We start from the raw sequence: 72,089 nt of genomic DNA, 5'->3' as shown, positions 1-72,089 counted from the left end.
AGCACCATACCATGATGGCTCTTGTTTTTACTGTCCTGTCACCATTTTCTCCTTCAACTTGTACATTTTTCAACAGGACCATTACCAGATATGTAAGAGGAGGGGGCTCCACTCCAAACCAAGCAGTCTCTTGAATTCGTATAACTCCACTCCTCCTCCTCACAATACACATATACACATACATATACACAGATATTCTGTATTCAAAAGAACCTTGTAGCACCTTTGATACTAAACTGTGTGAAAGAAGTTGTAGCATAAGCTTTTGTAGGTGTGATCTACTTTCTCAGATGTAAGTACTTCAGAGGAAGCAGGCCAAGTGTACAAAAGCTTATATTGGGACTTCTATTGCTCAGTTAGTGGTGTCATTTCCATGCATCTGAGGAAGTAGACCAGGTCTATGAAAGCTTATGCTACAGCTTCTTTCACTCAGTTATTTACAATACAAAGATGCTGCAAGATCCCTTTGCATACTGATATTCTAAATTAACATGGCTATGTTTCTGAATTCTGCTCACAGAGATTCTGTGTTATCATTTTGGATTTCTTCCCTCTCTGTAATGGGGTTGGTCTAAAATGAGATTATGAATGCCCAGTCATTTATCTGACACATTTCTCTGTCCCACTCTTCCCTTCCCCTTCAGTGTTACTTTGTTGAAGTGGTAGTGGTTGTCTGGGGATGTAGGGGAAGAAGAGCAAGAAGAGGATCCAGCAGGATGCTCTGGTTTTAGTTGCTCTGCCTCTAGATTGAGGCAGGAGAGAGGGAAGGGAAGGGGGGAATGTGAAAGGGAATGGAAAAGAAGACAAGGGAGTGACAACAGTCTAGACCTTAGTTGAGTTGTATGTGCATGTGTGTGAGTGTGTGCGCCTTAAATTTGTCGAGCAGTGACTATGCATTTCATAGGATCTTCCTAAGCAAAGAATATTTAGTGGTGGTTTTGCCAGTTCCACCAGCTTAAGAATAAAAGAAGAACACTATGAGCCTATACAGACCAGCCTCAAAGGACAGCCTGTGGGTGGAGTCAGGGCACAGACAGCATGTGACATCATGCCAAAGGGGCACCATACAACTCCACCACAGCTGCTATGGCACCCTTTGGAGGGAGCAAAAAGGAGCTGTTTTTTGAGTCTCCTTTTTGTGCCCTCCAAAGGCTGGATTGGGGCCACGGTGTGAGGTTGCCACATCCCAGATCCGGCCAGGAAAAGGGTGGCTGCATGCCACCTCTTAGGGGCTGTTTGTACAGCCCCTGAGTCCCTGGAGGGTCTCCAGTGACCAGCTTGTGCAATTTAAACATTGTTAAACTGTTGCTGCTTCTTTCTTCTTGCCACCCTGGCACTGCCACTAGAGACTCATCCACAGTCCAGATTTTGAACAAATTGACCATAGCAAGTATATCCAGGGGGTGGAGGTGTAGGGGGCTCCAGTCCCAGAGACTTAAAAGAGGCACCAACAGCCTGAGAACTCCTGCAAGACTGTTTTTTCTGGATCAATGCCCATCTTGTCCCTTCCAGCATTTTGCTTCTCAGAGTTTTGCCAGCTGTCCCATGGCAACTCATAAACAGGACATAGTTGAGATAGGTTTTCCTTGTGACTGGCTCCTGGCATATGGAAATGAGAAGCATATTTAATGACTTGCTGACATAATATTGGTTCTGGCTAAATTTGTGCATCAAGTCTTGCTCTGGAGCAAGTCACAGCTCTTTAGGGGATTTTTACATGCCCAGTAATTCTGTTTTGGTCCTTTATCATGCTAATTGTGTGCTTGTTATTCACACTGACTAATCTAGGAAAACTAGCAACCCTAATTCCATGCACATAGTAAGCGTCAAAGATTACAACCTCAGCAGTTTTGGAATAGTGATAAATGGTCCACAAAGATTACCAGTAATCAAGTTGTGTTGCTGTTGATTGCCTTCAAGTCATCACTAACTTATGGAGACCCTATGACAAAAGTTTGTTGTTGTTGTTGTTGTTGTTGTTGTTGTTATTGTTGTTTTTGCAAGATTTATTTGGGACAGGTTTGCCTTTGCCTTCCTCTGAGCCTGAAGAATGTGACTTGCCCCAAGTTCACCCAGTGTATTTCGTGGCTGAGCAGGGAACTCTGATCTCCAGAGTTCAGTGCTCAAACTACTACACCATGTTGACTCTGCCCCAAAATGGGTATTAATCTAGTGATCCGTACCTTTGTAATTTATAGGAATGATTACAGTAATGTAATATACATGGGCCTCCCCTTGAAAGCAGCTTAGAAGCTTCAACATGTACTTGTACAGCTGCTAGTATTATGTATGGTTTGCCCAGGTAAAGCCATATTATTATATCACTTTGGAATATAATTATATCACTTTGGTAATGTGATTACCAAAGATGTGGAGGCTTAGGTTTGGGCCCCAAATAGCTGAAAGACCCCCTGGTGGCACAGGAGCCCAAGTGGCACAGTGGTTAAATGTCTGTACTGCAGCCACTCACTCACAAACCACAAGGTTGTGAGTTCAATACCAGCCAGGGGCTCAGGGTTGACTCAGCTTTGTATCCTTCCAAGGTTGCTAAAATGAGTACCTGGCTTGTTGGGAGCAATTAGCTTACACATTGTAAACTGCATAGGGAGTGCTTATGTGCACTGATAAGTGGTATAGAAATGTACTTGCTATTGCTATTCATATACCAGCCTTCCGATATTTTAAGATAATCAGGAAGTCTCTGAGTGCCTTCTTTTAGAGAAATGCATTTACCATCCCCCCAAAATAGGTCCTTCTCTGTGATGGTGTCCTTAGAATGTTTTGTCACAGAAAATACACCTGGCATCAAGACTTTGTTTAGTGCCAGGTCAAAACTATTTTATGAATTTTTAAAACAAATTTCATTTTTTAAAACTTAAATTTCTATTTTTCAACTGGTTAGTATAACTGTAAGACTTGACTTTTATTCTGTTTTATTTTTGTATTGATTACCCTGTCCTGCCCCCATTTTTACATACACCATACTGAAACAAATGTTCACAATTCACTTAGGCAGTTACCAATGTCTAACCGAGATCTACATATTCATGTCTGTTTCATATTCACAATCCCTATGCATTCCCTAGTTTAGGGAATATGTAGGAACCAAGAAAGTCCCCCAGTCCCCATTTACTACAGTGCAATCACTGAGATCAATGGTGGTCTCTTCCCCTGTTGATCAGGAAATGGCTGACTAATATTTCCAAACCCCCTCAACTAAGTGATCTCTGTTGTGAGGAGGAATTGTGACAAGAACCCTGCTTCTGGCTGTTAGACTTGAGAACACTCTCAAGAAAGAGTGGAAAGATCAGTCAGCTGCACCTCAAATGATAGAGGACTGGATTGCCATTGATCACAGTGGCTGCTGCCCAGTAAGTAGGATTGCAGGGGTCAGACGTAGCTACATAACTATGGTGGTTATGATTTGTAGCTGCCCAAGTGAATTCTGACCCTTTTCCATATGACAGTACAGTGGACCCCTGTTATATGCTGGAGTTTGGTTCCAAGATCCCCCATGGATAACAAAATCCGTAGATGCTCAAGTCCCATTAAATATAATGACATAGCAAAATGGCGTCCCTTATTAAAAATGGAAAATCAAGGTTTGATATTTGAAATTTATACCTTTTTTGAACATTTTCAAATTGTGGATGCTTTAATCCTTGTATAAAAAAATCCATGTATAAGAAAGGCTGACTGTATAATATATCAATATTTAAAAGAAATAAAATAAAATTGCAGCCAGTATTTTAGCAATAAGCATGCATTGAAAGATTGAGAAGGAATAATCTTGTTAAAACATAGATTCTAATGAAAAGTTGTTAGAGAAAACATTAAGTGTAATAGCTGGAAAAACTCCATTCATTAGATGACAATTCCCAGAATCTCCCAACCAGAATGGCCAATAGCCATGCCAGTTGGGGGATTCTGGGACCTAGAGTATCAAAAAAGTTCCAAGCTTCCTATACATATGTAGCAAGGATGAGAGACATGATTCTGATAGAATCAGGCAAGGAATAGAATGAGAGAACGTGTTCTAAAGTTATTCACTGAAGTCTTGACTGAAGAAGACATTGGCAGTATCTGCACTGTAGAAATAATGCACTTTGACACCGTGTTAACTGCCATGGCTCAGTGCTATGGAATCCTGGGGTTTGTAGTTTGTAGGAGCCCCAGAGCTCCCTGACAGAGAATGCTAAATATCTCACAGAACTGCAAACCTTCCACAGAATTGAGCCATGGCAGTTAAAGCCATGCCAAATTGCATTATTTCTGCAGTGCAGATGCAGCCTTTGTGTGGGCATACTATAGACTAAGGATGGTTCCACTGCAAGAGTCACCATTTTCTTGGTGGCTAGAGAACCATTATAGATATGCTGACAATATTATGCATAAGTATTCAGGCAACAACAAGCACATCATGAGCACTGAGATAAGCTCTTGGATACTTGGTTTCAAAGTGAAGGATTCTCATGTTTTTCCCCCAGCTGATTTTCATCTCTGTATGGAGGTGAGGAAAGATAATGTGGTTCCTTTGCAGTTTAATTCAACACTAAGTGCTTCTCAAGGAGTTTTTATACCAATCAAATGATCTAATTATTGAACTAAGGAAAGGAGCAGTCCTGAGAGTCTCTCTCTCTCACACAGCTTCCTGGGTAATGTTTTGAACTCTCTCCCTCTTATATATACATGGCAATTAATCATAGAGCAGAGATTGAAACCAGTCCAAGTGCAATAAAACTGTCTTAGCTGAATCTGCTCCCAACCCTTGTGAACACAGTTTGTAGCAGCCCAACTTCAGGCTGCAGGAAACTTTCTGATGCATCAGGTTTGCAGTTCTCAGTTCCTGCAGGAATCTTAACTGCTAACATCTGTATGGAGAAATCAGAACAGACTCCCCCTTCCCTTCCTCTTTCCTTCTGCCCCTTTCGTTTATATTTTACCTTTGGCTACAGAATTTATACTGGCATCTCTCTTCAGCATCTGTGGCCTCTTTCCCATCAAGTAATCTTTCCAAAATAAGGGCTCCCAGCTAGAGAAATTACTGGGAATATGCTTATGTTAAACGTCCAGGGAGACTCTAACTCATTAGAGCAGCAGTGCTCAAATATTTGCCCTTGGGACCTCCCTTTACAGCTCCACATGAATGTTGTGCCCCCCAACTTGACATAGTATATGAATAAAAATATGTTGTTTATTTAGTGTGCATATTTTCATTTGCATTTTCCTGCATATTTAGATTTTAAAATGTTATAAGAAAATAAGATTGTTCAAATTAGAACCGTTTTATTTAAGTGAATTTAATATTTAACTCGATGCATGTGTACATTTTACACATAAAAAGGTCTGAGAAGAAGAAGAGGAGAAAGGGTCAGGGCATCCAAGTCTTGTGCCCCCCTTGAGCAACTCTCACACACACACACCCCGGTGGGTTCTGCCCCACATTTGAGAACCATTGCATTAAAGGGTTTCTCTTCCCTTTCCTTAAATAGTGGATTTGGGATTGGAGGCTGCAGTCAGCATTTCTACTAATCACCTTGCCTCTTTGAAATGTCTTGTAGAGGGTCAGAAGCGCCTTTAAAACTACTCTTCATATAGAGTGGTAGACAAACTCATTTGCACATCACTCATACTAAATTAGAATATAACCATAACATTAACAAACCCAATCAACTATTTTAAAAAAGCCAAAACAATTTAGTTCAAACAACAGAATAGCTAACACACTAATAATGTATATACTCATGCATAAGTCTAGAAATTTTAGTCAAAAAATTGATCCCAAAATCCGCGGGTCAATGCAAGTACTGTATCTTAACTCTTATAAAAAAAGGAACCATTCCCTGGCAAGAATGTAATTTATCCTGGAAGCACCAACCTCCCTCTGCTTTCTCATCCATCCAGCCTTTAGGGTGAGCACAAACAGTCATGGCTGCTGGAATTTTGTAAGTTCTTTGACATTGTTTTCCTTTGCTCTGTCCTTTACATCCTTTGTTACATAGCCTTCAGTTTTATGCTTAACTTATCCATCGGTCATATCAAAATCCATAAGTCTGGCCCCAAAACCTGCCCTCATCTTATACATGAGGTCGACTTATAGCCGAGTATATATGGTATTTAATATGCTATGGCAAATAAAAAGGTTTTAACCTGTGGTCCATTTACACTACAGAATTATAGAGCTATTATTCCACTTTAAGTTTTTTGGTTCCATCTTATGAAATCGTTGGATTTGCAGTTTAGGGGAGGAGCACTTAGGATCCTCAACCAGAGAGCTTCCCTGGTGCCGTTGACCCAACTACAATCCCTAGGATTCTACAAGATGTAACCATGGCAGTTAAAGTGGAATTATTGTGCTATAATTGTGTAGTATAAATATGTAAGTTCCTGATGTTGGTAGAACTGTAAGTAATGGTGCTACAAATTGTATCTCTGGGGGAAAGATATTCTGTAGTTGGGGTAACATCATATAAAATACTTCACACTAAGGGACTTGGAGAACAGTCTCAATAGCAGATCCTCAGGCATGGGTGGAAATTATGTGTGTGAGAGAGAGAGAGAGAGAAAGAGAAAATGAGAATGAGAATGAAAAAATCCCTCCTCGTCCAAGGAAAAGGATGGATAGGATTCCTTCTAACCATGCATAATCTCCAGTCTCGCTGCTTATGTCCTAAATCAGGAGATCAAAAAGGCAAAGTTGTTCTCAGGCTTTTGTTTCACATTTTCATTTTAATAAAAATAAACAAATAAATAAAAACAGAATTATATCTTTTGCACAGACCTTAAAGTATGCAGAGGGATCTTGTAGCAGCTTTGAGATTAATTGAGAGAAAGAAAGAAATTGGTATCATAAGCTTTCCTAGACTTAAGTTTACTATCTTAGATGCATGGAGTGAATTTCCTAGGAACCTACCTTTATAAGCAGGCTGTGTCTGTGAACAGCAATAGAAATACAAAACTTGTGAGTATGGTGATGAGGTAACAAGTTCAGTGTGGGTAGTTGGGGGCAAAGGCAGGAGGAAGGATGTTGCCTAAAGCCAAGGTAAGTAACCATATGAATGGTAGTGGGAGTTACTGGAATGTAGTGTGACACTGGTAAGAAACTAGAAAAGAAATCTGATGAACTGAGCAAGAGAGCCCTCATGAGCCTAGCATTATCATGTGTGTAGGAAACCCCTATCTCTGTTTAATCCATGAGGTTTGTGGACTGAGGTTTGTGGATATATTCCAATCCTGCTGTTCCTCTTTCCAGTCTTCCTTTGTAGTATTTTTGTTCAAGGCCCAGTGCTCTCATGTCCAAGATGGAATGCCCAGGAAGATTGAAGTGTTCTACAAAAGTTTTTGAGTATTACCATTTCTAATGTCTCCAGTAGACATGTTTGCTTGCCTGATGTAGGATGCTACACAGAATGGCAAATACAGTGGGCCCTTGGTATCCATGAATGCTCAAGTCCCATTGACTTCAATGGCAGTGTGGCCACGTGACTGCGCCACCATTAAAGACAATGGCACTTTGGAAGAGCTGCAGCCTCCTCTTCCCTTCCTCTCCTCCTCATGCCATGTTTTCCTCCTTCTCCTCTTCCTCCTCCTTGCTGCACCTTTCTCCTTCTCTTCTTCCTTTTCCTCATGCCACACCACACTTTCCTCCTCCTCCTCCTGCCGCCTTGCCTTGCCTCACCTTACTCCTCCTCTTCTTCTTACTCCAGCTCTGCACCTCTCCTTCCTCCTTCTGCCCCCTCCTTGCACCACACCTTCCTCCTCCTCCTGCTTTTCCTCCTCTGCCCCCCCCCCCCCCATGAGCTTGCCATCTGCAAATGCTCAGATCTGTGGATGGCAAGTCTGTGGATAAAGGGGGCCCAAAGTCTCACATTAGAGGATGAGCAGGTGAAAGTGCCTCTGATACTGTGGGTTACATGATTAGATCGTATAATAACATTTCCCCAATTGATTTGTTGCAAAGTTGGCATCTGAGTTTCTGGCAAGGTCTTATACCCATCTCCCCATCTGTGTTGTATGTCCTCCTCTAGGTAAGTAACTGTCTGAGACTCGGATGTTGTCTTTAGGCCTGCCAACAAAAGCTCTTGGGAGGACAGCATTGTTGTCCAGAATAGGCTGTAGTTTCCAGTTGGTAGCTGTGTGTGACCTCCAGTGGGATTCCACCATTTTCCTCTCTTCAGCCTGTTCTGTAATGGATACATGACTTGCTTTGTTGCTTTGTTGTTGTTGTTGTTTTACTTCATATGGTGAATTTGTTTCCTGAGACTGCTCTGCAATGCTACTATAAACAATAGGGCAGGCCGTGTGGATTGGTTTTTAGGTTTGCTTTTGCCCCTCAATCACCCAGTATCAGCCTCAACAGCTTCCACTCCTAAGAGGACTCCTCTGCAAAAATTCCATGTCTAGGTAGTCTCTTCATCAACAAGTTTTTCTATGACCAGCCATTTCCCATTAAAGTCATCTTCCCTCTCCAGCACTCTCCACTCTAGAAATTTCATTGGCTTGTAACTGACTAATAATAGGTGTTCTCTTAGAGGAATGAATACCAGATGTGGCAGAAAACCAATGCAATATTTAAGTCTGTGTGTACATACATGCAAATATGCACTTAGGGATGTAAATCTTCATACATTTTGTTCTTATATGCAAGAATGAGTGAATTTACTGTTGTTTTTTAGTGCGTAAGGAAAGCCCTTGAAAACTACACTGTTTTTAAGGACTATTGGCTGTTTGGGATTTATTCTACACACACACAGGCCATTTGTTGTTGTTAGTTTTTATACTCAGAAAATGGCATCTTCTGTGTAGAAAACACATTTTCTGTGCCAAAAATCTGTCTTCTGCATAAAAAGGCCATGTGTGGGTTTTACACAGAAACAGTACTAAACTGTAAAGTTTCTTGCCACCCAAAATCATATTTTTTCATCTGTTATTTGAATATTTTCAAATACTCTTTCCATCCCTAGTACACATGTATGTGCATACACATACACAAGCTGACATCTTGTTAGTGGTATATGTCCACAGAAGTTGTGTTATGCTTGCAGAGTGATTTCTTTTGGGGCAATGGTTGTACCCAGTTGATGGCAACATAAACAAAATTGTGCATGTAACATGGCAATAGCACATCAAAGTACACAAAGTGGCATACAAATGCATCTTTTCTCTTTGCATTGCCTTTAGGCACTGCTCATTGCAATTACATAGTGGGGTTTGTTAGTCATGTGCATTTATCATTTAACCACAGATGTTGGTTCAGTATAGGGTTGCAGCATCACCAGTGAATATTTCAGCCACAGTGCAGCAATGTAGATTCAGCCATCCATAATTTGAAAATATACCCCCTCATAAAAAAAAAACATCCAAAAAGCAAATATTGATTTTGCCATTTTCTTTAAGGGACACAGTTTTATTACCCCACTGTATATAATGGGAGTTGAGCATCCACCAATTTTTGTATCTATAGGAGATCCTGGAACCAAAATGCAGCAGATACTAAAGGCCCACTGTAACTATTGCTACTTTTGAAAGCACTTTATGAGTAGAAGATTGTTGTTAACTGTTGTCAAGTTGACTTCAACTTGTGGTGGCCCTCTGAATGAAAGACCTCCACTCACCCTAATCTCAGCAGCCCTGCTCAGGCCTTGCAGATTCACACTGGGATATTTTTTTAAAAGCCTGCCAGCAACTACCCTGCATGATTAAACTACTCACTTGAACTATTCCAAAAACAGTTTTTGTAACAAAAATGTGATTTGTACCTATATGCCATGAATCAACATTGTTTTTGTAGATAAGAGGCCCAGACAAGAAAGCATACTACACATTTATCCTCATTTCAGGATGGCCTCCGTGTGTAGCAACACAATCCATACAGTGATCTGGGAAAGTGGTTTTGTTTTCTTCTGGCAGAGCTCCAAAAAGGATTGGAAAGGTCTGTGTCAACTTGTACTAGTTGGCTACATGCAGTGCACAACCTTTTGCAGAATGGGGGAAATTGTGAAATTTGTCTCCTGTTTGTTGAAATGGGTGTGCTTCGCAACCTGCACCTATGATTATTTACTTAGTGACATTGATTCCCAAATAAAGGCCTATAGAATTACACCACTTATCATGCTACAGTATGCTAGTGTAAGACTTGGGAGATTCAGGTTTTAATCTCCACTGAGCCATGAAACTGACTGGGTCAGCACCTACCCCCTCTCTTATCCTAACCTACCTTACAGGACTGTTATTAAAAGGATGCCACAGAGTGAAGAGGTATGCCATTTCCTGGGGCTCATGGAGGTAAGGTGGAATATAATCATAACAAATAAATATACTAATGCACATTTTTACCTGGAAGGGTGAGCATCTGTAGCATTGAGTAAATCTACACTGTTGAAATATGCAGTCTGACTCCATTTTAAGTGATGTAGCTCCATCCTATGGAATCCTGGGATTTGTACTTTTACAAAGTCTTTAGCCTTCTCTGCTGGTCCTTCACAAAACGACAAACCCCAAGATTCTTTAGGATGAAACTATGGCAGTTGCAGTTATTTATTATTTATACAGTGTAGATGCACCCTTTGTCAGTGACATAATCAATCTGTACTGTGAAACTATTTTTATTGTGAAACGTGTGTCTTTCTGCCAGAAAAGCTAAAATGGCAGAATTTCTGCTTGGTCCAAACCAGAGTTTGGACAAGTGATTTTTTAAAATTCAGAATTCTTAGATTCCCCAGCTAGCATTCCGGGAACTGTCCCAAAAAGTAATCACTGTGCTCAGAATGTGCCTCATAAAGAATAGTGGCACTTTGAATATGTGTGTGAGAGAGCAGGATTTTGTCAACAACCCGGGACTTTGATCTCACTCATTAGATCTGGAGGAAGAAGGAGGGGAATGTGGCCTGACTCCTTCTTTCTAAAGGGCTGTTAACAGGAGCAAGGGGTCTGTGACTCAGCAGCAGGGAAATGCTGCCATAATTATTGTGTCAGTCATGCTCATTTCTACCCTGTGACTGCACATGCCTTTAGGCTATGTATTCTAAGGCAAAGGACATTCCGACGCATGTAGGCTCAAGGAGTGGCAGGATATAGAGCCAGATGTCATCAATTAAAAAAGAAAGTTTAACTGGGTTTAACATGGTGAGTTTAGGAATGGCTGCTTATGCCTCCAAACTCTGCTACAAGTCCCATTCTACACTGCTGAGCTACCGTCTCTACTTCTGTCAGCTTCACTTGCCCAGACCCATCCTACCAGGGTTGAATTAAGACACTTAGGCAAGTCACACTCTCTTAGCCTCTGAGGAAAGCAAGGACAAACTTCCTTGAACAAACCTTGCCCAGAAAAACCCCATGATAGGTTCACCTTAGGGTTGCCATAAGTCAGAACTCTTGAAGGCACACAGCAACAATAACAACAAGGCACTAGCTATGTCATACTTTAGAAGCTTCACTGCATTATTCCACCACCACCTTAACAAAGTATATTATTGAAGCAGTTTTGTCAAATTTGAAATTTAGTGGGGAAGCATTATATATCTACACTTGGGAAGGGGGAATATGCAACTGGCAGTTAGCTACCTCCTGAGCAATGGGAATAGACCCATGTTGATTGCAGTGACTGTTTCCTAGTAATTTGTAACTGTGGATGTGGGGTGGGACTCTGCAGCACCATAGCTATGGTTGTTGTTTTTGTTGTTATATAAATCAAGTTGTTTCTGATTTATGGCGACCCTAAGGTGAATCTATCATGGAGTTTTCTTGGCAAAATTTATTCAGAGATGGTTTGCTCTTGCCTTCCTCAGAGGCTGAGAGAATATGATTTGCCCTAGGTCACCCACTGGGTTTCAGTATCTGAGCAGGGATACGAACCCTGTTCTCCAGAGTCCTTGACCAATACTTAAACCACTACAGCATGCTAGCACTACGGTAGTTACACAACAGACATCAGTAATTAATATATATAGAGAGTGGGCCCTTTTTATCTGTGGGGTTTCAATTCTGGACCCCCCCCCCATGGATGGCAAAACCATGGGATCTCAAATCTCACAGTATGCAATGGCTGCATGCATGTGCACGGCCATTGAAATCAGTGGGGTTTACCATCCATAGATGCTCAGATCCATGGATGGCAAGCCCACAGCTGGGGCGGATGCACTGTAGATTTGTCTGTGTGTATAAGAGAGAGAGACGGTATCTACTTAAACTTGTATGCCTTTATTACAAACTCATTTTAAGCTTACAGTGCAGCCACATCATACGAGGCTTTCAGCTTATGCAGGAAATGGCATGCATGCCTGTGGTGCATCTGCCGCATGCCGCCGTGTGCGTAAGTTCCATTATTTTCAATGGGTCTCGAGCATACGTGGAACTTGCCTTACGCAGGGTGGGATGGGGTCCGGAACAGATCCCTTCCGTAAGGTAAGGGCACACTGTATTAGAAACTTTACATTATTATAGTTTAGCCTAAATCCTGTTCTCAGCCCTGACTAGAGTAGACCTATTGAATCAATGGAATTCATTGAGGTGTTGATTCACCGTTCAACAAATGAATGAACTGGTCTACCCTATTTGGAACTAATCAACAGGATGCCAAATTGTGTGTATAAATATAACAGTATCTCCAGTACCCGCAAGCAGCTGTTTTACCCTACTCCCAACAATGGAAAACACTTCCATCAGCTATTGAAATTAGCTTAAAGCTCCATGTTCAATGACAATATATTTCAAGACTAGGGCTCAAAAAGGTTCCTGTTGTGAACTTCCAGAATCCCCCAGCCAGTGTATCAGTAGTTACATTGGCTGAGGGATTTTAGAAGCTGTGGTAGGGGGAAAAAAGAAGAAAGAAACATTTCCAAGCTGCTTACATATAGCAGAAGCTGAAGAGAAAAAAGAGAGGAAGACCTGTTAATTTCCCAAAGGCATTTGGCTGGCTAATGATGGAAGCAGAACATTTGGATCAGATGGAAACAGGTGTCTTGCCTAGGGTCACAAACTGAATAAAAGTCAGAGATATAGTTGGGAGTCCCAAATACCAAACTACTCTTTTGGTCCTGTACCTGTTGCAACATCTGTTCTACAGATGGCAAACCAGTAAGATTCAAGAAAAAAGTGATGAAGCCAAATCACAAACTCAACCCAGGGCAGATTGTTTCCCTATCAATTAATTTCATCCTAAACGTTCAAATCCCATGCTGATTCCACTGAAATTAACTGTCTAGTCAGAGTCCCCTTTCCATCCATATTCAATTTTCTTTTGTATCTAATTTTATCCCCCAGATTTATCAACCAGTTCTCACATATCAACTCCCACTGAATTAGTTTACTTTCCCATAGCAATTCATTTTTCTCTCAGATTCTTCCTGGCATCTCTACATTGAAAAAAGCACCCTTATGTTTTCCCTTATGACTTCCTCCAACACCCCTCCATCAAGAAAACACCAATTCCTTTAGCTGCTACTTGATCACAGCTAAACAGCTCTTTCCCTTACTATTCAGTCATATAGCCAAACCTTATTAATACAGTTGGTCCTTCATATCCATGGATTTTTTTATCCATGGATTTGAGCATCCACGGATTGAAAATGTTCCAAAAAATATAAATTCCAAAAAGCAAACTTGGATTATGCCATTTTACCAAAAGGACACCATTTTACAATGCTGTTGTACTGAATGGGACTTGAGCATCCATGGATTTTGGTATCCATGGGGGGTCCTGGGACCAAACCCCAGTGGATAGCAAGGTACTAGCTCTGTTCTCCATGCCTCCTTCTCAAAACAAAGAGAGCACAAAGATGGTGAAATGATTTTCATGGGCAATTTTCCAATCAGCATCTGGCCATTTACCAGGGCCACTATATGAGTCACTCACTGTGACTTTTGCTCCTCTTTTGCAATACATGAGGACCAAGCACAGCCTGAACTCTAATCCCTAAGGACCATCAAGGGGAGGCCACTGCAAATCCCATTCCATTCTGTACCAATCATCAAGTTTAGAAGGGGGGGGGAATAAAGCACAAACACAAATAAGTATTAACGAGGAACGGTTTAAAAATCATGCCCTGAGCCAGCCTTTGGGAAACGGATGGAGGCAAAGAACAAGATTGTGCTCCTCCCAATCCATGTACAAAAGCCAACTGGAGTGGCAGTTGAGTCTTTCATCATCATGAACACTGGGTCAGTGCCCTCCTCTGCTGCTGAATACAGCAACCTAGCTTAAGGGGCAAAGGGCAGACTCTGTGGCTCTCCTTTCCAAGAACATGCTGCTTTTCCAATTTTGCCAGCCACCTTGTTAGCAACCATGCTGCCTCTTTCAGCTGTCTCATTCAGCCTTCCTGGGCTTGGATTTTTTTTTAAAGATGTACATTAAGTAGTGCTTTAGAAAAATATTATATTATCACCTTGCTTAACAGCATCTTTAATATTTCTAAAGTCTGATTGATCTATGGGTCTGGGGAAAGGAATATCATGGAATGTTAAATCATGCTTGTTGTACTAATAAGCCTTTTACATTTTGTAGCATGGAAGTATCCATTTAGAACATTTTTAAAAAATAAAATCTCGTTTTCAAGGAAGTATACATTCAATGAATCTCATTCTGAAAAATAAAATCTCATGTGAGATTAGACCACGTATCTATTAGAAATGTTTTAATATATATTGGTGCAGAAATTATGAAAGCATGAATGGTGTTCCATGATTAAAAGGGTTGGAGGGAAAAGTGTATATATAACAAATACTTCAATTAACATAAAGCCAAACTTGCTTTAAAAGAGCACTTTTTAAAGAACATTTATTATTTAAGCTGAATTATTATTATTATTAAACTTTATTTCTAGAGCGCTGTAATTATACACAGTGCTGTACAAAGTCGGTAAAATTAAGGAGTATATAAAAGCCTGCCCAAGGCGTACACTCTTAGATAATAACAATTAAATAGAGGAATAGATAAAATTACCATGTAGAAAAGAAAAGACAAATTAAAAACATCAAATATCAAATATAAAAGCTAAACGTCTGAACTGTATTTTGCTACTTAATTTTTTGGTTTAATCCTGCATTGATGTAGTCCTGCAGATTAATGCAAAAAACTGATTTAAACCACATAAAATAAAAACAAAAAATAAAATTATAGACATAGATATATAGGCGGGATACAGACCGCCGCTTTGCGACGGTCTCCCGCCGGCGCCATTTGCTCCGCGTGGGAGCTGCAGCAGCCAAACCGTGCGGCTCCCGCGCGGAGCAAAAAAGAAGCTCCATTTCGGAGCTTCTTTTTGCGGCGCCTTTATGACGTCGCGAGGCGCCGCTGGCGCATTCGCGACGTCATAGGCGCCGCGACACGTCTGGACGCTATGCGTCCAGTACATAAACATGGCGGCCCCCATGTGGAAGGGGCGGCGCCATGTTGTACGTATTCTATCCATACTAGGGTTAGGGGGGTGCGGAAGCACCGCCCCTTCCTAACCCTAGTACGTATAGAATACGTACTATATGGCGGTTTGTATCCCGCCATAGAAACTTTTTTATTTTTTTATTTTTTGTGGTTTAATCCAGGTTTTTTGTATTATTGTGCAGGACTGCACCAATACAGTCAGTGTTGTTGCAGTACAAGGGCTGGAAGATAGTAATAATAGCCAGACTTTTAAAAATACATATATGAATAATCAGTTTTAAAAACTAAAAACTAGGGGCGTTTTTCCCAACTTAAAAAAAAAGTCAATTGGTTTAAGCCAGGATTTAAAGCATGGTTTACACCAACCTGATTTAACCAGCCAATCCTTCCAGATTTATTACTCGAAAGGGTTTCTATGCCTTTAATGGTTCTGTAGAAGAGGAAATTTCAGCAGGTATTGCTTGTCATGCAACTAGGGGATCCTTCACACAACTTTTTGAACCGGTTTGCAAACTGGTTTAAATTGGAGTCATTCATGTTTGTGCCGAGCTTTTCTGAACCGATTTTGGGGGGGGGACCGGCACAAATCCCCCTTAACCAGGATTTTTTAGAAATGGGGATTTCAGCGGGTTTTTGTTGTTGTTGTTGTTGTTGTTTTAAAGAACTGGTCTTTTCTGCCAGCCACAAATGGGAACATGGTATGGATTAGATCCAGAGCAGAGGAAGGGAAGGGAGGAAGGGGTTAATGCACAAGGGGCAGATCATGCCCACCCCTTTGCTTTCTCCCTGTCATTCAAAATCCAGGATCTTTTTGAACCGGTTTGCAAACTGGTTCTTGCACGTGAAGTTCATACTCACCCCGAATCTCACACAAGCGAATCCGAGGCTTGCACACCCATTCCATGGTAAACGGCCCCTAGCGCGGTGTTTTTGAAATTGGCGCAAATACCGTTTCTTTTGGAAAACCCCGGGTTCTGGAAATGAGAACTTGGCACCAATCACGATCGAGGCAAATTGAGGGAGGGATTTAGGTCAGCGGGTGGGCAAAGGGCAAGGCATTTCCTCCCGTCATTGGAGGGGAGGGGGAGGAGGAAAGAGCCCTGGGAAGAAGGGAGCAAGGGAAGGCATTCTTTACCGAAGGAGCCTCTTTTCCCTGCATCCCCTGCCCACAGCCCTCTGTCGCTGGGCATTCCTTCCCTTGCAGGAGGAAAAAGTTCAGGTCACGAACGGAGCTCACATCAGGCAACCCCCCCCCCTTTTCAAATTTAAACAATTTTTTTTGAGCAAATATGCGCATTGTTTGTGTTCCAGAGGCAGATAGAGCCAGGCTTGCCGTTTATATCCTTGGATCTCCTCGCTTACAGCAGAGGGGGAAGCTACAAATGTTGCAAAAGACCTCACTTACAATCAATGTTACATTTTTTAACAATTTTTTTTTGAGCAAATATGCGCATGATTTGTCTTCTTGAGCAGATACAGCAAGGGAAGCAAATGGAAAGCTAATGTTGCTTTTAAAAGCATTAAAAAATGCATGACAATTCCATCCTTTGCTTGGGACAGGGGCAGATCTGACCCAAATGCCCACAGGTTTATAAAAAAATTGACCCTGTGCCTGGCTCTTTAAAAAAAGGAAGGAGGGGGAGGACACTTTCCGATGCCCTTCAAAACGTCACCATGACGATCGCTTGATTGACAGCAGCCACCTCGCCAGCAGACACAGAATGCATTCGATTTAACATTTGTAGTGGGCACTTGCTAACGGAGCGATTCGGGGGAGGGGCATCCGAATCAGCCCAGTTCCTTCCAGGTCTTTTATGCCAGTATGAATGAGGCCAGTGTGTCTCAGGGGGACAGGCATCCCTTCCCACCCTCCCTCTATCAGTGGACCAGAGATACAGGCAGAGGGACAGGAACTGCTTTCCCCGATGCCTGCCTTGCCTCACCTTGTCTTGCCTTGCCCCACCTGGCCTCTCCTTGCCCACACGGGCTTCGACATCCAGGAGATCCTGGGATTCCCGCTGCTCCTGTCTCTTCCTTCTTCACCACCTTATTCTCAGGCTGCAGCCGCTGCCCTGGACTCCTTGTCAGCCAGACACCTGCTGGTAGTCCACTCTGTCATGGGCCAAGCTGCCGCAGTGGGCAGCATGGGCATGGGCTTGCTCAGAGGTGCTGAGAGCCTACTAGGCTTCTATGCTCAGCTCACCTTCCTCGAGGTCCTGGCAGAGCTGCCCGGCATCCATCTTCAGCCCTTGGAAGGAGCGCATCCCAGATGGACACCAGCCAGACCACCAGCTCATGTTGAGAGGAAGAGGGGGGGGACCCAGGGCCTGGAGGGAAAAGCGGGGGGGGAGGAAGTTAAGGAAGGGGGAGAAGGGGAAGGGGAAGTGGTTTGAGTATTGGAACTTTAGGGACCAGGGTTGGATTTCCAGCTCGGCCATGGAACCCCTCTGGGTGATAGGAACTACTTGCCCATCATGACACCTGTCTTGCCTTGCCATACCTGGCCTCTCCTTGCTCAGTTGTATGAATGAGCCCAGAGGGCCTTGCCATACTCCAAGGCTGACAGTTGGGGGTGGGGTCCCCCAAACAGTGTGATGTAGGTGTTCATGCAGTTTTAAAAATGGTCGAAATGGCGGCTCCATTTTAAACTGATACAAATGGCAAATTGTCATGGACAGATTTGATCGAGGTAAACAGTGGGAACCTATTGGGTTCAGATTTGGTATTGCATCACTGAATCTCCCCGGATCTACCCAGCACAAAAACATGAGTGTGAATGGGGCCTAGGTAGGAAGCAACACGTGCTGAATTCACTCTTCTATCCAACCATTAAAGGTACATGAGCCTTCTCCAGTTTTCACTCTGGCAACCCTATGCCTGTGCATAAAAAATGAAATCCACATAGAGATGTCCTTCCCTTATAGATCCTCCTCACTGAGCAGTAAATGTAAAAGAGAGACACGCCCAATTTGCTTTTATGGAGCAGAGAGAGAGAAAACCAAGTGTAGTGTACTCAAATGACTTCTTAGCACCTAAGAGTAGCCAAAATTTGTGAGATGGCATAAGGTCATTATCACTTTTCTCAGTTCCCACATTCACATATCTGTAGGTATACTTTAAAAATGCTTCCTTGGCTGATTTGACAGCTTTTACACCTATCCAGAGACTGTAGTTCATTAGATGACAGAAAAACTGAAAAATTATGGTTGAGTTAATCAGTGAGAGGAATAATCAGATTAGTCTTCAAATGTTTCCAGGGGGGGTAGGACTGGGGGTTAAAGTTGTTACTTTGGATTGACAATAGACTCTGCTTCAAATCACAACAGTTTAGAAACCTGCTTGGAGGAACACTGTCAAGCTGCCAGATGCTGCTAGAGATACTCAGTTTCTAGGCCCACAGCAACCCAATGCACTGGGCCCCATAGAATCATCATCCTTACAAGTATTTCGAAATTGCATGTACAAAACTGATCACTCAGTGCACTGAAAGAATGGTTGGAAACTATGCATGCTTTGCGTAATTGTACATATTTTGATTCCAAAATAATTTAATTTCATTGGTGATATGTAGCATGGTACATACTCTTACATGGGATTTCCAATATGTCATTATCTTCCTCTTCCTCTGACGGATTTTACAACTATCCATAATTTATCTCCTATGTTTCATACCTTCATTTTTGATCTCTTCAATTTTAGCAGAAGAAAAAGTGGGCATTAGGGTTTTTTGCCTCCCTCCTGAAGCCATGTATGGAACACATCTCATGTAAAACAATTACAGCACAAGTAACAGTATCTTGTAGTTGTCTGCCTCCAAGTCATTTTTGCCTTATAGCAACCCTATGGCAAGTCTATCATTGACAAGTTTCCTCAGAAGGGGCTTGCCATTGCCGTTCTCTGAGTCTGGGAGAGTGTAGCTGTCCAAGGCCACCCAGTGGGTTTTTATGTTTGAGCAGGGAATCTAATAATAATAATAATAATAATAATAATAATAATAATAATATCCCACCTCTCTACAAAATGCAATTGAGGTGGGTTACAAAGATTAAAAAATATACAATCCAAAGCCCTCAACCTCCCCCTTAAAATACAATTAAACAATGTAAGAATTAAAACATACTTAAAAACAATACAGTGAACATAGGTCATGACTGTGGTGAAGTCAGAGATCAACAGTTAGATTCTCCTTCTGGTGGCCGGGGAACTATTCTGGAAAGGCCTGCTGGAAGAGATCCATCTTTATAGCTTTTTAAAAGCTGTTTAGGGTGCTAATATGACAGATCTCGTCTGGCAGGCCATTCCACAATATGGGCCTGATAGTCGAGAAAGTCCTCTGGGAGGTCGTGGACAGCCTTGTTTTATAAGGCTGTAACAAATTCCTCCCCAAGGATCTAAGTGTGTGGGGAGGATTATATGGAAGGATGCAGTCCCGAAGATAGGTTGGGCCCAAATCCTGGTCCCCAGAGTTGTGGTCCAACAGTCAAATCACTACACTATGCTGGCTCAATTCAGCAATCCCCATTTTTCATTTAAAGATAAGCGTATTGTTCTTCATGTTGTGTTTAGAGCAAGAAGTTGTGAAATGTGATGCTTCCAGAGGGCTATAGCAGAAAGAGATGAAGCCATTCTGCCAGGGTTGGTATCACCTGGTGCATGTGCCTACAAAGGTCTTGCTTACCTGCTCTGAGCCAGAAAGGCTGCCAGGCAGCAGAAGAGACCTGCTCTGCCTCCCTCCCCTCCCACTGCCTTGCTTGCCCAGCTGCCTGGCCACAAACTGCCCAGACCCAGAAAAAGATGCTGGGAGATGGCCTGGTGCCAGGCAAGTGAGGCAGCAGGAGGGGACCACAAGGGGCCCACTTTTCCTTCTTCATTGCATTGGCTCCTATGGCAGAGAGAACCAGAGCAGCAGAGAAGAAGGGGCCAGTGACAACAGCAGCATCGCAAACACATCCCACACACAGCAAGTTGAGGACCTGGCAGGGTATTACCTCTCTCTAAGTTGTCACTGAGTGACGTCCCTATTCCACACACCATCCTAGAGACATCCCTACAGCCCCGCCATAAGATAATTTGCTTCTTGCTTTTCCTTCTTCACCCTTTCCCCTTTTGTGCCATGTCCTTTTAAATCGTAAACCTGTTGGCGGTGCCTGTCTTTTAAAAAGGAAAACCCTATGAAATTAATGGAGTTACGATAGGTCAACAGGAGACTTGAAGGCACACACACGCACACATGTACACATATCCCTCGGGGATCCTTTTGAATGAAGAGCAGGCTGAATCATTCTCTGTGTCTCTTTCTGCTATAGGGTGAGGGTAAAAATTCTTCAGAATAATAAATAAATTTATTAATGGAAATGGACAGGTATGAACTACTCTGGAACAAGGAAAAGTGAAGAGTGTTTTATTAATTATTCTGCTGATATACTTCCTATATTACCAAGATTTAAAAAAAAAAAATCAGATTATGTACTAGGAACCAGACATGTACAGACAGATATTTTGCAGCTCGTGTAATTCTTGCAACATGCTTCAGCCAGAATGTTTTCTTCCACGGCTTCTGATTAAATAGCAGCTAAATCTCATGGATCAGGTCTTCCATCGGCATGGATTAAAACATGAATACAAAGTTTAATAACAACTGAAATAAATTGTTTAAGGAACATGGGCTTGCCTCAACATATTAAGCAAGGCAAAGCTTTCGATGCCTTGAATACTCACTGAGACCTGGGGGGAAACACGGTTTTGGCAATATTGTTAATTCACTTCATTAATAATGGGAATGAAAGATAAACTGGAAGCTTAGTTCATACACAAGTCTTCTGTAGGTAATCCTTTTCACACTGTGAAATTGTTACTACACTTTTGAATTGGACTATCTAAAGAGAAAAAAGTAAACCAACAAGAACAGCAAAAAGCAAAAGTGAAAATACAAGACTCTGTCACTAGGTGCTTGATTCCAAATTTGGAACTAGGCTGTTAGTTCTTTGTGAGTATTGCCAAATATCTATTTGTGGAATGGTACTTTCGCCTACAGTGTACTGCTTTTTTGTTGGATGACCAAGATGATCAAAGGTCTAGAAACCAAGCCTTATGAGAAATGACTAGGGAATCTGGGCATGTTATTTTGGCAAACAGAAGATTGAGATGTCACATGATAGCTATATTTAAATATCTAAAGGGATATCATGTAGAAGATGGAGTGAGCTGTCTTCTGCTTCTCCAGAGACTAGAACACAAACTACTAGATTCAAATGAAGAAAAAAGAATTTCTGCTTAACATTAGGAAAACCGTTTTTTAAAAAGAGCTGTTTGACAGTGAAGTGAACTGCCTCAGAGGACAGTGGATTCTCCTTTGGAAGTCTTCAAACAAAGAGTGGATGGACATCTTTCAGAACTTCTTTAGTTGTGTATTTCCACTTGGCAGGGGGTTGAACTAGGTGGCCCTTCTATTCCCTTCCAAACTCTAAGATTCTGCATTTCTGTGTTCTACGTAAGCCTGGACTCAGTAAAACAAAATTTCTATTTTCATTTCTAATAGCAAATGAATAACATCTCACTGCAAGTTGAAGCACTGGTTTGTAGTTCTCATAAGCTGTGGGAAGGTTTGGACATACCTGTCCAAAATATCTTTACCTGACCTACAGTGCTTTCAGAATATCTGTTTATGTGTTTATAACTAACAAGCTGATAGCAAGCATAAAAAGTTTCATATGCACATCACCCTTGAAGCTACAAGGATGGACCAGTCAGCTAAAACGAACAAAGCAAAGCCATTCTACCCTCCTCATTCATACAGCTCTTTTACCATCATTTTAGGAACACATTTGTGGTCTCAGAACCTAGACAAAAATGATTAAAGATGCAAGCAAAAAATTGCCCAATAGACTTTCTCCATAGAATATGGAGTTTTGAATTATCTGGTCTTGATTCTGAGGTAGATCTGTTAAAATTTGGAAATATTTAATGGGCAAGATCCAAGGTGAAACTTCAAAGGCCATAAAAAAGAAGTGGCATCTCCCCTTACCACTGCAGACCCCTTGTACTTGTGAATGGAAGGGCGTTGCAGGCTCAGGAGCTATGCCATTGTTCTATGTTCTAATTTCTGATTGTTCATTTTATTTGTACAAAGTGCTGGCCAGATAAACAGTGAGCCACAGGTTTCAGTTATGTGGCTGGAGAGTTCTTGGTGACTTACACTGGTGTAAGTGCCATTCTTCCAGTAACTGTATCTTCTTGAAGGTTGCACAAGGGTAGCATCCAGTCCAGGATTGCACAATCCCTGTGATGACTCCAGTGTAAACTGTCAGACAAGCTGAGGATTGCTGCCTAGGAGGCTCTGTAAATGCAGTTCTTAGCTGGGGTGGGGACTGTTGCAGAATGCAAGAGTGCATGACCCTGCTTCCCATTGTGCAATTGCACAATCCAGTACTGCAGTGTAGCAATAGTTGTGAAATTTTCCACTATGAAAACAGTGAATAGGATCTCAGGCATTGAATCCCTTTGCGTTAGAGGTAGACAACTACGCAGGAGACACTGTCCATTTTTCCTGGTATGCTTCTGGTATGCTTCCATTTTTCCTGGTATGTTTCAGTGTGCCCAAAGTAATGCGACATCACATCTGATTGCTATTTTGGCTGATTTGGGGGCAATTTTATTAATTTTTTCCTGTGTTTTTGGAAGGTTTGGGGGCTTTGGGCCATTTTGGCCATTTTAATTGCTTTAAAAATTTAAACTAACCTGTCAACTAACATTATGGATTAATATAACAAATTAATTTATTTTCACTAAATCAATTGACACAAACCGATTCATATCTGAACTAATGTTAATGCTAATGAATCAAGAGTATTACTTTAACAGTAACATTACCAAACTCTTGCAATACCACCCTCACCCCAGTTTGAAGTCCAAGTGCCACATGACAGAGTGAACTCCTGTCACTAGTCCCAGCTACTGCCAGTTCAAAAGCAGGTAAAATTGCAAATAGATAAATAGGTACCACTTTGGTGGGAAGGTAATAGCGTTCCATGTGGTCAAACTGGCCACACTGTCATGGAGTCATCTTTGATAATGCTGGCTCCCTGACTAAGTAAAGTAGATGACCACCACCCCCTACAGTGGGACACAACTTGACAATGATGTCAAAGGGGAAACCTTTGCCTTTAACAACTCCAATAATGCCATAGTCACCATGGCATGATCAGAGCAATCTAGAGGAAAGGATCAATCCCACAACAATCGTATGCCCTATAGTGTAGATTATTTCTGGCCATATGGCTATGTCCTCACTGCCTATCCTGATTTTCCAGACAAATGTGGGGTAAAAGGAAGTTCTTTTTTCTTTGGATTTTTGGGGAAATGCCCACATTGCCTGCGAATCCTGAGGGATGTCATGTGCCCAGTTTGCAGCCATTATGGGATGATCACGAGGTTTCCTGACAGTACAGAAAAACCCTCCAGTCTACAGAAATAGTCATTTATGAAGCCTCAATTTTCCCATTTGGGGAGATGTAGTCTAAAAGAGTGACTGTTCCAACTTTGTACCTCTCATCCCTAATCTGTACACAGTGGTAAATGGTCCTATCATTTTGGAGAATGTTTTATTTATTTATTTATTTATTTATTTATAGCATTCAAAGAATTAAGACACCAGAACCTAAGACTTAATACTTCTTCCACTAAAAGCAGGCCCAAAAATCAAATAAGCAATACATTTTATAGATATCTTAAAGATTTTGCAATTGAGAGGTTTGGCTATATAGGGAATAATTATCAGTATATATAAATGCACATGCACACACCCATAACTTGTAGTGATGAATTACTACAAGAGGCCTCTTTCTCATCTGCAAAAATCAAATATATAATATCTGCTGGAATATTAAGCAATAAATAATATGTTCAGACTTCATATTCCCTAGGGCTGCAAGAGAGGAAGAAAGGTAGAATTACAGAAGTGTTCTTTCATGTGATTTTTTTCCCCTAGACAAGGCTTTGACTAATTTATGTATTTTTTCCAGTTCTCTTATGTTTTGAGAAATGAGACTACAAAAAATGGAAACCATCTCTTCCCATTGTATTAGAGGTTGCTTACAGTCTACTGGATTGACAAGTTTGGGAATTTGCCCTTCTCCCCCACACATTTCTGAGCAATGATAGTAGAAACTGAATTTACTACTTCAACTTGGTTTTCTCCCCTTAAAATAAACCCAAGCATGTGAATTCCAGATATCCTTATTGGGGCAATAAAAACCTGGAACTGAGAGGATATATTTATGTGTAGGCACGTAAACATATCTGGTTTATTTCTTTTGCAAACATACTCACAAGCATATTGAGTAAGGATCCAGTTACTCGTGTGTGTGTGTTCATTTTTATTGGAATTTAACAAAGTCACACAGTTCCAAAGTGGGAAAAATGAAATTGATTGCTCTATCACTAATTATTACATTTATTGTTTCTGCCAGCAGATCTTTCTAGGCATACAGTAAGTAGGATTTCCATAACATCTGGTTGGTTGATTCTAGGTTGATTCACACAGTGTTGGACTGGACCATATAAACCTGCCTGTATTTTAAGATCTTTTGAGGAGACTGTTCACTCAGTTCCACCACCCTTACAAGTACATAAGGTGGGAATGCAGGAGACAGCCTTCTCAGTTGTTCAGCGGCATGTTTTGCTGTCCTCAGGCTATGGCATTCCCTTCTGAGTAAGATAAGAGTAGCACTCTCCTTGCTATCTTTATGCAAGTAGGTATATGTATGTGTGTGTGTGTACAGGCTTTTGGAGACTGATTGCTTAAGAGGAATGGGCCTTGCATAACGTGCTATATTATCTGCTTCTTCTTTTCTTTGTAATGGTTATGTTTTTAACTGATTTTAATTTTACTGACAGTTTAATTACATTTTAAGTTTTTGTATTACATGAATTTTTAGCTTGTACAACAGCCAACTGTGAAACAAAATGGGATACTACTTCTATTGAGAGTCTACTGACAGAAGAAGGGACTATGGTCCTTGGCCTAAATGGTTTTTAAAGAAAAGATAGATTCATGGAGGAGAGGCTTAACAATAATGGATAATCATTCTAAAGAGCTACACAGACAACTGCAGAGATGGCATATCTTTGCATAAAATATGTCAGGGATAAACAACAAGAGTTGGTGTGGTATAGTGGTTTGAGCACTGTATTATGACTCTATAAAGATCAGAGTTTAATTCCCCACTCGGCCATGGAAACCCACTGGGTGATCTTGGGCAAGTCACATACTCTCTGCTCCCGAAAACCCTGTGACAGATTCACCATAGGATTGCCATAAGTCAGAAACAACTTGAAGGCACACAGCAACAACAACTACTACTACTACTACTACTACCCACTGTGGCTGTAAAAGAGGGGGAAAGACTGACAGAAGGTGGATCAAAAGTCAAAAATGGCTTGGGATACCCTTTTAATCTTCTGCCACTAGTTTCCCTTTCTTTTCTCCCTTTCTGACACTCTTCCTCCCTCCATTTCTGCTCAGCTGTCTTCTGGAAGAGGGTAATCCACTCTTCCAAAAAGTCTGAACTGCTCAGCAACAAAAGGCTACACCAAGAGCTGCATGGAATTAAGCCAAGGGTCACATGCAATCTTGGGGCCACAGATTGCCTGCCCCTAACCTGAAATGTGCCCTCACTTAACTTTATTACTTGCATTTTCTTCCTGGCTTTTCCTTCGTAGGTCAGAGTAACACACATGGGTTTCCTCACATCGGTTTTATCCTCACTACTACTCTGTGAGATAGGTTAGGTGGACAAAATCAGGTTAAAGATGATGGAGTGGTCTTTGTGGATAAGCAAGCAATGGAATTTGGGGCTATTCTGGTCCTTCTTGGCCACATGAATGAACACACCGGAAATGGGCAAGTGTGATCTTCCAGATTAGGTTGTTTTTTTTAACATCCGTTCTCAAAATCCTTCACCACTGGTTATACTCATGGCCAGGGCTCATGGGGGTTGTAAGCCAAAACCATTTGGAGAGTTGCTTTTGTTACTTGCTTACTTTGCTTTTGTTATATTTTCCAAAACATCTGTAGTCATATTAATTTGCTATGCCTTCTCACATGTTTATAGTCATATTTATTTTGTAAGTCCACAGTTCTTTTTTAGGACATAGGAATATGGAGAAAAGGCAACATCCAGTCAGAGTGAGCCTGGCAACAGCCAATGGGAGCTTAGCCAAGAAAAGGTAGAGTTTACTCCCAGGAGCAAGTATTAATAGGAAGAGAGGAGCATGTATGAGGTTGATAGGGACCAGAAAGGGACAGAGCTCTCAGCCAAGGTGGCTGAGATACACTTCTGAAAGGGGCAATTGGAAGGGGTTTTGAGTACCCAGGTTAGCTTTGAAAGAGGTCAGCTAGGGAGGTAGCCATCATATACTGGTGGCAGTGGTGGGATAAAAAGACCCATTGTGCTGCCATCAGAGAAAAATAATTTGATGAGTGAATCTCACCTTGACGAGGTATTCGGAATTGTGCTCAGGAAACAAACTTGCATCATGTGCCAATTGGATGCCATATTTCCCAATATACAACCCACAATCAAATGGCAGCAGGAATTCTCTATCTGAGAACAGCTGAGCCAACTATGATTACCTAGACATCAGACGATGTTGACATCACTACTTCCCACAGTCAAAAGCCCAGTCACAGCACATATATATTTGCATGTAACCAAGCATAACAACCATCTTTCTGAGAATCACCTAGATCAAAGAGATGAAAACACAGAGACTTCATTGTTTATCCTTCAGGAACAAGACAATGGATGCTCTTGAGATTTCACTGGGACCCATTCTGCAAACTCAGTGAGTACAAGGCGGGATTCACTTAAACAAAACGAATATAGGATCCAGTGATTATTTCTCTTTGCATGTTTGCTATGCCTTCTTTGAGAAATCAATAGCCCATGTGAGTTTTATCATGTTGTGCCCCAATTCATAAAGGGTCTGCCTGTGTGTGTCTGTGTTGAGGTGGGGTGAGGTGATGTGAATACCAGGTGACTTTTCTGCTCAACATATTATTGGTTCTAGACCAGCCTTCCTTAACCTTGTGCCTTCCAGGTTTTTTAATTCCCGTATGTTGAAGGCATTGAAATAATTCACGATTTTGCATATATTTATTCGGTCATTAATTAGAGTGGAGACTTGAGTCAAGAAATCAGGATAGGTTTTGGAAGGCAGCTACGAAGAAACTAGACAAGATCCTGAAGTGTCAAGATATATCACTAAACACTAAAGTTAGGGTGGTCTATGCTATCATATTTCTCATTTCTATGTATGGTTGTGAAAGCTGGACAGTAAAGAAAACCGATAGGAAGAAAATCAACTCATATGTGATCTGGTGCTGCAGAAGTGTTCTGCAGGTACAGTGTGCTTCCAAAATTGAAAAACCAATGGGTCTTAGAGCAAATTAAACCTTAACTCTCCCTAGAGCCGAGATGACTAAACTGAGACTGTCTCAGGAGATGGTGTTCACACAGAGAAAAAGAAATATTCCCACTCCATTCCCACAATAACAAAAACAAAACAAACAGCATCATTTATATACCGCTTCATACCAAACTAGCAGTGTCTAAGCGGTTTACAACTGTAAGCTAATTTGCCCCCAACAATCTGGGTACTCATTTTAGCGACCTTGGAAAGATGCAAGCCTGAGTTGAGCTTGAGCCCTTTTGCTGGTACTGAATTCGCAACCTTATGGCTTTGAGTGAGTGGCTGCAGTACAGGCATTTAACCACTGCGCCACCAGGACTCCTAACAATAACCTGTTTAGACAATACATGTTGCCAAAACAGGTGGAAAAAGGGCCCAGCCTACCCAATCTAGGGTGATTTTTTTTTTTTTTTTTGGTCATATCTTTTTAGAAAAACCTGGGGGAAAGCCCAAGATCTATTATCCCAGGTTAAGTGGTACAGTGTGCCTATGTTATATGTGGGCATATGCTAAAAGCCACACCGGAAGAAGGCTCGGCACCCTGGAAGGGATAATAGCACACCACGGGCACGAGCCCCATTCTTTTGAATGGGGCTCGAGCATATGCGGAATTCCCCTGATTTGGCAGGGACATTCCCCATTAATCCTCTCTCATCCCACTTTTTCAACTGCCTTTAAAGTATCCCAGTTTTCTTTTCCCATTTGTCCTCAACTTACTTCAGTAGCTGCAAACAGAATTCAAAGTGCAAAAGTAGTTTCGACTCAGTTCAGCAATGAAGAGAAAAAGAGAGGGAACAGACTCTTGCTCTTTCCAGTAGGCTCAAGCAAAATCAAACTACAGCCTCTGCAAGCATCTTCCCCATTAACAGATTTTGCTTGGCCACATGTGTTGCAGTTTTCACCTGTGAAACTTTGGAGAATATGACACAGTTTTACTCTGAGCTTTTTTTTTAAATAACCCAGGTTTGTCTTGATATTTTCCAGGTATGTTCCATCCCACAACCCAAAACATGTTCATGTGCCCCACAAAGATAAAAAAAAGGTTAAAATATAACCAAGGTTAGTCCCACAACAAGAGCCAGTGTAAATTGGGCCCAAAGTGAGTATAGCTGCCATGGAATGCCTCTCAGGTTAGAGGGCAGAGGCTTCTTCAATCCATATCATCACAAATTAAAAAGATGCCTTGAGCTGGCTGGAAGAAAGGGTACATTAATGAACACATAACTTGGAGTATTTGTGTTGTTTAATTCCCACATTGCATTAATTATTTTGAATTAAAGATGTGTGATGAGTTGTGGTAATAGTTTTACTCTATTATTTGGCTTGCAGCTAGGTTCAGAGAGATAGCTGCAAATTACAATAGTACTCCATGTGTAGATTCCAAACATTTGTACTAAGGTGGACACTTTTGATTTCTATTCACTTTATTTTGTGGATTTATATTGCTAGAGCAACACTGAACAAATTTGGGAAAATAAAACTGTGGGTAGCGTCTTGCTCCATCTCATAACAAATATTTATCATCACATCCTGCATATGGGCTTTCCAAAGTCAACTGCTTGATTACTATAAGGGTGTATCTACATTGTAGAAATAATGCAGTTTGGCATCACTTTAACTGCTGTAGCTCCATCCTATGGGATCCTGGGATTTGTAGTTTTAGCCTTCTCTGACAAAGCGTACTTGTGCCTCACAAAACTACAAATGCCAGGATTCTATAAGATGGAGCCATGTCAGTTAAAGTGGTACCAAACTGCATTATTTATACAGTATAAAAGACACACTAGGAAACTGGAGACTGAACTAGACAGGACTTTAGTCTGATTATGGGATACGTTAAGAGGGTCTTCCTATATTTTAAATGAAAATATTCTGTCTTACTGAACAATAAATGACCTCTCAATGTACACCACACCACTTTGCAACACTGGCGGTGGTGGTGATTTGTAAAGAAGCCATATGATTCATACACACACACACACACACACACACACCAGATTGAACTCTATAAAGAAATCACACCAAAATTGTATTAGATGCTCTTAGGGCATTATTTAAGTGTACTTCATTCTCTTTGTCATTTTTCTGTCCAGATATTATACATATGAAATTGCTTTCATGGCACAAACCTTTATTGTATTTTGTAATGGAGACTTGTTAAGTGTCATTAACACAGACCAGGAACAGCTTTTAATGTACTTTGGAGGCTATAATTTAAAAACTATATGAAGAGTTTTAAAAAAATGAACTTTCCTTGCAAAATCTTAAAGAGCAGCAAGGAGAATAAACACTAGAGACCCAAGATTCCCTAGAGGCAAAAAGTTACCTTGGTTTATTTGAAACATTTTACTATCCAAATTCTTTCTTTTAATCATCCAAATTCATTCAAAAATCATCATAAAACATTATAAAGAAAAGCAATGTAAACAGCATTCCAGATTAACTGGATATTCAAATACCTAACTCTTTACTTCATGGATCCCAAAGTGCTGGTTGAAACTGAAGGCCTGCCATTTAGAGTACATGTGCAAACATTTCCTAAATTTGAGTTTGGAAAAATGCAGATTAACATCATAATTTTAGGAATGTGCCCAATGGGGATCAGGCAAATGGGTGCAGGAACTGCAGTCCTATAGCTATGTACTCAGGGGAAACGCCCATTGACTTTAAGGTGACTTGCTTCTGAATGGGCATGTATAGAATGGCATTGTAAAACTAACCAATTTACTAAGGAAAAAGTCCAATTGAGCTCAGGGGGGCTTTCTTATAAATGAATATGCCAGGCTGCATTATAAGGAGGTGTTATATTTTCCCATAACTTCAGTTTATGGTAGATAAAAATCCATTCGCAATTGACCAGTGTGCTTTCAAGGCCAGGAGCAAGAATTGGCAGGCTTGGACCTATGCTGCTCAGCTTTTCATTGACGTAAACAGGGATGTGCTTGCAGGACTGGGAATCCCTTCTCAAAATAAAAGGCTTCTGTTTTTATGCCCTCACAACAAAACAGTTGGATTCAATATGGAATGCATCTATGTCATGAGGCAGGGGGAGGAAACATATTCCGGGGTGTATGCTGCCAAGAAGATTTTAAAGCTGGTTTCCTGTGGGTGCTTATTATATTTGTCTTTTTCTTTTGCAGCTGGAAGTGAAGTCTTAAGCTTGTTTTTTGACCTCTTGTTGCCAACCCCACACTATGCAGCCTCACATATTGAAAAGATAATGAGCAAAAATACCCTTTCCTTACCCTTTTGCAGAGAATATACAAAGAAGCTGGAACTAATGGGAGGTTTGATTTTGTTGTTGCCGTTGTTTTTGACCAGGTCAAGACTCACAGATACAAGGAGAACACATTTGCTTCTTCTTGAGCCGGGTAAGAATAGTTCCTCCTCCTGAAAAGCCATTATTTTATTGGCACACATACCACTGTTGACAGTTCCTCCTGAGGTGAAGCCATTAGGCAGTAGACAAGATTCTTCCTGCTAATGGAGCTGCATGGCATGGCGGGCAGGTCCCGTCGTGGCATAATTAGCTCATCTCAGATTCTGTGTCACCAAGGAAGTTGGGCACTACCACCTGTTCAACTGCAAACTCTACATGCAAGGAGTTTGAATACAAAGGCAAAATTCACCCTGCCTCTGTTTCTTCACTGAGTCCTAGTCTCTCTCCCAGCAAGGTGGTGGCATCCCCCAAATAAATCAGTCACACAGTTTGTGGCATATCTGTTGCAACCAGGTTCTGTTTCCCCCCATTCTATTTAATTTGTTCTGTTCCAGAAAAAAAAGAGCAAGCAACATGCAGCAGCAAGTCTGACTACACATGATTTTAGGGAAGGTAAATCTGTGGGTGTAATTATGTTATTCAGTGTGAATGTGCTCAAGAATCTTTTTTAAAAAGTGAAAGGCCAGCGAGTGACTCCACACGGAAGCAGAAATTGTAAGTCATTAGGGTTCTTTAAAAATGTTTGATTGCATTTTTAAAGTATGATTATAAAGCAAAGGGGAGGGGGGAAGGAAATGAGCATTCAAAAGAAAAAAAGGAAGCCATAGAATATGAATGTAGGCTAAACGTATACATTTATGTAAGATGACCAAAGTTTCTAGAATGCATTTTGTGAAGTTGAAATCTATAAAATATCCATTCATGTGCACCTAGAACAGTGAGATCGTCTGACCATTGACAGGTAAGTAGTTTATCTTTCCAGCCTTGGAGTATAAGATGTTTAACAACGGTAAAGGTAGGAAAGATCCAATCACACTGACCCTCAGACTCTACACTGCAGAGATATAATTAAAAAGAACATGTGCATTTACAAATGCCAAAGATTATTTTTCCTAATAACAGTATAATAACCAAATTATTATATTGTAATACATCCAACCAAAAAGTGGTAACCGCTGCACATGCTCACATCATACATTTCAAGGCAGCATTGTACGCAATCATAACCCATTTGGGGAGGTTTTTTTTTACTGTGGTGGGAGTTCTTTACCAACCACAGAATGACTAAAATCTCCCCACAAACCCATCTTTTAAGTGATGCAGCTCACCCAATATGACCATTCCTGGGTCATTGAAGGTGCACAGTCAGGGAAGATGCACCCAGCTATTTTCTTGTAGTTGGATGCATGGCAGAGGTGCCTTTGGATGCCTGTTGTAGAATATCCTGCTACAGGGAAATAGCTAGATGCATCTCTGCTGGGTCCCCTGCTTTCCATCAATATGGAAATGCTTGGGTTGCACGTGATTGTATTCACTTAGGCTCCATCAGCACTGCAGAAATAATACAGTTTGATACCACTTTAACTGCCATGGCTCAATGCTGTGGAATTCTGGGAAGTGTTGTTTTGTGAGGTATTTAGCCTTCTCTGTCAGAGTGTTCTGGTGCCACAACAAACTGCATTTCCCAGAATATCATAGCATTGAGCCCTGGCAGTTAAAGTGGTGTCAAACTGGATTATTTATTCAATGCAGATGAAGCCTTAGAAAGTTGGGAATGTAGCAACATGAAGCATAGTTCCAGAGATATAGCTACACATTAGACATATATCTCCTGATGCAGGAGATATCAGCCAGTGCATTAGATTGCCAACATGTTGGTGAACTAGACAAACACATTGGTTGTGACTTTCTAAAATGTGACGGGATTAGGTTCTGCGTCATCAGACCAAAAACAGCCGTTTGTGGTCCCTCTTCCTTTCTCCTTCAGTTGTATACATCTTAGTTAGTTCCTATACAAACCTAGTTTGAATCAGTAGAACACATGGAGGAGCATAGAAGTCATTCATGGTAGATGGTGCTCACTATGACATTGACAGCTATACAATCCTAATGGAATTAAATTGTCTAAAACACCTTGTAAAGTAGTTCCTTGTGGTGTATAAATTGTCAGCTTACTCGTAAAATCAATGGAACAATGGCTTTCCCTGCACTGTCTCATGGATCATAGGGAATGTTACATGTTTACATCACAGAACTCAAAAGCTGATGCTGCCCTACCTCTTCCATCCTTGCAACAGGATTATTCACTTGTCTCTTCTTCTGCCCCTGACAATGTTTGAGAAGCAGTAGATGCTACAGCCTACTTTTTTACCTCTGATGCAATGTATAACATAATTACAAGTATATTTCTGCCCCAAAATCAATGTCTATTATAATATAATAGTGGACATGCATTCTTAAAAAACAGGATAGAACTAACTTTAAAAGTCAGTTTTAAAACTAAAAGCCAGACAGAATTGTGCATTTTGACAAAGGACTAAAAGCTCAAAAGAGATGAAGCCAGCCTTAGCCTCCTGAGCAGAGCACCCAACAGAGCCTCCACTGAAGATTTCAAATTCCTAATATGGGAGGAGGCAGCCTTTTATATTATGTCTATCTTCAGCCCCCAGGGGACTCCGAAGGTGGCAATGAAAAGGTGGGAGAACAAGAGGTGCACGTTTTTTATAATGCCATTCAGGCCACAGATCAGTATTCAAAGTTAAGAGTGTTAGCATTTTGCTAGAGTGGATCACCTTGAGCAATGCTCTACATAATATTACCTCAGTGTGGCTTTTTTCACTTTCCTCTTTTAATAAAAAAAAAACAAAACAAAAAGCACCTTTACTCTGTCTGGGAACAAGCTATATCAGGTTTTCCCACAGGTAAGCATACCTTGTCCTCATTGCCACCTTGTCACCAGGATAGTTATATCTAGATTGGATAGAAAAAGCTACACTTTACCTATTAGGGCATAGCTGTGTGCATAATACCTAGAATATTTCTGAGTGTATATTCATATTCCTTTATGTGACGTCATCTGTTTGAGATAAAGGTAATTCGATTTCCTTTTTAAAAGGAAAGAGTGGATAGATAGGTAGAGATAGGTGAATGCTTTGGAAAACATAGAACACATGACTACTCAGAAGAAAGTCAGATTTGAGTTCAAAGTGACGAACTCCTGGAGAAGTGGGGATCACAGCCTAAGAGGCAGCCTTTCAGATTTTTTTGCCCCCTACTACAACCCTCACAATCTCCCAGGAGTTGTAATCCACTACATTTGGAGTGTGCCAACTTGTGGAGGGTTAAGATAGTGTGTTGGAGGAAATAAATCTCAGAGAGATCTTCTTCCCTGGAAGAAGATTAACCATCCATTATGAAGCCAAGCCCTCCCTCCAGTCCGTCTGCCTTGGTCCAGGCCTCGGAGGTAGAGAGGAACTGCTGGACCTCTTACCCTCTCCCTCCACCACTCCCTTCTCCTTCTGTGTCATGTCTTTTTAGATTGTAAGCCTGAGGGCAGGGAACCGTCTAACTAAAAAGATTGTATGTACAGCGCTGTGTAAATTTACAGCGCTTCATAAATAAAGGTTAATAATAATAATTGATAGTGCTTTGTGGAGCCATGCTTCATGATAATTATTTTATGCTTTTTAATATTTTACAATTGTTCTTGATTATCGTGGGACTATGGGAATAGGGTTTTAATGAGATAGGGCTGAAGTGAGAGACTAGCTCAACAGAGCAAACAATTCCCCAAACTTTGGTAACAGGCCAAAGTAAGGAGGATGTAGTGCAAGACCAGACATGGAAAGGACAGAAAAGATGTCAAAGAGCTAGCATGTGCTGTTGGTTAGTTCAGGTTAGAATAGACCCATTCACTCAACTGCTGAATGATGAGACAACAAGTAAGTAAATCCTACTGATTAATGATCGCACTCTGGGATTATATGCTCACGTCAATGGATACTCAGTAGCAATTGTTGCTGAAATACAACTGAAGATAGTCAGCTGTAGTCACTCTTTGCTAAGGTGACTACAGCACTTTTCAGAATGTAGGTAGTCTTTGCTCTCTAAGATTATTGTGTCCAGGATGCAAAGTACAGGTTGCTGTCTGCACACTCCTTCGGTAGAAAGCCATCTCCAGAACTCACCATCACCATCATTTTGGAAAAAAACTCAGCTTAGTTGCTTGCTCAAGTGGGTTGCAGGCTGAAGTGATTCCCACCCCATTGTCATTGGATGACTTTGGGCTTGTTTGGGCCTCTCAAAGTAACTGTGTGAGGGGAAAGGGACAGGGAAAATCAAATATACCACCTAAGGTCTGCCTAGAGTTACCCAGATAGAAGCAACTGTGCCAGGCAGAAGAAGCTGAGTAGAAGCAGTAGTAGTTTCTTGACTGCTTCTTCTGTGTCTCTTGGACATTCTCCTCTGTTGCAGCACAGAACTTTGTGGGTCCCTCATGTCTTGTCTTATTCCCTGAAACTGGCTTGTTGCCCTCAGGGTGGAGGAAAGTTGCTGTTCCATAATCTGTAGTCACTTGGCAATCCAGTTTGCTTCTTAAGATTTTATCACACCAGCCTCGTAAAGTGCCATAATCATATTAGCATAGGAAACATAAGCATACTGTACCAGGTTGGGGACAGCCATTAGCATACACCTCTTCCAAATTACCATGGTGTTGTTTCTGTCCTGCCCACAACAACTTATAGTCCTGCATCCCTGCCCCATGCCCTTCCCAGCATGCCTTTTGGTCGGTATTTATTTTTATTTATTTTTAATTTTGCACAATTGCAAGATCATGGCAATCCATTAAGATAAAATAAAATAAAGGAATTTGGAAAGAAAAGAAAAAGAAAAACAGCCTGCATGGGAATAGTAAGGGGGAGGGGGAGAGGAACAAAATCATGCCCATTGGCACCCTTTGACTGCCTGCATATCGGAATTGCTTCAAGAGAACTTCAGTTGATTGCATGTGCATGGAAAAGCTTTATAATTGGGAGGCATTGATTTGCCCATTGATGAAAAGAAGTGGTCCAGCAACAGATGGACTACAGATCAGCTACTGGATAGGCACAGTGATAAGGTGCAACAGAAACTACTATCCTACTCTAATTCCACTTTTCAAGCCTCCTGTGATAAAGTCCTTAATGTGTAATGGGGAAGGGGAGAGGTCATTTTGTCTTTTGCCTCAGAAAGCAAATTATCTTGAGTTAGCCCTGGTGTAACCTCAAATGCCCATGAAGAAATTTGGGATGCTAAATATATGTATGAAAGAAAGAAAGAAAGAAAGAAAGAAAGAAAGAAAGAAAATGGAACAGAGGAGGTAAAAAAGGGGGGATATGTGTTGATTGACATAAACTAGAGGAAGAGGCTGCTCCCAGATCCTGATCCTGCCCAGGCCTGACACACCCCAGGGGTTAATTTTAGCACGTTGCTGAATAGGCTGAATGACTCATTTGGGTCACTTGGCTTTATGAATCATAGAGACATAGCGATGGGAGCAGAATGAAAGTATGAACGGCATTGCTTAAGTTAGCTGAAGAAAAATGCAAGACTATCTGGGAATGCATGGGACTGAAGACAATAGGCAGATGAATGGTTAGATGAATGGCAACAAATGTCAGCCCATTCTTAAATTCTTGGTGCTTGGGTTCATTTACCCTCCAGGGCATATGTGGCCTAGCAACAACAGAGTGTAGTCAAGACAGAAAACGTTATTCATGAGGAACAACCGACAAACTGGGAGGGTATGCAGCAATTTGCTTTTGCCTGAGTACTTAGGGAAAGGGCAAGATTCTGTCCCTCTTCTGCTCTCCTCTCCCTCTTGCAGAGTTAACTGAGTACAAACTATTTTCAGACTTTGAACTCAGTTTGCACCAATGGAAGTAAGTTAAGGACTAAGGGGGGGAGTGGGAGTAGGAGAGAGTGTGAAAGAACCCCAAGTTGTGAGACATACTGTCTTCCTTTCTTTCTCTGTTTATGTTGTGTGCCTTCAAGAGATTATGGCGCCCCTAAGTCTTTATTAGTTAGAACATTTATTTCCCCATTTCACCTAATTTGCAGAATTCCTCCCACTGATTACGGTATTCCTGTGTATTTTTTTAATAAAATAAAATATGCTCTCTGGAATCCTATATGACATCTTACTTAATGTAACTTTGTGTATGCCTAAATTCACAGCTGGATTGCAAAGATGCTAAATGGGACACCTGCAAGAATGCTCAATGCACATTGGTTCCTGATGCTCATTGGGACTGATGCAATGCACATGAGTACTGATGTGATGCACATCAGAACCAGTGCAATGCATATCAATAGCTTTGTGCATTGGTCCCATTCTACAGCAGGCCCATAAGGCATCAGGCATCAATGTGCACTGGGCATTTTGCTGGCCCTCCTACATGGTAATGTAACAGAAGCCCTTGTTAACTGAAGTGCATTTTTCTGAATTTTGGTGCGTGTGTTATTCCACATGACCTCAGATGGAACCTGCCCTGCAGTCTGCCATAATCCCTAAAGCGATGGGACATGCACACACTCCACTAATGACTTAACCGGTTAATGAATTAACCCCTTTCCCATTTCCCTTGACTGTTGTCCAGACCAGATTACCTCTCCCCATACAGTCTAATACCTTTGCCCTGAAGCTAGTTTTAGACCTGAAAAACACCTGCAAATCTCCCCTCAGTGTGCTAGTTTGGAGTTCATGGGGACACTGTGACACTGTGATCTCTAGCCTAGTTCCGGCACTTCTGCTCAACCAACACTCTTGGAACGACTGTATCTCACCCTACTTCATCCAATTGGATTCCGGAAGCAAGCCTCATCTATAGTAAGTATCGCCCATAGTTCTGCCTCGAACCTACTCCAAACTATCCCCTGATTTCCTGAGCCTTGAATGAATGAGTGAAGGTTATCGCATCAGTGCCTGAAACGTTTCTATTCTGTTCCGAAAACGTTTCAAGATGTAACGTTATGGGAACGGATATTATCGCATTCGAAAATGTAAAGCGTTCCGAGAACGTAACGGGAACACAATTTACCGCATTTGTCCTTATAGGAAGCGTGATAAGTATGAGAACGTTTCAATATTTGCACATGCGTATTTGTAACAGTGTATTCTTGTTCATGAGTACCACATACACAGAACAAAAGGCTTTTACAGGGAGATATTTGTGCAAACACAACCTAATCTTTTTATATACAAGATACATATAGACACACACACACACACATGTATACACACATATAGTCCGCAATCTATATATACAAAATTTTATATATATATATATATATATATATATATATATTATGCATATATATGTATATATTGTGTTTAATATATTTATATTATATATAATATATATTTTGTATATATTACATATTTAAAATATGTATATTGTATATATATTGTATGTATACTTTTACACACACACACACACACACACACACACACACATATATATATATAAAAATGTTATACATATACATAAACATAGGGTTGCCATCCCTGGGGACCTCCAAACAAGAAAAATGTAGGACAAGGTTTAAAAATGTAGGACTTTTTTTTAAAAAAATTTCCTGGCCAGGAAATTTTAAAAAGAAGGTCCTACATTTTTAAACCTTGTCCAGGGCCAGGCTAGAGCTGGGGAGACAGCCTCTCTCAAGCTCCAGCCAGGCTTTGGAGGACTCTGCAGTCGAGGAGCCCCATCCAGGGCCAGGCTAGAGCTTGGGAAACAGAATGCAGGGAGGGAAGTCCTTTCAGCCAATCACAACAAGGCAGAACATGGGAACGGAAGTAAGAACGGATTACATTACTGCTCTGACATTTCTTGGACCGTTTTAAAAACGTTTCCACAAGCTTGGATCACTTTCTCATCCGTTCCCTCCGAGGAACACATATGGAACACTTTGAGGGGTATGTAGAACGCGATGGGAACCCGATGGGGACAAAAACGTGCGGTAAAGTTGAAAGTGTTCCGTTCCAATCGGGTTCCAAAAATGTTCTCGGAACGCGATGCGATAAACTCCAGTGTGTGATAGTGAGTTACTGTGTGATTTCCCCTTTTAAATAAAAATAAACTTTAATTGGAGAAGTCTGCCTCTGCATCATTTCTTGGATCCACCAGCCCCTCAGTGTACAGGTGGGAGACAATTACATAGAGTCCTTGTAGCCAACCACCTATCTATTTGAGCTAAGTAAAATTCCCCTACATAGATTTTGGCTACACCCTCTACCGGATATGGACTTTGTGCAACTACATAATTCTAATTCCTGTAGATGTAGGTCCATTTACAAAGACACAGTGCCCCAACAGGATTCCAGCTGTTATTAATAAGACACTAAAGCACATTTTAAAATATGTGCATTGCTTTCTGTCCATTTTATTTTTTTAGAAGTTCCCTCTATGCCTTTCAAATGAGGGCATTTTCTCATGACAACTCTCAAGCAGTGCAGGAAAAAAAATCCCAGTTTTATTGGGATTGTCAGCTCCAGCTATCAGTTCCTAGGCTTCCCTCCTCATGGAACCCACTGCCTGAATGGGGCACAATCAGAAGAGCCCACATGTAATTTCCTCCAAAAATAGTGATGGCAGTGCTCGCCCATCGGTCTTTTGTGCACAGAGAGGCAAATATTGTCCCACTTTTTTATCTTCTTCCATCATTTAAAGCATGTCACATGTGGACCACGTACACTCCTGAACCCTGCTGTTGTGTCTTGTGAAGTCCCCTACCAGTTCCCCAACCCCAATATATGTGTGTGTGCACGCGCACACACAATTTTCAGGCAGTTTGGGACCTAAACCACATGGAAAGACACACACACACACCAGCATAAAAACACTTGAAAATATCTCCATCCCATCCCCCAAAGCATGGCAAAAGCCTGTACTACCCCCAAATATCTCTATTTTCCTCTGTAGTCCCTCTCAAAATGGAGATAGGAAGTAATACAACATCAGTTCCTGTCACCATTTTGAGCGACATTACAGAGGAAAATTGAGATATTTAGACTTGCATTGATGTGTGGCCCATAGCTGTTTGGGGGTGAGGGTGGGGATTGTCCAGTCCTGTTGTAAAGCATGTATTTTTATTTAAGCCCCAACAGAAATCTATATAATGGGTAAAGGGATCCTAAGGGCATCACCACATGCTGCCTTCTACTATTACTAAGAAATAGAAGCTGATACTTCTGCAAATATCAGCTGAATGTTTGAGGGAAATACTAAAATATATGACAAACCCTGCAATTCAAACATGTCTAGAAATGGAATTGCTATAGCTGCTACCATAGTTTCTCCCCCATCTGAAATTTGATGAGATGCTAATATCTGTTGTTATAGCTGGTAGTTATAACAATAAACTATGTTCACAGTGCCCATATCCCTTCCTTTCTCATTGAATCACCAAAAGAGTCCAGCTGTTTCCTCACGTTTCTGGGCTACAGACCATAGCTTCTACATCTGGTCAAGTTTGATGTTTCCCTACTCAAAGCCCAATACACCCTAGCCCCTTTATTTGTACTGGCTCAAATTGCCAAACATGAGACTGTGCTTATTGTGGTGAAATCCAAAATCATCTTTCATTGCTAGCCATAAGTCTTTAGATGTGAAATGGGTGGATGTGGAGTCAGATAAAGATCATTTTGGGGAAATACTTGATGTGGCCAAAGGATAACAGCCTTGATTTAGTCATCATAGCTTCTATGGAGAATTCAGGCTTGATCTGTTCTAGGACCCATTTATTTGTCTTTTTGACCACCCACAGTATTCTCAGCCCTCTTCTCCAACACCACATTTCAAATGAACTGATTTTCTTTCTGTCTGTTTTCTTCACTGTCTAGCTCTCACATCTGTACATGATGATGAAGAATACAATGGCCTGGGAGGTTCTAACTTTAGTGTTCAGTTGTATATTTTTGCATTTTAGGATCTTGTCTAGTTCTGTCATTGCTGCCCTTCCCATTCCTAGCCTTCTGATTTCCTGACTGCAGTCTTCATTTTGATCAATGATTGATCTAAGGTATGGGTAATCTTTTATTATTTTGATTTCCTCACTATGTAGATTCAGTGTATGTAAATCCTCCATGGTCGTCATCATCATCATCATCATCATCATTAATGCTCAGGAGTAAGCTGACCTTTGAGCTTTCTTCTTTAACTTTCCTTAGTGTTGTTGTTGTATACTGTCAAGTCATTCCTGACTTATGGTGACCCTAAGGTGAACCAAACCTCTCACAGGGTTTTCTTGGCAAGTTTCTTCAGAATGGGTTTGCCATAGCCATCCTCTGAGCCTGAGAGAGTGTGACTTGCTCAAGATCACCCAGTGGGTTTACATGGCCAAGCAGGAATGCAAACCGTAGTCTCCAGAGTCATAGTCCAATGCTCAAACAATTACACCACGCTGGCTCAAAGCCTGCTTTTGAGTTTTCTTCTTTAACTTTCCTTAGTAATTGTTCCAAATCTATGTTTTCTGCTAGTAGAATGGTGTTGACTGCATATCCTAGATTGATGATGTTTCTTCCTCTGAGCTTCACTCCTCCTTCTTCAGAGTCTAAACCTGTTCTCTGTATGATCCTTTCTGCCCTAACCCCTTTGTCAATTGGGAACAATTCTGTTTCTCCATATTCTCTTCTATCCGTAGCCTCTTGTCTTGAGTACAGGTTTCTCATCAGGCAATCAAATGCAGTGGCACTCCCATTTCTATAAGACCGTTTCATGGCTTATGCAGTCAAAGGTTTTGCTACAATCTATAAAGCCCATGCTGATTTTCTTCAATAATTCCCTGGTGCACTCCATTATTCATCGTATGTTCACAATCTGGTACCTACTGTCGCTTCCCTTGCACCCCTGTGATTTCTTGTTCCTTCTATGATTGGAGTCTATGCTGCACAATGTTGAGCCCTCCCTCCAGTCCATCGGACATCATCTGGCCAGGGAGGGAGTGAAAAGGCAGGCCCATCTCCATCAGGGCTAGCCAGAGTAAGAAGAAGGGTGGTCCTTCCAGTCCATTTGTCATGGCCTACGCCTCAGAGGGAGATTAGACTGGACTTGATCCCCTTCCCCACCACCATTCCCTTCTCCATTTGTGTCATGTCTTTTTAGATTGTAAGCCTGGGGGCAGGGAATTGTCTGATTAACTATCCGTAAGCTGCTCTGAGAGACTTTAGGGATGAAAAGCAGGGTATAAATACCGTAAATAATTAAAATAAATAATTTTGCTTGAGTGGGAAATTAATGCACCGGTCCTGCAGTTGCTGCAATCTTTTGTGTGTCTCTCCTCTTTCTTTCTTTCTTTCTTTCTTTCTTTCTTTCTTTCTTTCTTTTGTGGTTGGGGATGTATATTGATGTTTTCCAATCTGTTGGCCACTGTTTTGTTTTCCATATTTGTTGGCAGACTTTGGTTACCACTAGAGTTGATTCTGGCTGAATGGGTTGTAGCAGTTCCTTTGCCGTATTACGACCTTGGATCTATCAGCCAAACTATCATCCTGACCAGAAGAACTGTTGTGATTATATGACTGGAGTGGGGACTACCATGTGAGTGAACAGGAATATGATAACTAATGATTTCAGAAATCTATCTATCTATCTATCTATCTATCTATCTATCTATCTATCTATCAATCATCTATCTATCCTATCTATAGAACTTCAGGCATCAATATTCTATTTAGATCAGGGCTGAATGATATTAGACCTGCATGCAACTCCCAAGTTTAGAAAGATAATTTTTTTTAACTATAACTCCTAGAATCCTCAAGCAGCATGGCCATGGGCAAGTTGAATGGGGTATTCTGAAAGTTACTCTCCAAATAAGTAACTTTTCAAAGTTCTGTTTCCCCAGACCATTTATAAACCCCAAGTGTGTGCGTGTGTGTGCGCGCACGTGCGTGCACGCGCCTTCAAGTCATCTGTCCACATATGGTGATCCCATGACTTTCATAGGGTTTTCTTAGGTAAGGAATATTCAGAGGTGGTTTTTGCCAGTTCCTTCTTCTGAAATGTAGCCTACAGCACCTGGTATTGATTGGCAGTCTATCCAAATACTTCAAGGCTGTCCCAGCCTAACTTCCAAGATCAGATAGGATCTGGTGCCTTTAAGGTATTTAAGCATTACAAACCCCAAGTCTCCACTGCCAGACCGCCAGCAATGTTTCTGGGAAATATGATGCATGAGAAGTGTGTGCCTTTTTAACAACAGAATCAATCCTGCCAGTAGGATGGTTTAATTCTACCAGGAAACACAGTATGTGCTTCCTACCAATCATGTATCCCAAAAGATAAATAGAAAGAAAGAACTCTGGTGGTGGAAGAAAGGGATATTGAAATGTTTCTGGCATCAGCATGAGGTGGTTGCCCTTGCTGGATTCTGAGGAAGTAACGCACCACACATAGAGAGACGCATCAAAGTAAGTTGCCCAGCTTTGGTTGGATGACTCGTGTCAATGAGTCAAAGCTGGACTGAAATCATACTTGGAACTTTAACCAGAGATGCAATGGCTCAAGCATGGGGAGACATTCATGCAAAACATCCATTCTGTGCACTGGGTGTGATCTCAGCAATAAGCTTCATTGTGATCTAAGGAATGAGGGTAAAGAGTGCAAAGGGATGTATGTGAGAGGAAGAGAGGAATGTCTCTGTAGGCAATTGGTGACATCATACCTCTTCAATTGTCACTTTTCAGAATTGGGGGGGAGAGATTTTATACTGTTATTGCAAAGGCGCCCTTAGATTGAGAGTTGGTGGTCAATGGAAGTTCTCACTCTCCCCCTGTACACACACATTACTTCATTGTACAGTCTGATGTGAACCCTATATTTACAGAAGGCTTTCAGTCCTGCAGTGTGGTGGGGTGGGGAGGCTACCAGTGGCTGTGGAGAGAGAACAAATATAGTAAGAACTGTGTTCTTCTTGACCTGTTTCCAGTGGCAGGAACAAACTTGGTTGTGGGTATTGTAATGTATTTGGGGTTGGTTGTGTAGAAAATTTGAGAGTCTAGGCTACCTGCTGATTTCTGAGAAATCTATCATTCTGTGTCTGATCTCTCTTCTATCATCTTGATAAATTGCATTTCTGGAAGGGAGAGAAGGGGTGGAACAGAAGCAGGTGTTTACAAAGTCACACGATATTCTCATGCTGAGTCCTTAAGAAGAAAATTGCAAAGAAAAAACAGCAATCCTGCCAAAATCTTTCCCCTGGCAATTCAGGCCTCTTAGGCCACATGGTGGAACTAAACAGAGCAAATCTGAACTTCTATGCCTTCTGGACATTTTCAGTATAGTTTCAACAGTAGGGGGGTGGAATTTTTAAAGTGTTTTTTCCATTTGGAGGGGCTGGCAATCTTGACATTGGCATGTACACATATAGTGTTATGCTTAACTACTTATAATAAGGAAAGCTATAGGTTATCACGTGGTCTCTTCTAATTGCTTGGCAAATTTCCAAACCTGTGCTAAAAGCACAGTTTGAGGGGAAAAACTATTTCAGTCCCAGACTCCCCAGCCAAAACGTTCAGTTTTCCTGCTAGATATAGGATGTCTGGGAGCTGTAATCCCCAAAAGTAGCTAATCTAACTTCTGGTGAGATACCACTTTGAGCACCTTTTGTTTGAATGATAGGGTACAATGGGAATTGACATATAGCATGTTCTTGGAGACTGTTGTTGTTGTTGCTAGTTGTCCTCAAGTCAACCTCAAATAACGGCAACCCTAATATTGGTACTGGATTGGTATGCTATACCTCAATATCAGCTAAGGTTTTCCTGATGCAGAACATGAAGGCTTCTGGAGAAATTCAGTGTTCTCTACCTACAAAGGAGCCTGTGGCTTCACAAAGGAAGGAGACATGCTGGATTCCAAAGGAAGCATCTTCTTTGATTTGCAATGGACTTTAAATTTGCTGGACCTGGAGAATCTCCCAGTTACCACATGGCCAAATGAGAAGATGCCAGCCTGCAAATAGCCCTCCCTACCATCCGAACTAAGACCAGAAACAGCAAAATGCAGGCCATTTTTTTCTTGATGAAGCCAGTGTGAGTTTTAACATGTAACTGTGCATTTTGGTTGTCCCAATAAAGGTATCATTGTTTGGATCTTATTGGATGGCAACCCTGTGGATGAGGCATCTCCAAGACCCCCTATCCAACAGTTTTCCTCCTCTTTCTATTGCCTTCTACCTTTCCTAGCATTATTGTTTTTTCAAATGAGTCATGCCTTCTCATGATTTTGCCAAAGTATGACAGTTTCAGTTTAATCATCTTGGCTTCCAGAAAGAGTTCAGGCTTGATCCATTCAAAGATTCATTTGTTTGTCTTTTTGGCCATCCATAGCATTCTCAACACTTTTCTCCAGCACCATCTCAAAAGAGTTGATTTTCTTTTTATCCACTTTCTTCAGTGTCCAGCTCTCACATCCATACATGGTGACGGGGAATACAATGGATTGGATGATCCCCACTTTAATTACATTTTAGGATCTTGTCTGGTTCTTTCATGGCTGGGCTTCCTATTCCTAGTTTTCTTCTTGTATCTTGACTGCAGTCTCCATTCTGATCAATGGTTTATCGAAGGTACAGGAAATCTTTAACTATTTCACTTTCTTCACTATCTAGACCAAATTTATGTAGATCCTTCATGGTTGTTATTTTCCCCCTTTATATTCAGAATAAGCTTGCCTTTGCACTTTTTTTCCTTGACTTTCCTTAATAATTGTTCTAAGTCCATGATGTTTTCTGCTAGTAGTATGGTATCATCCATGTCTTAGATTGTTGATATTCCTTCCTCTTATCTTTACTCCTTCTTCAGAGTCTGAACCTGCTCTTCATATGGTATTTTCTGCATACAGGTTGAACAAGTGGGTTGATAATATGCAGCCTTGCCTGACCTCCTTGAGAATTGGAAACCATTCTATTTCTTCATATTCTGGTCTAACAGTTGCCTTGAGTGCTAATTACAGATTTCTCATCAGGACCATCAAGTGTAGTGGCACTCCCATGTCTTTAAGAGCATTCCATAGTTTTTCATGATCTATGCAAAGGCTTTGCTATAGTTTATAAAGCACATGCTGATCAAATAGCCATTATCAAAATGCTATCAGTGAATGGAAGAATCGACATGAACCAAACAAGTTTTGTAGAAGTCAGTGTATATAGGTGGCCTCCAAGATGAGTCAGTTAATGTACACAGTGGTCCATACCCACTGAGAGTAGATCCACTAGTCTGAACATACTGGTCAGGGGTGAAATTCATGGGATGCTATAGGTGTGGCAACTGCCAGCATTCCTCACCATTGGCCATGTTGACTAAGACTGCTGAGGATTGAAATCCTGCAACATCTGGAGGTCCACACATTTCTCACCATACGTAGTCCCATCTAGATCAGACTTATTGAATCAGTGGAATTTACAAAACTGCTGATTCATCATTCAGCGATAGAGTCAATAGGATTTAATTCAATAATTGATTCCATAGGCCTGGTCTACTTGGGTAACTAATGAGATTCAAGCCACCAAAACTATTGCTGAATGGTTGTTGTTGCTGTTGTTGTTTTTGTTACTGTTATGTGCCTTCAAATTGTTTCCAACTTATGGAGTGCAATTTGCAAACCTATAATAGTGTATTCTTGCCACAAAAAAAGAAAAAAAGAAAAAAGAAAAGAAAAATTAGAGGAGGTTTGCCATTGCCTTCCCCGGAAGCTGAGAGCATGTGAATTGCCCAAGGTCACCCAGTGGATTTCCATGGCCAAAGGGAGAATTGAACCCTGGTCTCCAGAGTCACAGTCCAAAACTCAAACCACTATGTTACAGTGTCTCTCATGCTGAATGATATGCCAATACATATGTAAATCTCATTGATTCAACTGATCTGTTCTTTTTTGCGTCAGCAATTAGATTTAGCTTAATGTTTGAATGTTACAGTTTTCTAGATTTCAATTCAGGTTGGACATCATTTGACATACTGATCTTATCCATATAGTGAACAGCTGCAAATATGCTCATTCATCTGTTGGCCGACATCTGATTCAAATCATCAGTCCAGTCCCATAACCACATAGTGGATTACCCCTGTTCCTGTAATGAATAAAGCACTTTATGTCTATCAGGCTTAAAATATTCAGTAGCACTGAGATCGGAGTGAAACAAAAGGCTTTTGTAAAAAAGACAGGTTAGGCTTGTAATTCCCTCCCCCTCCACCTCCTGTTGGTAAAAAAGACATTGCTGATACCTAGGAAAGATATGTCGACATGTGTTCACTTGTTTCAACAGGATTTTCTGTTCATTGAGATATTATGCATAGAGACTGAATTTTGGTCTCTGTGTAACTGGAAAATTTATCCACAAGATCATTCCTAACAACAACAATTATTCAACTTGAATAGGTTTCCATTATAAAAAATCTGTCAGCATTGCCTTCCACTTTAATGGCTAACAGTGTCAAGTTTTTGTTTTTAATGCCATGGGAATGGTGAGTAGCCATCATGTATAATATATTTGCTCACCTCTAAGACATGAATTAATTTTATTTTTTAAAAGAAACAACACCCCTCAGAGATATAAAGTATATTTGTTTGCCTTTATAGATTCGGAACTGAGGCACAAGAAGCTGAATGGGAATGACAGCTCCTATCCTATATTTAAAAAAACAGAGGTAACTAACAGATGTAGAAGTTGCTTGAAACTTTCAGCTGTGATCTTGTATACTGTTACCTAGGAGTAAATTTAAACAAAGTCAGTAGTGCTTATTACTGAATAGATATAGGATTGTACTACAAGATACATAACCAGAGAGGACAGGGCACTGATGGACGTTTTCTAGTTAACAGATGTACAGATGTAGCAAGTGGCAGGTTATGAAAAGGCTAAGAAGGATGGAAGATGTCTATCCAAACTTTTTCTACATCATGGAATAGTTTTTTGTATTTCTGGAAGCATGCCAAGGGGACTTTTCTTGAAGACTTCCTCATAGTTTATTAAATAATTGTCGAGTAATCTTATCCATCACTTGAAAGGCCTAAATGCCCTGAAGGCACCAGATCCCATCTGATCTTGAAAACTAAATAGGGGCAGCCCTAGTACTTGGATAGAAGACTGCCAATGAATACCAGGTGTTGTGGGCTATATTTCAGTGGAAGGGACTGGCAAAACCACATCTGAGTTTTCCTTACCTATGAAAACCTATGAAATTCACGGGGCTGCCATAAGTTGACAGGTTACATGAAAGCACATACATGCAAACACATGAATCTACTCAGAACCTAGATTCATAACTAAATACATAACCAGAGAGCACAGGACACTGTTGGATGCTTTCTAGTTAAGATGTACAGATGTAACACATGGCAGGTTATGTGGAAGCTAAGAAGGGTTGAAAGATGTCTATCCAAACTTTTTCTGCATCATGGACTAGTTTTTCATAATTCCTTTTGGGAGCATGCCAACAGGACTTTTATTGAGGACATCCTCATAATTTATTAAATAATCACCCAGTAATCCTCTCCATTGTTTGGAAGGCCTAAATACCCTAAAAGCACCAGATCCTATCCGATCTTGGAAACTAAGTAGTACTTTGATGAGAGTACCTGGCTAGAACTTGGAGGGGAGACTGCCAATGCATATCAGATGTGGTAGGTTATATTTCAAAGGAACTGGCAAAAAAACAACAACCCCACAACCCTCTGAATATTTCTTGCCTAAGAAAACCCTATGAAATGCATGGGGTGTCATAAGTGAACAAGCAATCTGAAGGCACATATACACATACAGAATCCTATCCTTGGAAATTATTTGTATCCCCTGCTCCTCTTTGGGCAGGGAAAAGTCAATCTGATCCTGTGCATGAACAACTGTAAAGATTTGGCAGGGGGTTGGACTGGATGGCCCTTGTGGTCTCTTCCAACTCTATGATTCTATGCTATTGAATTCAATATATATTACTATCAAATAATTGGGGGGAATAGTAACCATAAAAGACATTCTTCTCCAAGGTAGCACCTCTTTTATGACCTCTCTGCTCCAATGCCATTTCATTTAGTTACCTGAACAATGAGAGGCTTTTGCTTTAACAAAACCTTAGCATTTCATGTGTAAATTGGTTTATTTGTCTTGTAACGCAATAACTCAATTATTTGTTTCAAGTTATTTATTTGTTCCATTCTCATCCTGCCTTTCCACGACAAAATATTCAAGGCAATTAATTTTTTAAAAAACCACTAAAAACAAATTAACCAATGAGACCATTAAAATCATTACAATTAATCAGAATGGTTTTTTAAAAAGCCATTTTGAAGGTGGAAATTGCATACATATTCAGGGTACCATTTGTTACAAATGGGAGAGGAATGTGCAGAAATACAATAAAATGCATTGCCTCCCTTGAAGCCTGAGACAGCAGTGTAAGAGTGATTCCACGCTTCAGAAGTATATCAGATTGACACCACTTCAGCTGCATTTGGGATTTGTGGTCTGGTGAAGTATTTAATAACAGATGTACAGATGTAGCAAGTGGCAGGTTATGACAAAGTTATGATGTATGGAAGATGTCTATCCAAACTTTTTCTACATCATGGAATAGTTTTTCATATTTCTGGAAGCATGCCAAAGGAACTCTAGTTTACTCCCCTAAATGACAGCACTAGAGCTCTCTAGTAAGGTCCAAAACCAAAGTCCAAAACCAGAGTCCAAACCAAAGTTCAAACCCAAATGTTGCATGACAGCTGAAATGGTAACCAATGGCTATGACTGTAGGATGTCAATAGATAGGCAATACTATAAAAATCAATGTGTACACTCAGAACAATGCCATTTTGCATTTCTATTTTTCCTTAGCATCTCCTTTGAAGACTATGGTACTGGAATGAACAGTATAGAGGACTGGTCCATTTTTTAAAATGGTCATTTAACCATTTAAACTTACAAATTTGAAAGGGGACAAACCTGAGCCAAGCAGGAACAGACTTGAGGGTATTTCAGGAACATGGGCAGTGTTATTGTGATATAGTACAGACAGATCAGAGAGTCAGTGCGGCATACTGGTTTGAGTGTTGGACTGCAACTCTGGAGACCAGGGCTCAAATCTCAGCTCAGCCATGAAAACCCAATGGGCGACCTTGGGCAAGTCACACCCTCTCAGCCTCAGAGAATGGCAATGGCAAACCCGCTCTGATGAACAAACTAACCAGAAAAACCCCATGCCTTAGACAGGGTCTCCATAAGTCAGAAATGTTTTGAAGGCACACAGCAGCAACAACAATCCAGAAAGAGATCATCCCACCAGTGACCCACCACAAATGACCAGATTTTATAAGGTTATCCATTCAATATCATCTTTCCAATGAAACTAACCATGTTTATTTCCCTTATTATCCTAGCACTAGCCTGACATTTTGCATGGTTCTTAACTCTACAAATGGGATTAATTATAGAGCTTATTCTGCTGAATATCTCTTCAGTGAGAGAATCTGGTGAGGAGATATGATAGTCCTGTTTAAATATTTGAAGGGATGTCATATTGAGGAGGGAGCAAGCTAGTTTTCTGCTGCTCCAAAGACTAGGACCCAGAGCAATGGATGCAAGCTACAGGAAAAGAGATTCCATCTCAACATTAGGAGGAACTTCCTGAGAATAAGGGCTGTTCGACAGTGGAACAAACTCCCTCGGAGTGTAGTGGAGTCTCCTTCCTTGGAGGTCTTTAAGCAGAGGCTAGATGGCCATCTGCTGGGGATGCTTTGATTTAGATTTCCTGCATGGCACGGGGTTGGACTGGATGGCCCTTGTGCTCTCTTCCAACTCTATGATTCTATGATTCTAATTTAGAATAAGGGGTGTTTAAACCTTCTCCCTGAGAAATGTATACACATTTGTCTCCTTTCATCTTGAGCATCTAGTTACCTTTGGACCAGAAAGACGTTCTTTTCTGCATTAGGTGGCAGGGCATTACAACCAACAGATCAGAATATCATGGGCTCTAGGTTGTTGCATTCAGTATCCTCCACTGAAACAGCAAGAAACACATATGATTTAGTAGAGTTTGGTTTATAAATATTACCAAAAGCATGTCACCTTCCATAGTCAGTGGATGAGGGGAAGCGAACAAGACATTTATTTCATCACATAATGTAAAGTACCTGTTGATCTGTAAGTAAAAATGATAGTATGAGCTGTGTAGTTATAGACATTTGTTTGACCTCTTCAGAAAAAGGAGGTTTGTGATCTAACATGATAAGACTATTTGTTACTTTACCAGTTGGCTACAATAGGACGCTCACTTCCATGTTGGGGAATGGTTGATTTTTAAGCTGCTCTGATTGATGGTTCCTTTGAAATGTGTCAGAATTGGTTTCAAATGCCTAGGCATTCCTTTTCTGCTAAATGGCTCATCTGAAGGTACTTATTTAAATTCATGGGATAATCTTTGCTTTTGCCTACTGAAGTGGCAAATAATATTCTTTATATCTCTGTCACCTGAAGCTGTCCAGCTGTCATTTTAGGTAGCATTTTAGGCAGTCTGCTCCTGATATTTGTTTCTATCTGGCAACTTAACCGGTTTGTAGTTTTCCTTTGCATGGTGCAAGGATGTTCAATTATTGTCTTCTGATGGGAAAGTCTAACATAAAAAAGTATAAATATTACTTTCCAATTCCTTTTCTGCCCACAGATCTACTATGATCCAGCCAAAGTTTAGCGATGTTGCAATTAAGGATTAAACATGTTTAAACCTTTTCCCACTGAAATTATAGAGGTTCAGGCTGCAAAATAAATACATGGCACAAAATGAAAACAAACAAATGGCTGGTGTTGCTTTAAGACTTAGAGAGGGATAAATTCTGAAGAGTGGCTAAGAGTGTATCCAAACTACACAGTTATATCAGGGTTTTTTTATTTAAAAAATCAGTAATAGTCATGGATTCTTTCTATGGAATTGTGGAATTTGTATTTTTGTGAGATACTTAGAATTCTCTGGCAGAGAGCTCTAATGCTGCAGTTCAATAATAGAGCATTCTTAACCCCTTACCAGGTTACAAATCCCAGGACTCCGTAGAATGGACCCATGGCAGTTGAAGTGGAATCAAAGTGCAATAATTCTGCTGTGTGGATGCACCCTATTTAAGACCAGACAGTGTCAGTCTCAGAAGGCGGCAGCAAAAATACAAACTTTTTTGGTAAAACACCTTCACGAACTTTAAATATGTGAAATATGGAAGTGTATCCACACTATATAAGTCATTGTCCCTTTCCTGATGTATGCCTTTTCTGTTTGAATAATTCATAAAGCTTGCAGCAAACAAACAGCTTATTTCATTCAAGGTTTTCTTAATTTACAACTTTCTTTCTAGCTGAAGCAAGATTTTTTTTTTACTTTTTTATTATTACATCTCCCAGGAACTTCACAGACTGTGCTGACTGGGGATTCTGGAAATTCTAATCCAAAAAATTATTTCCAGGCCTTGTTTCTACCTAGGATACCACCAAGGATTAGAGCTGTCATAGGAAGAGACTTTGCCCTCATCCCCACTATCTTTTAAACCGGATCGCATTTTGGTTTGAACCGGTTCAAATGACTCTGGCTCCCACTTAAATCAAATCACTGCAGCGATTCAGTGAGGGGGGCCATGCACCAGAACCATTTAACCCACGTCTTTTTGACATTGATTGTTCCATGTCTTTTTTGATAAATCGATTCTGCACAAATGTGAACCAGCTGCAGATTGGAATTGATTTAAATTTACCCTTTGGTCAGCTGGAGCGGGTCCATTTTGAATCAATTCATGCAAGAATGTGAACCACAAGTGGATTATTTTAGAAGGGAAAATGTAGTGGGAACCATGCTCTGCTATCAAATCGATCCATCAATTGGGATCACACACCAATTTATCTGTAAGTGGGAATGGGATCTTTTTTTTACAAAATCATTAATCATTACCGCCTTTGGAACTATTGAGGGAAGGACCAAAAGTATGATGTTATAATTTTTACAATTTCTTGATGTTCATTACCATGTCCATGTTTATGAATGTGGACCTTTTTCTGCAATCGGCTAACCTAAACACCAAATGGACACTGTGTACTCCACGGGTTCATTCTCCATTTTAAGGCATGGCAACTCTCCATAAATTTAATTCTCCTAGGCAAGAATAAATAATTTTACCATCCCCCCCAAACTAACACACACTTTGAGAAAGACCTCAAAAATTTATTTTCTGCACCCACACAATATCATGTTTTCTGTGCAGGAAGCTTGTTTTCTGCATGGAAAATAGCATTATCTTCACACACTGCTCAGATGCATTTTTCACACAGGTTATGCTTACAACTTCATATTCTTATCTTTTCCAGGACTCTCTGTAGGACGCTCAATTTTTGTCTGTTTTTAAAAATATTGTTGAATATTATTTCCATCCTTAACAGTTTTCTTGAAGTTTAGGGAAATAACCTTCATAATGGGTCTTGCTGATAGGAGACTTCTGGGAGGTGTTGTGAAATTAGTAACTTTTCCAAGCTGTACCCTTTCCTACCACCCAAAGAGTGTTATAGCTGCCTTCACAGTCCTCCTCCACAGTTCCTGGCAGAGAGCTCACCTAAGTGTTAGAAGCAGTCTGTTTTACTTTGCAACTAGGGGAAGAGTAGGAATAAGTGTTGTAATGTATTTGCTTTCTTTCTTCCTGTATAAAGGAGTACTGGCAGACAATCTCAACTATGAAGCCAACTGACTTGATATGGCTGCTGACAATGCTCTGGTGAGAGAAAATCTCAAAATACAAATTTACACACAGTGTGCTGAGAACAGAAAAGAAAACAGCATAACAGGGCGAGAGTTAAAAGGAAATTAAAAAAAGAGTTATTGATGCTCTAAGTTAGATGTTACTGAGGTTCAAATTAGAGGATATAGGCTCGGGACAGACAGGCCCAAAGCGGCGTGCCACTGCCAATAATGGGATTTGGGAATGTGCAGTAACCGCACGCTTCCAAGCTCTAGCAGTTCACGGTGGTGGCATCATGGCAGCGTCCCATCCACACGGGGCCCACCATGATGATGTAAGTGACACGCAGCATACAGATGTGTTGTGCATCGCTTACGTCAATGGTGCACCAATGGTGCATTCATGATGTGCGCTGGGTGCCACAAAAAATAACAAGGGTTTTCTGGGTTCTTTTTACTGCGGAGGGACGCCGCACAGTTTGGGATAAATCATTAATAAGAAAAGCACTCTAGGAGGCTCCCCCAGTTACGATTTCATGATGGGAACAGAGCGGGAGCCATGATTCCACTTCTGTAGCACCATGGGGGATCACCCCCATGATGCTTGCGTGATGTTTGGGGGTTGCTTGTGTGATGTTTAGCACATGGAAGGACCTCCTATGTGTAAAATGCTATAAATGTTTCTGGTCCCAGTCCTAGCATCATTACTCATAAAGAGTCTGATGGTTTATTAATGAACTAGTGATCTTCTAGTGCATGGCAAAAAAGATAAGAGCCATAGAGTGCTCCACTTTCAGTGAAATTTAAGGGATTGGCTTGATGATATTGTGAAGTAGATTTTGGTCAGTCATTTGGCAAGCCTGAGCCAGATTCTTACACAAGGGACATATATCCTGAACCAGAAAATCCAAATGGGTTCATCTTAGGGTGCCCTTACACTGTGAAAGAATGTAGTTTGACACTACTTTAACTGCCACGGCTCCATCCCAAAGAATCCAAAAGGCATCAATACTCTTTGACAGAGAAGACCTTGTAAACCTAGAAATCCAAGGATACCATCGGATGAAGCTACAGCACTTAAAATTGTGAAAAACTGCATTATAGTGGGCCTTTAGTATCCACTGGGGGTTGGTTCCAGGACTCCCCATGGATACCAAAATCAGTGGGTGCTCAAATCCATTAAATACAATGGCATAGTAAAATGGTGTCTCTTATTCAACATTGCAAAATCAAGGCTTGCTTTTTGGAATTTATATATGTTTAAAACATCTTCAAGCCATGGATGGTTTAATCCATTGTTGCCTAATCACCATCTGCCATCAGCTTGGGTCCAAGCCAGATCCCAGAATTGCTCCACCAGCACTTTTTGAAGTTGGAGAGCTTCCGACTTTGAAAAAGTGTTAGTGGAACGCAGCTGGGACCTGGCTTGAACTTACTCTGATGGCAGGTGGTGATTAGGCAGTGATTTAGCATGCGATAATCCCTGCCTCAATCCCGTGTTCTGAATCCAGCTCGGGAGGGTGGAACTGGTTTTAAAGTTCATGCAATAAACTCCTAACTCTGAACAATGGTAATTTCACTTTTGGTTGTTGTTGTTTGCTGTCAGGTTAATTGACTTATGGAGACCCTATGAATAAGAGATCTTGAAAACCCTGGTCATCAGCTACCCTGCTCAAGTCTTACAAGCTCAGGACTTTGGTTTCTTTCCTAAAATAATCCACCAGTAGTACCGTCTCTCTTTTTTTCTACTGCCTTCCATTTTTCAAAGCATTATCATTTTTTTTCCAGTGAGTCACATTGTTTCATGATATGTCCAAGATATGTCACTTCTGTTAGAAGTGAGAAAATGAGGGGGTGGAAAGAGAAGAGGTGGAACGATCTCTAAGAGCTACATCTCAGGGAGGTTAGGATGGAACAGTAACAGATGGAGACACTTTGGGGGTCACGGAAAACTATTTAAACCTATCACTGTTGTTCTCTCTAAAACATCTTTAACTGTTTTTCTATTTATGTTTCTTTTCTGGAAGAGAAAGGCATGTACTACACTGCATACTGATAGGGCTATGTGGTGCACCTAGCACCCTCCTGGACCATAGAGAGATGCCACAGTTCCTGCCAAATTTGTGTGTAGCAGCCATCCAGCCATCCTTCCTTTTGCTGTAAGGTCAGTCTGGGTGAGAGGGAGGCTTAGGCCTGAGCTGCTGCCACTGATGTATTCATACATTAGAGGCCAAGGAAAAGGTGGTGGCAAGATGGATGCAGCTGAAGTAGACACAGCTGTCCGGCTGCTGCACAAACAGTGGACCTAATATCAAGAAATAAGGGGGGCACTAAGATTGTTTCCCAAGAGAAAGGGGAGTGGTAGCCCCCCCCCCCAAATGTGAGGACCACTGCCATAGAGTTACTGAATACTTATACTTGACACAGTAATGGGAGGCCATGACAAATCTCTGCCTATAGTTTTCATTAATAACCTTGTCTCAAGTGTAAGGAGAAATGTTCTTGTCCAATTGCCACCTAACAGGAGTATTCTCTGAACCTTTCTTTCTTTCTTTTTTTTATTATTTTTTTAAAATCAGTAATATTCATCCATATTCAAATAGTAGATTTCTTTTGGCAATAAAATGTTTTCCTCTCCTGCATCCAGTTTAGGTTCTTGAAGACCATTCAGATATTATCATAATCCTGTAGAATTGGTCTTCGTATTTTCCTAAACTTCCCAGGATAGATATGTTGTCTGTATTTTCCACCATAGATTATCTCCCATTAGTGCAAGTCCACCCCCCCTTTGCAAATAATGAAAGTAATTCAGGATTCTGGGGTTATTCCCACTGTATTTCTGCATCCCCCTCCCCAAAAAACATTCTGAAGTTCAGGACGTTAACATGTATGGGGGAAACCATCCTACTTGGATTTTGGTGCCCCATGGCCCTGAGTATTGCCCACAAACATCTTGGGGTCTCACTCAGACACGGAGGAGGGTAGTTTCCATTACTTATATGCCCAAGAAAACATTCTGAGGTAAGTGCAGCATTTAAAGTACAGTCCAGCTTAATTGGGCTGCCCAGAATTTGGGGTACATTCTCTCTAACATGTGGGGCTCATAGAGATTTCAAATATACTGGATGTCTAGAACAAAAATAATTTTCTTTGGGAATGCAGGGAGGCAATGTCAGTGGGCAAGATTTTAGTCCTCAAGCTTCTGGGGGGCTCCCACTCCCTATTAAGATATGGCTGTTCAATAGGAAGCATGCCACATTCTGCTTACAAATAGCCCTGGTCTTATTTTGGAAAACCTCTGGAAGCCACACCAGGGTAAGCATGTGTGTTCCGAGCACCATTGAGATGAAAACTCAAATGTGGATTCACACCCTACATTATTCCCCTGTTCATGGCGGGAGGCCAACGAGTCACCCAGAGGTGGGAGGTTGTAGTCAGACATTTTGAAGGAGCGACAGCCACCCTCAAGCATTCAATGGGAGAAAACGTACTGCGCCAGGCTTCAGCTACACAACAGTTTTGGGAGGCCGTGTGCCATCAACATGTAGCCTAAAGTTGCCCCCTTTGCAACGTCGAGTGGGGCGACGAGGGTCTCGATTGCCCCGAAGGCTTCGGTGCAAGAGGGGCTGGAGAGGTCTTGAGTTGTCACTCATGCTCCGGAAAATTTGGGAAGGGAGATTCTGGCTGAGAAGACGAAGGGAGTGTATCTGTACAGAGGTAATATTGATGGGTCGGTCAATGAGGATCCAAGTGGCTGTTTCATAGCACGGTGGGGTTGACATGGATCCCTGGTAAGTGATAAAACCAAATGCCTCCGGATAAAGATCTTCAAGGCTCAGGTCATGAAGAAGGTAAGCATCATTTTTATATGAGATCCTTGTAATCGTTTCTCTGTTTAACAGTCTGGTTAGGAATGGGTTGGGACTTGATCCAATATTGGCGAAGATCGAAATGACGCCCAGGCAATTGGGATTGCGTGAGGCTTCTGAGATATTGGGGTAGAGTTCTTGGTTGTAGTGGATCAGCTGCACCTTAGGAGCCAGCAGTTGCACCAAATGATGGAAGTCTGTTCAGCTGGTGACTGGGGTGACATTTCCAGGTCCCTCCCACCAGTGAGCAAGGCTACAACTATCAGAAGGACACCTGTTGCAATGCATCCTTGCAGCCTTGCTTGCTGGTGGGATGGAGCTGAAAACGCCATCCTGCTGCACCCTGATGGGCAGCTGAATAAACCTCTACCGAACCTTTCTTGACAAAAGGCAAGAGTAAGATGGTGCTGCACAGACTCTGAATTTATGGGATGGAAGTGTTTGAGCCACCTGTGACCTGCACTCATATATTCTTGGCCTTGCTTCCTCCAGCACTCAGTGTTGGAGAGAGCAAGGGGAATAATAGTTGAGTGCTTTATTTTTAAAATGTTGTATGCTACTTAAAAGCTCTAGAAGCCACTGGAATAAAAGTTTTGGAATACCTAGAAGTTGTTTTTTTTTAAAGCTATTATGTATATTAAGTACAATGATTAATGACATGAAACATTTTGGAAAACAAAAAGAGAATATCCTGATTCTCATAATGAATAATAATAATAATAATAATAATAATAATAAATTTGCATTTATATCCTGCCTCTCCCTATGGATAGAGGCGGGTTACAATAACACAAAAATAACAATAAAGTATACAATATGTATAAAACCAATTCTACATAATCCCCTACCCCCAACCCCCCTCCCTACCTTAAAAACAAATTAGAAATAAAAACAACAGCAGTATAAAATACTAAGTAAAATTAGTCGAGATAGACATATTTGAGGTATAGAGCCTTGCAGAAGTATTCACACACAAACCCTTTGACGTCTCCTCATTTTCTTGCATTACAGTGTGGAAATGAAAATTATTTAAATGGCACTGGTACCACTTGATGTATATAAGGTACTCAAAACTATGAAGATACAAATGGTTTCTATGGTGGCACAAAAGTTAAGTAAACAAAAACAAACTGGAACATATTAGTTGCATAATTATTCACTCTTCTGTGTCAATATTTGGTTGAAGAAGCACCTTTGGCAGCAATTACAGCAGCTTTGTGCATTTGAATCCTGCAATTCCTGTCCAATTTTGCTGACAAAACTGGTCCAGCTCTGGCTAGCTGGTTGGGGATGAATAGTAAACAGCAGTTTTCAAGTCTTGGGACAAATTCTACATTGGATTGAAGTCTGGATTCTGATTGGGCTGTTTTAACACATCCAGATTCTTCTTTTCAAACCACTTCCGGTGTTATTTTGGCTGCGTGTTTAGGGCACTGTTCTACTGAAAGGTGAACCTCTACCCTAGTACCAGGACACCTGCAGACAGAATCAGGTTTTCCTTTGGAATAGCCCTCATCCATCTTGCTCTCAGTCCTCTCAAGTTTCCTTACTGAGGAAAAACATTCACTGCCATTCTTCACTGTGGGGATTATTGTTAAATTTAGTATCAACTTTAGCTTTATCATCCCCGAGAAATGCATGCCAACCAAATCTCAAATAAAAACCCTCCATTTGCAATAACTTTTCATTTTCTAATGTAATTAAATCTTTCAACCATACAAGACAGCAAGCACAATAATATGACTTTAAATCTGGCAAACCTAAGTCTCCTCTTTGTCTAACACCTTTCAATATCTTAAATCTAATCCTTCATTTTTTTTACCTTGCCAGATAAACCAAAATGTCTTTCTGCCATTGTTTAAATAATACCTCATTTAACAGAATCCGTAGAGTGTGAATCAAAAGCATTTTAGATAAATTCAGTTTTGTCCATTTTTATAAATCACACTTAATTTCCTTCCAAATGTTAATATAAGTATCTCAAAATAGGATGCAATTCTTAATTTGCAGGTATTTATTTTAATATTAATTTGCAAGTATTTAACTTTTTATAATCAATCTTATATTCTGATTTCTCTGAAAACTATTTGTTCTGACTTTTGTCATATTCTTAGGTAAGACAACAATTTTATATTTATTTATTTTAAATCCACTCAATTCACCATATTCCTTCAAAATTAAATGTGATGTTTAAATACTTTCCAATGGATTTTATAAAGAAAATACAAGGACATCAGAAAAAGCATTTGGTTTATATGCATGGTTTTAACTTTTGCACCTCTTATCATTTTTCTTCTTTTCTTACTATTTTGTTCACAATCTCCAACACTGGTAAACATAGCAAAAGTGATAAAGGGCAGCCCTGTCTGGTTCTCCTTTGACTGGGATTGGTCAAATCACAATTTATCAAACTATAAGCTTGTTTCTTTTTGTATATTAATTTTATCCATTTTATAAAGTTTTCTCCAAAGTTCATTTTTTCTAATACTGCAAAAATAAATGGTCAATGCACATTATCAAAAGCTTTCTCTGCATCAAGAAAAATCATGACCATTTGTTTTCCACCATATTTCTCGTAATATTCCAAGATATCTAAAATATTTCTAACACCATTCCTTAAATATCTTCTGGGGCTGCTTCTGTATTGCAGAAATAATGTAGTTTGACACCACTTTAACAGCTGTGGCTCTGCTTTGGAAGCCTTGTATGATAATCGTCTGAGCTGCAGCCTGTTACTATTGGGCAGCCAGGAGAAAGAATGAGCCCTTTATGTATTTTTGGTAATACATAAAATATAGCAGTTCTAGGATTAGATTTTACCACAGCGATTTGATCTCTTCTGCAGACCCAGTTAATGGTAAGCCTTTGAGATCTTGTGGAATGGCAATGGACGTAAATAAACACATCACCATTCTGCTTGGAGAGGCATTAAGGCAGATCAGGCATTCAAAGCAATTTCTGGAAAGAGGACTATAGTGTGAGATGCAAATATAATGAACAACTGGATAAGAGTGATGTCTCATGACATGGTCTGGGAAGGCACACAATTACGGCACTACAAATAAGGATAGACTTTAATACATGTGAGGTTTATGACTCAGAAGGGATTGGCAAATGTAAGTAAGCATAATGAGTATTGGTGAATTGCAAAACTGCCTAAAATCAGGAGAGATTTTCAAAGAACCATTGTTAAATTTGGTTTGTATCAAGGGAAAGGCAATGGGGGTTAGATGGGTGCTGGTTCATTATAGAGTACCTATAGTGATTTCCATTTTGATTTTAACATGAAAATACAGCCTCTGTGAGAAAAGTGAGCAGGCTTAAAATATAAATGTGCATAAAAAGTGAAAACAGTGGAGGATCCCAGATAAGCTGAGAATGATGTCTTAAAACCACCCAACCCCAAGGGCTGATTCAACATATATGTAACGATATCTCTCATCATCATCATTTGTTGCCTTGTCGTTCACATCTAGTCTATGCATGTAGCAGAACAAGGTAGGTAGGAGATGGCTGAATGGGCTGAACCACTTTGAACTAGAAGTGATGGGAGAAAAGAGCATTTTTGAATGCTTTCCAGCTCACAATGGAAAATCTCAGAGCATTCATGAAAAAAATAAAACAAGGCATGTAGTGAACAAGGTTCCCCTCCCTGCCCTTTTCATGTGTTAGGATGATTTGTTTTGTTTGCAGTTGGAATGACATTTTTGCACACATTATCTATGGGACACGCCCACAAGACGATTTGTGTTACTTCTCAAAGAGGACAGCAATCTGCATACAATTCATTTATGCTGCTCCATGGGTGTAGTTGCACAGTTAGGCTGCATCTGCACTGCAGAAATAATCAAGTTTGACACCACTTTAACTGCCATGGCTCAATGGTATGGAATTCTTGGATTTGTAGTTCTGTGAGACATTTGGTCTTCTTTGAGTTATGGTGCCAGAACAAACTACAATTCCCAGGATTTTGTAACATTAAGCCTTGGCCATACTATGTGAGCAATGTCCTTCAGTATTCTACATTGGGCAAATAGGCCAGTCTCTGCACTAGAGGATAAATGGATGTATATCTGACATTAGGAATGAGAATACACAAAAACTCATGGAAGAACACTTCAATCTCCCTGGGCATTCCATCTCAGACCAGAACAGCAGTCCTTGAACGAAAGTACTACAAAGAAAGATAAACAGCAGAATTCAAATTTATCCATAGACTGCAGTCTATCAGCAATGGATTGAACAGAGATAATGGTTTCCTGGCACACTACACACATTTCAACACCAGCTAACCTCCATCCTCATGAGGGCGCCTTGACCTGTTCATCACATATCTCTGTTTCCCACATTTATCTACTCTCCTTACATTTAGACAACAGCTTCTTTGCTGCCTTTGTCCACCAATGGCCACAGTAAAACCTAGAATTGCCACCTCATTTCCATATCCACAGGATTTTGAATTTGAATTGACAGTCTCACACACAAATGACTTATATAGGTCTGTCCTTGGGGTTTCCACTCCACCAAATCTGAGCATCTGATACATTTAATGAAGGAGACTGAAGTCTATGAAATCAACAGGGCTATTTCCCTCTCTGTGACTGTGGAGTCCCCATGTACTAGATGACAAAAATGAGTATGACACATGTCTTGCCCCCAGCTCTCTAAACTAAACTGTTGCTATTCATAAGCTCTGAAGGCAGATCTGATTGACAGTCCATGGAAGAGAGAAGGGACACCACCCTTTATGTTGCCTCAGGCAGCAGAATGGCTCAGGCTGGTACTGACTTTTGTTTCTAGGTCAGTCGTCAACAAAATTCACTCTTTCTGATTCACCCCTAAATTGAAAGGATGCTGTGCTGGGAAGTAGAATCCTCAGGAGTCCAGTGAATGACTGGCAGTCAGAAGATGCCTCTGGATTGTTAAAATGCTATGCTGGCAAGGAATTGACTGGGTTTGACCAACTAGTCACAAGATCAGCATACCCTCCAACTGTCCTGAAATCCCTCTTGTACTCCTTTAAAAATGTCCTGGTTTCTCTTTTCTTCTCCCACTTTCCTCTTTGTCTTCATCCGCTGTAATCTGAGTTCAAAATGCAAAAGTAGTTTATAGATATAGACATTTAAGAACACAAACATTGAAAACAGACCTCAAATAATGTAATTGCCTGTTTAAATTTATATGGACTCATGGAGATGAATGAAAATCACGTAAGATAATGCACAGGGACAGTAGGATAAACCAATGTTAAAGATATACATCCTCTGTTTTTGTGAAGGATCTGTTCCTGATTAACAACTTTGGTTGTCTTGACCACATTCAGATGTTACTCAGGCATACATGACCTGATTATATATATCTGGAAGGTATGAATTAGTAACTGAAAAAAATCCTTTTTAAAAATTTTTTAAACTGGAAGTCTTAGAACCCACCCACCTCCAGTCAGCATTGTCAGTGGCCATGCTAGCTGGTGGGAGATTTGGGGAGAGTTTGGAAAATTTAGGCCACAAACAGACAAGCCAAAATAAAGCTGCTTCAGGTCACTTTGGAGGTATGCTGTTTAAATGACACATGCATTTAAGCTGCACCAAAGCTGCACTTGAGTCCTTAGGACTGGAGTGTGACTTTGGCGCAGCATCCAGCCTCTTAGGACACATTCAGCATTTAAGTACCATATCTCCAAAGTGACCCGAAGCAGCTTTATTTTGGCCTGTCTGTTTGGGCCCTTAGTCCCCAAAAAGGAATTTTTCTAAGCACAACAGGGACCACCGAGAAGCAGTGTAAGCTTTGTAAACTTTTTTCGGGAAGAGTAGGATGCAGTATACAAAAGGCATTTGTCTACAGAGTCTCTGTTTTTAGAATATGAATCACCAAGGAGTTCCAAGGTGTTACATTTCTTCTAAAGTGCTAAAAAAATAATATGTTCTAGAACATGACCCTGGTTTCTACAAATCTTTCACTGCCCCCCTTCCCAAGTGGACAGATTGCAGGCATGCATTAAATGCTTTGGAAATGAAAGTAACACATAGCACAAAAATAGCACAACCACAAAAATATGCATTCTGGGAAGTATGGAGAACTTTTTTTTTTAAAGAAAATACTTATTTAAGAAATACATGGTTAGAATGTAACTCTAGACAATATGTAAGAAACTTGTGCATTTGTCTAGGACTTTATCGCACCAGGCTTGTAAGGCACTTCAATCGCATTAGTCTAGGAAAAGCAAACATACTGGATTGGGAACAGTCATTATGACACAGCTTTTCCAAATAGCCATGGTGCTAGTTCGGTTCTGGCCTCTGTCTTCCACACTCCAACCTCCAAAGTCCTACCTCCCTGTTCTACCCCATTCCAAGCATGACTGTCAGACTGCATTTATTTTTTGTGCAATTGCACAATCATGGCAATTTGTTAAGTAAAATAAAGAAAGAAAGAAGAAAAAGAAATTGAAAAAAAGAAAGAAAAATAGTCTGCTGGGGAATAGTGAGGGGGAAAGGGGGAGAGGAACATATGCATGCCCTTGCGCACCACTTGACTACCTGCATATCAGAACTGCTTCAGAGGAACTTACCACACATTCATCAACAGTAGAAAAGTGTGTTTGGGAAGCATTGAGGTGTTTTGCACATGAATGAAGAGAAGCACTTTGGCAACAGATGGACTATAGAGCAGGTAATGGACAGACACAGCATTGTGTGATAAGGTATGCTTATAGATGTGACTCTCCTGCTCTATTTTTCAAGCTATGTGTGATAAAGTCCTTAGTTTTGTGTGGTGTAGTGGTTTGAGTGCTGGACTACGACTCTGGGAGACCAGGGTTTGAATCCCCGCTCGGCCATGGAATCCTCAAAGGATGGCAATGGCAACCCTGCTCTGATGAAACTTGCCAAGAAAACCTTGTAATAGGTTCGCGTAGGTGAGGTCAGAAATGACTTGAAGGCACACAAAACAACAAACATATTATGAACTTCCAGTATTCAAGCAGTTTATTACACAGATAAATGCCACCTTTCTACTAAGTAGAAAATGGCATACATAGTTCTCTGTGCTCTCCCACATATTATCTTCATTACATTCCTATGAAGTTGGGTAAGCTATGGAATAGTGACTAGCCCAAGGTTACTCACAGAGTTTAGGGCCACTAATGGCTACGAGTAAAGATGGCTCTACGTCTTCTCCAATGTCAGATGCATACTCCACAGTTGCTGGGGAGCATGGGATGGAGGATGCTGTTGCATTCGCTCCCTGTTTCCCAGAGGCAGCTGGTTGGCCACATGTGAGCAAAATGTTCGGTCTTATCTAACATGGCTGTACCTATGTTCTGGGAACCCTCAGAGGATTTGAATCCAAGTCTCTTCAGCTCTGGTGTAACTTTTTAGGTACTCAAGGATCTTTTGAAGTGGAAAGTAAGGGCATGAACAAAATACAAAGGCCTGAATCCTATTCTTAGTTCCAATAAAAGTAAACCTGCTGAATCAATGGAATTTGCCTACTTGTTGAATAATTAATTCAATGGGTTTGCTCTACAGTGGACCCTTGGTATCCGCTGAGGTTTGGTTCCAGGACCCAACATGGATACTCAAATCAGTGGAAGCTCAAGCCCCATTATATACAATGGGGTTGTAAAATGGTGGTCCTTATATTAAATGGCAAAATCAAGTTTTGCTTTTTTGGAATATTTTCAAGCTATGGATGGTTGAATCTGTGGATAAAGAATCTGTGAAAATGGAGGATAACTGTACTTAGAATTAACCAATAGGTTCAGGTCATGAACATAAAAATAAACAGTGAATAAACTATGTCCAGGTGAGGCTATTGTTGTGATATTACTTTTTCTCATTCATGATATTTCAATGAGCATACAAATAACAATGCCTTCCCTTCATAACCTTTTCCTGTTTCCCCACCACTTCTTTGTCATTTTTCTTGTCACAAAAACATCAACTAAGGAAGGAGAGACAGAATAGCTCTACAATATCTTTTTATGGGTAACACTAGTAGGAAACCTCTATCTGGAAATACCTTTGAACTGCCAATTACAAACCCTTTTGTATCTCTTTACGTATGTCAGATGTTAGAAGATATGCTTATATGTGGTATGATTCACTTCTGCAACACCCCCACCCCATCCCAGCTTTGCTCTGTTAGTAAACAGGCCTGTGGACATTGTTTTTTCATAATAAAATTTCCAGACAAGTGTGGGTTTTCTCCATTGCCAGGCTTAAAATTTGAGTTCTTTGTTTTCAGACTCTGCCATCTACTGTTGGAATGACAAAAAGCACACAGACTGTAGTACATCAGCATATTAAATGTTTTGCCAGGACAATGGATTCCTCCAGAAGAACACATCAGAATGGCACCAGAAGAAATGGTGGTCCATCCTTAGAAGACTTTTACTCACAGTTTATTGCAGGACAATCCTTCACCAATCTAATCATCTTCTTACTATAATATTTTAGTCATATGCTGTCAATTGATGAAAAGAGGAAAATTACAGATGAGAGTTGTAAAGTGTTCAATATTAGTGGTTTATTCTGTTTTGAGCTTTAAGGAAGTGGAAGTTTATAATGATATTTGAGTGGAGTCCCCATTACATAATACACACAACAGTGAGGCAAAAACATAAATGAGATGTCTTTTTGCTTTTGGTAATACTTCTTTTGTGTTGGCTGGCATACGTTGCATTTTGCCCCATGAATGGGGTGCTGCAGAATTCCATTCTGTCCCCTGTTCTTTCTGCAGCTGCCACCACATTGCAGAGTCAATGCAGTTTGACACCACTTTAATGGTCATGGCTCCATTGTATGGAATCCTGGAGTTGTAGTTTGTTGTGGCAGCAGAGATCTCTGATAGAGAGGACTAAATAACTTACAAAACTACATACCCCAGAGTTCTATAGCACTGAGCCATGTCAGTCAAAATGGTTTCAAACTACATTAAATCTACAGTGTATATGCAGCTTGAAATCTATGTTGAAGTCACTTAATTTAGTGGCTCACAAAGGACATCTTGGATCTCAGAAGTACTTCTTTGTACAGTCATAGCTAAGTCCTTTTCTGTTGCTTTCAGTCTGATTTAGCAATGCTTAACTTTTGCTTATTAATTTACCACTAGGTTTTGCAAAGAATTAAGAAAGACAGAGAGCTCATCTACTAGCCTCAGAGCTGCCCTGGATTCCCTCTGTTGTCTTTGAACTTCGTATTGATGACAGTTGGCTGTCTACACACACATCCCACTGTGCTGCCCGGCACTGGCACTACCACCACTGGTGCAAGTTGCTCCTTCTCAGGTTAGAAACAAGGCATCTAGCATTGATCCTATGGCTGGGCATCTCACTTCATTGTGACCTCAGAGAGACTGAATCATACCTGCAGCAGCACAGTAGGACAAGGATGTAAACCACTACCTGGTGTCACTCCAGAGTGTTCTAGATTTTCCTGCAAAATGTGGAGGAAAATGTGGTTCTACCTACCTAAAATCTGATTTAGGTAGGTAGATTCGAATTGGGATTTGGTCTCACGTCATGTAGCCAAGTCACAATGAGGCAGGTGTAAACCAGTGTAACTGGCCAATGTAGAAATACTCTTAGCAAAAGAAGATTAAACACAGAAAAATATAAGCATTAATCTGTGATAATTCAATAAATTAAAAATAGCAATAAGAATCCCAGCCTGTATTCTAACTGTAGCTTTTTTTCAATATGTATTACTGATCCTTTCAGAATTTGGAAAAGTAACTTTTTTGAACAGAGTTTCCATGCTCTTTCAGCTAGCATGGCCACAGGCTATGCTCTCTGAAGGACTCTGGAGTTAAAATCCAAAAAGGCAACTTTCACAAGCTCTGGTTCCTGTTTTCTCATTTTTAGTTTCCTTACCTTTTGAATGATTTAACCTCCCATGTGCATGAAAGGGGTGAAACAGTTCCCCCCCACCCATGTCATTAAAAAAATAACACAAAGTTGCACTTTGATATAGATAAAGAAAAACAAGGCATTTCACACTTACTGGATAAATATTAAATGCCCAGGGCCTCAGCATCGAATAAAGAGGCATGTTCACATATTACATGAAATCAGCACATCTCTGGTTAAGAGTGAGAGGAAAGGCCATAGACTTACTGCCTCCAGCATCCAGGTGTGTAAATGTACTGAAGCACCTGCCTATCCTGGAGTGTAAATGACTGTGGATAAAGGTCATATACTAAGTTTTAAAAGGTAATTACTTACCTCCTGCAGTTTGGGAGCTGTTTGGAAATTGTCAATTCTCAAATTGCAGTGCCTATTCTTACAGTGTTTTGTCAAGGAAATGCTGGTGCTGCTTCTGGCTGCAATCTCAGGGCTAATTTTCACATTCAGAAAAAAAAATCTGTACAGAATATTTCTGCTCTACTTCTTCAATGTCACAAATAAAAAAATGCCCCACTTTCAGAAAGCTAGCATTTCAGGGAAAGGATCTAAGTCCACCATTAAGGGCTATTTTTTAATATCCAGGGAAGGAGTTTATAAGAGAAAGCTTTATATCATGCGTTATTCTAGTTGAGTTTTGCAAGGTTATAGGAACCAAGGGTGAAGCAGTAGAGAAGAAGGTACCTGGGACCTCTAAATCTATGTGTAGTTCCCTGCCTGTAGACCCATTCATGAAATCACATTAATGTTCTGATATTTTTGGTCTCCTGACATCCAAGTGTTGGAGATAACATCTAAGAAAGAATAGAGAATGAAACATTTCAAATCTCATCCCATTTAGACCTACCTGTCTGAAACCAAAATGAATAATCTGCTTCTTCAAATGATGCTCAGGCTTAGTCTTTGGTGGGCCACCAAGGGAAAAGGATGCAATGTGTTGACTGGAAACACCTCTCTGTGCACATGGGTGAATTTTCCTCCTGTGTTATCTTTGAATTTGTCCCAGAAATAATGGTGTGTGTCTTGAATATATTCTGCACAGAACATTTATAGCTGTAGGGTCCAAAGTAGACATGACACCCACACCCATGTCTATCTCTTGACTTTCTTTTTAAAAGTGGAAAAACAATGAATAACTTTTTTATCTTTGGGGGGGATATACAGTAGCAGAGGCTAATTTTAAGTGGGGAAATGATCTGAAGGAAAGGAGGAAAAAAAATCTTCACTTCACTGTTAACCCACTTAAACATTAATACTTCTATTGTTGCCTTCCATAAGGTTGAAGTTACATACAAAGGTGTGTAACATCTGAACATGATTGGTCAGAGCAAAATTACATCCACTGGTGTGTGGCATCTAATTTGAGCATAGTTTTCCATCCTTGTTGTGAAAGAAAGAAACATGGCAAATGCCGTCAAATATCTTAAGAGGTGCTAATTTATTATGTGTGTGTGTGCCTTTAAGCTGCCTGTTGACTTATGGAAACATCTTGAGTTTCATAGGGTTTTTTTTAACACAGTTTCCATGATCTTTCAGCTAGCATGGCCACTGGCTATGCTCTCTGAAGGATTCTGAAAGTTAAAAAATTACATCCAATGGCATCTGCACAAAGCCATCCAGCAGAGCTGTTCCAAGTGGTCATGGGTCTTTTATACACTCACTTATACACTCAAGTAGAAAATGCAGACCACTCGGAGGCCCACTGTGAAGAATTTGTACGGCATTTTGTATATAAAGTTACTCAGATCCATTCCAACTTGGATGCTACAGTTGATACAGTACCAGTTGATTTAACCTTGGCTCCTGTCTGTCCAGTGTTAATGGATACTTTTCAACTTGTGCAGCCTGATGATGTGGACAGGATCCTTGGAGAGGTAAAAGGCACCACATGTGTCTTGGACCCTTGTCCTTCTTGGGGCTCATTCCAACTTAGGCCTGAAATAGATGGGCCGAAAGCGCGATGCCGGTGCCAAAATTAGGGTTCCAGAGTGCGCTGAGTGGCATTTACGTGGCGTGCATGTGTGATGCAAGTGCGGCACTGCGTCCACACCACGTCTGCACCGCCAGGCACCGCACTTGCGTCTTGGACGTGTCACAATGTGCCAATGGCACACTGGTGACGTCATCCCGGTGCACCAAAAAGAACCTGTTTTTTCTGGGTTCTTTTTGGTTCAGAGGGATGCCGCTCAGTTTGGCTGCTGCAGCATCCCTCCAGAGGGAAACTGGGCACCTCCAGCCCATCCCTTTGGGCGGTCTGGATTGCCCCTTACATTTAAATTAGTTTGCGATTCGCCTTTTCTCTGTGTTGGTAAATCGTTTCCAAAAGATGCATTGTTCCCACTATGAAAGAAGATCTTTTCATTATCCCCATGTGATCACTTCTTTTTTGGCACGAATGTTGTCCCCACTAGTGTGCACCATTTCAAAATGTATGTCAATCATCTATACATCATTAGTGAGATAAGCGGCAGCCCAAGCAGCCCAACTTGAGAACTCTCTCTCTCTCCCTCTCCCTATATAAAATAAATCGATGGTTCTTGGTTCTCCTGGACTTCTCATCAGCTTTCGATACCATCAATCATAATATCCTTCTGGACCGCCTCTCTGGGATGGGACTTGGAGGTACTGCTTTACAGTGGCTCCATTCCTTCCTGAAGGGATGAATCCAGGTGGTGCTGGGCGACTGCTGCTCGATCCCCTGGCCATTGGCCTGTTGGGTCCGTCAGGGTTCCATGTTGTCTCCTATGCTATTTAACATATACACTAAGCCACTGGGAGAGGTCATCCAGAGTTTTGGAGTGCAGTATCATTAATATGCCGATGACACTCAACTCTACTATCCCTTTCCACGTCAATCCAAGGAGGTTATCCAGGTCCTAAACCAGTGTCTGGCATCAGTAATGGACTTGATGAGGGCAAACAAAACTTAATTCAGATAAGACAGAGGTGCTCCTTTTCAGTTAAAAGGCAGATCAGGGAATAGAGATCCAGCCTATATTAGATGTGGTCACACTCCCCCTAAAGACACAGGTTCGCCATTTGGAGGTACTCCTGGACTCAGCTTTGAACCTGGAAGCCCAGTTCTCTGCAGTGACCAGGAGTGCTTTTTCACATTTAAAACTTGCACGCCAACTGCGCCCATTCCTTAAGATGCTGGATCTGGCCTCATTAGTACATGCCTTGGTTACATCATATTTGGACTACTGTAACGCACTCTACATGTGGCTGCCTTTGCAGAGAGTTCAGAAACTTCAGCTGGTCCAAAGAGCTGCAACTAACAGGGGCAGGTTATAGAGATCACACAACGCCCCTGTTGAAACAGCTCCACTGGCTGCCAGTTTGTTTCCGGGCACAATTCAAAGTGCTGGTTTTGACTTATAAAGCCCTATATGGTTCAAGTCCAGACTGTTTGGCAGACCGTATCTCCCTATATGAACTGGCCCGGGCTCTGAGATCCTCAGGGTAGGCCCTTCTCTCCATACACCACCCTCACAAGCATGGTTGGTGGGGACATGAGAGGGGACCTTTTCTGTAGCTACCCCTAGAATCTGGAACTACCTTCCCAGGGAGACCAGAATGGCCTCTTCTTTGATGGCCTTCCACTGGCAGGCGAAAACCTTCCTCTTCAAAACAGAATGCTTTAAAGAATGGCCAGGGGTACTATATTGTTTTAATGTATTTTAAGCATTTTTTTTATCTTTTTAAAGTATCTGATATTTTAGCATTGAAGTTGTTTTAATTACAGTAGTAATTCAATCCTATTTTAATGTACTATATTTGTATGTTTTAACTGTATGGTGTTTTTTAATGTGTGCCACCCTCACTCCAAGTCCTTGGAGAAGGTTGGGATATAGATGATGATGATGATGATGATGATGATGATGATGATGATGATGATGATGATGATTTTCTCAGGCAAGGAATCCCCGGAGATGGATTTGCCAGTGTCTTCTGAAATATAGTCTACAGGACCTGGTATTCATTGGCAGTCTCCATCCAAGTACTAATCAGGGCTGACCCTATTCAGCTTCCATAATCAGGTGGGATCTCGTGCTTTTAGGATATTTAGGCATACACACACATGAATATACACACAATCTGAAATGCATATTTATGAAATGATTTTGACAAAACTTAATATTCAAACTGAGGTTGACATTATAAACATTTTTGTGCAAGTTTCAGAGTGATTTGCAAACTTTGACTTTTCTGATGTTTTGGGGGGAAAACAATTTATTATTTATTAAAATTGCAGGCTTGGGTCCATTTTGGGTGGAAAATCTGTAAAATCTTAAATGAAACTCATACAAATCTCATACAAAACTTAACTTCGTGTAGCTAAATCATCAGTTCTGTCTACCTATTGGCCTATCAATCAATTAGTAAATATATCCAGAGTTGCCTGAGTTGATGATATATAACTCAGGCAACTCTGGGTATATTTACTAATACAGACGATTGATTGATAGGCCAATAGGCAGACAGAACTGATCATTTAGCCCAGGGGTAGGCCACCT

At 40.8% G+C, this 72,089-nt stretch overlaps 1 protein-coding gene and 1 long non-coding RNA gene across 2 annotated transcripts; one reads left to right on the top strand and one right to left on the bottom strand.

Moving 5' to 3' along the window:
- The first annotated feature begins 41,081 nt into the window (after positions 1-41,081).
- LOC149305224 (uncharacterized) lies at positions 41,082-56,171 on the top strand. Its single transcript, XR_016271780.1, has 4 exons — positions 41,082-41,126; positions 52,117-52,261; positions 53,772-53,836; positions 55,406-56,171. It is a non-coding gene; the product is annotated as an uncharacterized LOC149305224 (long non-coding RNA).
- A 1,134-nt stretch (positions 56,172-57,305) lies between these two features.
- On the bottom strand, positions 57,306-58,000 carry LOC149305223 (carbonic anhydrase-related protein 11-like). The gene is made up of 2 exons (XM_089477838.1): positions 57,926-58,000; positions 57,306-57,830 (listed from the first exon to the last, which is right to left on the bottom strand). The coding sequence occupies exons 1-2, from the start codon at positions 57,998-58,000 to the stop codon at positions 57,306-57,308; spliced, it is 600 nt and encodes a 199-aa protein (XP_089333964.1).
- Positions 58,001-72,089: the final 14,089 nt, after the last annotated feature.

This window comes from Sceloporus occidentalis, unplaced genomic scaffold (genome assembly GCF_023333645.1).
Source record: "Sceloporus occidentalis isolate IW3139 unplaced genomic scaffold, rSceOcc1.0.p SCAF_12, whole genome shotgun sequence".
Lineage (NCBI taxonomy): Eukaryota > Metazoa > Chordata > Lepidosauria > Squamata > Phrynosomatidae > Sceloporus > Sceloporus occidentalis.
This window is presented reverse-complemented; position numbering and strand designations above follow the sequence as displayed.

Excerpts from the sequence above, each read along its gene's own strand:
- LOC149305223 (XM_089477838.1), bottom strand. The coding sequence starts at position 58,000 with ATGGCGTTTTCAGCTCCATCCCACCAGCAAGCAAGGCTGCAAGGATGC. Across the intron at positions 57,831-57,925 it reads CAGGTGTCCTTCTGATAGTT|GTGCAGCTGATCCACTACAA; the intron begins GTAGCCTTGCTC and ends CTGGCTCCTAAG.